This window comes from Sphaeramia orbicularis, chromosome 7, assembly GCF_902148855.1.
Source record: "Sphaeramia orbicularis chromosome 7, fSphaOr1.1, whole genome shotgun sequence".
Lineage (NCBI taxonomy): Eukaryota > Metazoa > Chordata > Actinopteri > Kurtiformes > Apogonidae > Sphaeramia > Sphaeramia orbicularis.
Window position 1 is genome coordinate 3,705,073 of NC_043963.1, and position 72,089 is coordinate 3,777,161.

The 72,089-nt window shown below is 39.3% G+C and overlaps 2 protein-coding genes across 3 annotated transcripts; one reads left to right on the forward strand and one right to left on the reverse strand.

Annotated features, from left to right (window-relative positions):
- Positions 1-12,313: 12,313 nt before the first annotated feature.
- LOC115422519 (hyaluronidase-2) lies at positions 12,314-39,307 on the forward strand. Its single transcript, XM_030138877.1, has 8 exons — positions 12,314-12,533; positions 26,714-27,355; positions 30,785-31,033; positions 33,235-33,381; positions 34,783-34,869; positions 36,765-36,950; positions 38,442-38,777; positions 38,814-39,307. Exons 2-8 carry the CDS (start codon positions 26,759-26,761, stop codon positions 38,883-38,885), a joined length of 1,674 nt encoding a protein of 557 aa, XP_029994737.1. The 5' UTR covers positions 12,314-12,533; positions 26,714-26,758; the 3' UTR covers positions 38,886-39,307.
- A 4,893-nt stretch (positions 39,308-44,200) lies between these two features.
- Positions 44,201-53,465, reverse strand: borcs6 (BLOC-1 related complex subunit 6). 2 transcript variants are annotated; one of them, XM_030138892.1, is made up of 7 exons: positions 53,409-53,465; positions 51,393-51,892; positions 50,918-51,104; positions 50,648-50,830; positions 46,790-46,953; positions 46,608-46,691; positions 44,201-45,744 (listed from the first exon to the last, which is right to left on the reverse strand). In XM_030138892.1, exons 2-7 carry the CDS (start codon positions 51,879-51,881, stop codon positions 45,619-45,621), a joined length of 1,233 nt encoding a protein of 410 aa, XP_029994752.1. In that variant the 5' UTR covers positions 51,882-51,892; positions 53,409-53,465; the 3' UTR covers positions 44,201-45,618. The 2 variants fall into 2 exon arrangements, with proteins under 2 accessions (XP_029994752.1, XP_029994751.1); XM_030138891.1 differs by having other exon boundaries at positions 51,378-51,892.
- Positions 53,466-72,089: the final 18,624 nt, after the last annotated feature.

Genomic DNA, 72,089 nt, shown 5'->3' on the forward strand with positions numbered 1-72,089 from the left:
GTGGATAAACTTGGACTTTTCACATATGATCACTGTAGTTTTTAGCCACTTGGGGGAAACGCAAACAAGATAAGAACACAATAGTATGTCAGACGATACATGTTTTAATCCTCTTAACCCTGTAACGCCAAACGTATCATATGTGATTCATGAGTTTGAAGCCCTCTACATGATCAGTGTGATATTTTTTGTCTTGAAAATCCTGATGTATACAATTAGATACATGCAATACACAGATAATCCACCAGGGGGAGGAGTTCATTCACCAGAGGCCTTTCCAGTGACACTACAAGACTGACATTAACCTCCTGAGACCCAGAAAAGTACCAGTTTTGGCTTTTTTTTTTTTTAACTAAATAATTGCCTTTATTGGAAACAACATGATACATCAGTTCATTCTGATGCATTGTTAAAAATGTTATGGAATGTCCTTTGCAGTGAACAGTGTTTTGTTGTTTTTTGTTTTTTTTTTTCAATAAAGCTGTGAAACTCTTGTCTCCTACAGGGACAAGAATGCATTGCTGGGTTTCAGGAGGTTAATGAGGAAGGAGGAGGAACTTTGACAATTTAGAAAAAGAATCAATTTGTTAGACATGTTTGTGTTATATTATGTTTTTGTTTGTTCAAAAATAATAATATTTGAGCATTGAGACCTGATGGATCAAATATGATACAAAATGGAAACTCATACATGGAAATTGATATTTGAAAAAAAAAAAAAAAAAGTTTAGGTTGTTCAGAAGGACCAATAAAGGCTCCAGTTTCAAAGAACTGGAATTTTCTCTCAGTGATTTAAATGGTTCAGGCTTTACAGGGTTAAATGAGTATAAATATCCTTTCCTTTGCTCAGTTTTAGTCTCCACCAGCCCTTCAACTGGGAACAGACTCAACTGTGGACAAATGTGACCAAAACCTGCAATATTTAGGTACTTGAGAACAACATAAACAAGACGAGAACACAGTGACATGTTAGATGGTGAACTTTTTACCTCTGCTGAACAGTAAATATATTATTTATATGTTTCTGGTATTTGATAAAGAAATCTGCTGAAATATTCTGAGCTCAGTTTTGGTCTCCACCAGCTCTCCTCTTGTGGATTTAAACATCAGATTCATAATGTGTAGCAGCTGAACCCTGTGATGTGAAAAACCAGTTTCATAGAGTCAGAACAGACAGAAAAAGGACCATGTGGATGAGGATGCAGGTGTTTGATGACATGTTGTTGTTGCAGTGCAGATGACACCCCCCCCACACACACACAGACTAAATGTGTAGAATGTAAAGGCTTGTTCTGGACTGTGAGGTGTCGGGGCTTTTCATGGGGGTGAAGAGGTGACGATGAAAACTGTGGTGAATCTGTTGATCCAAGTGTGAAACCCATAAAGAGAACAGAGAACAGAAAAGAGCTGCAGTTGTGCTTTTATGTGGTATTTATCAGAAAACACTGTCCTCCTTCATTTCAGCAGATTCCCTCTTAAACAGAACAAACATCTGGATATAAAACCTGTTGCTGTTTGTCGTCTTGTAATTCTTTTATTATCTCCATTTCTGCCGCTCTGAGATAACAAACACACAAAATGTAATTTCCAGCTCCCCTCCTTCTTTCCCCTCCTGTTTTTTTTTTTCTTTTTTTTTATATGTCAGCTCTAAACTGTGCGGCGTTTGTCCTCGCTGAACTCGATGCTATCTATTGTGTGTAAAAAAAGACCGGTGAGCTTCACATTCCGACTGGATACTGTCACAGTCCGACGCACAATGGAGCTGCTTTCACTCTGCAAATCTTTAGTTCAGAGCCGCAGCGTCAGCCAAACTGGAATAGTGCTGAGAGGCAGAGTGTGTCTGTGGAGGGGCCGTTCTGTGGCCATCAGAGGGCGCTCTGGTGCAATAAGAACAGGATAATTTCAGTTCAAGGGTCTGTCTTAGAACCACCGTCACTTTCACCACTAGACAAACCTATTATTGTACTGCAGAGCATTTAGTTACCGATTACTGAATCTGAATATTTAACAAGTAACTATCAATACGACTGCTGCAAAAATAAATAAATAATAATGATTTTAAAAATTATATATATATAATCTGAATATCTTATTGATCCTAGGGGACATTATTATGTTACAATTGCCCTGTGCAAGTATAATAAAAAAAAAATAGCTGGACAGTATGCATGTATGTATGTATGTATGTATGTATTTATTTATCTATTTATTACGGCTGTTAACTCCATGAACCCACCTACAGTACAATGACTGTGAACGTCTCCTCCAACACATTTGGGTCAGTTTGTCCCAGTAGAGTTAGTGTTAACACACATCAGCAGATGGTCAGCTGATCCGGCAGTGACAGGCAGCAGAACCAACCCATAAAGATGGAAGAGCAGAACCAGCACGTTGGCCCTCTGGACGGAAACATGAGGAGGAAAAAACCAAGACGGAACAGCTGGGGACAGTTGAAACGGTTGAAACTGTTGAAGGTGTTTAATAAACACGTTAAGTCTCTTCTTTCTTGAGTCTGTTTGTTGTGCTGTCAAACGATTAAAATTTTTAATCAGATTAATCATGATGATGGATTAATCCATGTTAATGCGTTAATTTTGACAGCCCTTTACACACACACACACACACACACACACACACACACACACACACACAGCTGGTGTTAAACCCTTTTCTTCCCTCTTTCTGTTACTTTCTCAGTTTAATTTCTCACCTTGGATCATTGTATTGTCAGAACTGTTAACCAGAGCAAACCATGCATTAATTATATACAGAACCGAAAACATGCAAATACAAAAAAAACTACAAAAATAATTGGTAGGTACTGATATAGGTACTGATAGTTTGTAAATGTAAATATTTTCATAATTTAATGATATTTTTTATTGCACTAAAAGACAAACATTTGTAGTTGTCATTATCTATAGGTTGTTATTCTATTATGTTACTGGTTCTGACCCACTGGAGATCACACTGGTCTGAATGTGGAACCTGAACTGCATCAGTTCATCAGCAGACTAATGAAAACCAGTCCACGTGTCTGCAGCTCCTGTCCTCGTACACATGTGACCGTTCACTGATAAGAACCCCAGCGTCTGCGTCTTCTACTGGACACACATGCTCCTCTTCACCTTCGTAACAGTTCGTGGACAGTACATGCAGTTTTCAGACTCTCCCGCTGACATGTGAAGATATGGAGTCCAACCTGTGAAAGGAAGCCTGTCGGACCAATTAAAGCCTCCCTGTATGGGACTATTAGAGCAGAAGTGGTTTTCCGCTGCGCTCGGCCGTCATTCACTGGGTTTCACGTTCATTTGGAGCCTCATCCTCACCTGCCTCTGAGCCGCTCTTATCTCCACCCGTCTCCTTATCGGTCTCCTGCCTCCTTATCAGCTCCCAGCGTGTCCTGTTTCTATCTGAACAGGCTTTTCAGATCACCATCATCATCCTCATTGCGGTCGGTTTCCAAGGTAACGTGGTGTCACAGTGAAGTGGATGACCGGGGGGTATTGGATAGGTGTAATCTGCCTGGTGTGGGTGTGCAGTGGTTTATGGGTGTTTAACCTGAAGGTGTTGGTGCTGACCTTTATATAATCCGAGTTCTCCACATGCTCCATCTGGTCCACCTTCCATAGAGGTGAAGACCTCGTCACGCCAACGCCACCGACACCACATCATGTACGAACACAAAACCATCACCGGCGGTGGCTCAGGTCCAACTAAACCGGAAGGCGGGGTCTGACTTCATCTGGTTTTCTGGTCATTTAGAGGTTTTTGTAACTGTTTGTTTCTCTGAAACTGGGTTTATTTTAGTTTCTGACACTTTTCCATCTGTTTAGACCCAATAATCAAAGGTAAATGTAGACAGATTTACCCCAGGATGGACCTAATGATGACCTCAGAGAAATGCACAAAAATTATCCTCTTGCTCTGATCCATCCCATAATTAATGAATTTATTATCAACTATTGGGTCCAAAAATAGGACCCAAATATGGACATTAAATCTCCCTAGGTGTCAGTGCATTAGATGTGTAAACATGTGTGTAAATGCTCTTCTATAGACTCTAAATACAGACACTGTGTTCAGTGTGTGCATCCTAGTGGTTTTTCTAATCCACACATGTGGGTTTGGCATCAATCTCAGTCTCATTCCAGGTTTGGTGTGGAACCCATTGTGTCCACTAGTGTTACATGCGAAACCTGAACATTTAGACACTAACAAATCGCAAATGATTTTACAACGGCAGTCATTTTTGTCAAACATTCTGCCTTGAATATTTACTTCAATTCCCAAAATGCATCTGTGAGAGAATAAAAAGATATTTTGAAAAATTTTGTGTCCTTTTTACCGTGTTACATGTGGATTTTTGTATTAAATAAAATGTAAAATAATATAAAAATGTGTTTTATCTGAAAAATAGTTTCTCTTTTATCTCAGTAAGTATTTCTTTTTAAAACAGACCCACAGTTCTTCCAAACCTGCTTCAGAACATTCGTCTACATCTGGTTTGAGTGTTTAGCCCCTCTGTCCTGTTTTTAGGACCAGTTTCACAGAAGAACCCAAATGGAAGTTGGAGTCCTGGTTGGTGGCTCTGAGTCCACTGGTCTACAAGGAAAACACTTCCAGAATAAAAGGAGTTAAACTTTACCAAATCTGAGTCACTAATACAGAAAAATTCAGTCCGAAGCGCTGGTTGGTTATAGTTTCACAGATACAGTCTTGGGCTAAAATGTGAAATTCTGAGAATTAACCAGAGAATGGGTTTAATTTAAAAGGAACATTAGTGTCAGAGCTACAGATCTACCTCAAAACACTCACTTTACAGCAGGAGGGTCCAACTCATTTTAGTTCTGGTTCCACATTAAGCTAAATCTGATCTGCAGTGGGCTGGACCAGTCAAATAATAACAGAATAATATAGAAATAATGTCAACTCCAAACTTTCCTCTATGTTTTAGAGTGAAAAAAGGACAATTATGCGATGAAAATGTTTATATCTTGGCAACCAGTAAGAAATCTGTTAAGAGGAAATGGTTAAAAGTAGAACCGCCCACCACTGATGAATGGATTGGAATTGTCTGTGAGATTTATGTTATGGAGAAGATATCCTTAACCCTCAGAGTTAAAAAAGAAAAACTTTATAAGATCTGGTCCAAATGGACTGAGTATGTAAACCCAATCAGATCTGATTTCATTTGATTGTACTTGTGCTTTGTGTGAACCGATCCGTTTTTTTTTTGTTTTTTTTTTTGTGAGGTTGTGATTGTTTGACGTGGTGCGCTCCCCTGTTCTGTTTTGTTGTGTTATTGTTTTAACTGAAATTAAAAATGGTCCGTAAAAGGAAATTCTAGAAGGGCAATATGGATATAATCATTGAAACTTTCTATATTCATCCTTTTTTATTTTCTTGAATGATTAAGGCTGGAATTAATGTATGTGAAGGACAGTTACCTTTCTAACAAAAAGATAATGTCAAAAAAGAACATGTTTACAACTACTGACTATCCTTTAAAACAATATGAATAACATGAACAAACTGAAATTTCTTAAGAAAACTAAATGCAATTATAACAATATTCTGCTTCAGTTTATCATTTACATATGTTCATTATAATGTACAGATCACAGCGGATCTACAAATACACAAAACATTTAATAACAGGCAGAATATTGGTACAATTACACTTCAGACATTTCAAAATGTTCATATTTGTTCATATTTGTTCAGGTTATTCACATTTTTGTGAAATGATAGTTTGTTTCAGTGTAAATACAGTAAAATTACATGAAAATGTTTACATTTACAAAGAGAAAAAACTGGAGTTGTAAGTATTTCTAGGTTATTATGACAGTATTTTACCGATCCGACCCACTTTAGATTAAACTGGTCAGTATGTGGAACCTGAACTAAAATGACTGATATATTCAGCCTAATTTTGACATTTCACAAATTCATCCCATGGACCAGACTGGACCAGACTGGACCCTCTGGAGGGCCGGATTTGGTCCCCGGGCCACATGTTTGACACCTCTGATTTACAGGTTCTATCTAGTGGAAGTTTTTTTTTTTTTTAGTTTATTTTGAATATGCAACAAGACAAAGTAATCTTACTTAGTCCTTAGAAATAAAGCAAGTAGTAAGAAGCCATGGGAAAAAAAATAAAATAACATTATTCTATATTATATTATATAGTGAAGTGTCTTTGAGTGTCCAAAAAAGTACTGTATAAGAATGATGTATTATTACTATTATTATTATTATTATTATTATTATTATTATTATACATGACTTCATTTGCACATTCAAAAAGGAGTGTCAGGAAGTAGAACTTATTTAATCCCACCCCTTCTCCACACAACAGCCTATCCTTTCTTAACATTTAATAATCCTTAACATTTATAAATCCATTGTATAAATGTCCATAAACCAACATCTCTGTGGAATAACACCATCACATATATTGAAAACATGAACTAAACCAGCACTTTGATAATTTATGTATTTTCTGATTCATTTTAATAAAGTATGTCAGATTTAACACATTTCAAGTCTGAAGCACATATTTATTATATGACCTGAACACAAACCAACAGCGGAGGTCGGAGGCGCTTTTTCTTCTCGTGATACTAGAAGTGAAACCGAGTCACATGTCTGAGGAACAAGTCAGTAAGTCTCAAGTCTCAACCTTTAAGTCTCAGACCGATGATCTAAGGAGACAATCCAGGTAGCTGAGTGGAGTTTCAGCTAAAAAGTCCAGTCGAACCTCTGATCATCTGTCTGACATGGAAAAGAAAAGAAAAGAAAAGAAAAGAAAAAGAGCCACCAGTGACACAACGGTAAGAACAGATCTACTGTTCTCCAGCAGGAACAGAAAACTCCTGTTAGTTCAGCTTCTACATTCACACCAGTATGAGCTCCAGTGGGTCAGACCAGGAAAAGAACAGCATAAAAAAAACAAGAAATAATGAATACTGTAATAATCTGTCTTTGTTTCAGTGCAATAAAAAATGTAACTTATAAGAATATTTACATTTACAAACTATTCAAACAAAAAAACATGTGAATAACCACAAAAAACTGAAATTTGTTTAGAAAAATAAGTGGAATTTCAACAATATTATGCCTCTACTTTTCATTTCTGCATGTGTATTACAGATCAGATCTACGAAGACATAAAACATTTACAAACAGGCAGAATATTGGTAAAATTACACTGAATTTTCTTTCAACATTTCAGGTTGTTACTATTTGTTCAGATTATTGACGTTTTATTGTTAAAGGATAGTTTATATAGTTTACAGTTTTTTGCACAAAAACAAAGAGAACATTTTGGAGTTGTCATTATTTATAGGCATCATGTCATTTTTTTTCACATTAAACTAAGAAGAACATTTGGGGTCATTATTATTAGGCAAGAAGTATTGTTTTTGGTTTTGGTTTGTTTGTTTGTTCAGTTGAATTACTGAGGAATAATAATCCAATCAAGTAAGTGTCAAGTCCTAAAAACTGTGACTTAAGAATCTGCTTAGAACTGACACATCTAAAATATCAGATATATTAGACAGATTTTATTATTTGTATTTAGATATATATATATATATATATATATATATATATATATATATGTATGTATGTATGTATGTATGTATATATATATAGTGATGTTCCATCAGTGTTCTGTTTAATAATGTGACTGTGTTTGCTGTTCCTCTAGTTACATGTGTTGTCCTTTACTTCTGTTCTGCTTTTGTCTCTACCATTGTTGGTCTGTGCTGTTCTTTACCATTTGTGGTATTGTACTTTTATTCTTACCATTGTTGGTATGTAATTATTATAATGTAAGTTAACGGTTAACTGTTACCTGTGGAATGTACTTTGTTTCACACACATTTTGGTTCTATAATGTAAATACTGTTGAATGAGTTTATTCTAATTCGGTATAGGCTTATTTTGTTCATTGTTCTGGTTTGAAGTCTAAGAACAGGAGTGAGTATTTTAAATGTTATTATGTTAAGTTATTCTGATGATGAGAATGGGGGTGGGATTAAATAAGTTTTTCTTCTCCCCACTCCTTTTCGAGTGTAAATGAATGTATTTGGAATTTTTGAATTTGCATTTATTCTGTAAATGCTCAAAATAAACAAACAAATCCCATCTTGCCCTCGCTGTAAAGGCCAACCAGCTGATTATTTACACATGTTCTGGTCTTGTCCTAAACTCAGTACTTTTTGGGCCAACAGTTTTGGTGCTTATTCAACAATGTTTAAAGAAACATGTTGCCTAATCCCATGACTGCTTTATTCAGACTCAGACCTGAAACCTGCCCTCTTCAGGCTAAAGCTGCTGTGATCATTGCTTTTTTCCTCCTTAATTGCCAGACGTCTCATTCTCCTCTCCTGGAAGAAACAAGCCCCTCCAAACTTTACCAGATGGATTAGAGACACCATGCACTTCCTTAAACTTGAGAAAATTAGATATACTCTTAAAGGTTCCTTGCAAAAACTTAGAAAGACCTGGACTCTCTTCTTAGAATATTATGAGTTTACAAGAACCACTGAATAAGGATGAGTAACTGAATGGCGAGGCACCCCCCCCCCCCCACACCCTTTTTTTTTTCTTTTCTTTTTGTTTTGTTTAATTTTGAAACTTTTATGTCTTCCTTTTTTTTCTTTCCTTTCTTATTATGGGTGCCTTTCTATTTTCTTATCTGTGATTATTATGTCATATTTTGGGCACCTCTTTTGTAATCCTTTCATAATTATGAGAATTAAGTCCTCCTTGTAGATTCGAACTCGGTAGTACTAGTGGGATAATTGGGAGGGTATGACGGGGTGGTGGGGTGGGTCGGTAGGAAAAGGGCACATTCTCCTTATAGTTGTCCTCATTTAAATAATGTATGTATCCTATTTTTACAGAAACATTGTTTGTTACTGTATGTGTTCATTGAAAACTTTGATAAAAACTGTTAAACAAAAAAAAATAAACAAATAAATGAAATATATGATATATTGTGACATCTACTGTATAAGTGTTCGATGCAGATGCAGGAGCTGTGACAGAATTCACAAATGGATTCATGGTTTTACAACAGGATGATCACATATTCACAGTAGGTCCATGAAAACCTTCTGGACTTATTTTATTTTTACAGCAAAGGTTGAATTATAGTCTGATATATCTGACAGAAAAAGTCATTTTTCCTTCCGTTTTCTCTGTTTTGATATAATAACCTTTGAATTTACTCTGAGCTTTGATGAACATCGACATGATCAGTGAATTAAATATAAGAACATACATAAAAAATACAGAACGCAGAGGAAAATATAATGAATGGTGATTGATCACTAAGGGAAGATTCAATGTAGATAAAAGTTAATTTGGAAGTTGCCACAAACACAGTTACCTCTGCCAAGTGAAACAGTGGAGGAAATGTTTTCATCAGGGTTTGTCTGTCTGTTTGGTTATCTGTTAGCAAGATAACTCCAAAAGTTACGGACGGATTTGGATGAAATTTTAAGGAAACGTTGATTCTGGCACAAGGAACAAATGATTAAATTTTGGTGGTAATGGGGGGGGGGGGGGGGGGGGGGGGGGGGGCTGATCTGTCTTGGCGGAGGTCTGCGCTCTCCAAGTGCTATTTTAGTTCTAAACATATTCATGCTGCATCCATTAACACAGGGCTGTCAAACTCATGTTAGTTCAGGGGCCACATAAAGCCCAATATGACCTGGAGGGGGCCGGATCATTAAAATAATAACATAATAACATAAATAACATCAATTCCAAAATTTGTATGTCTAATTTCTATGTTTTAGAGTGAAAAAAGTAAGATTATATTATTAAAATTTTTACATCTACAAACTATCCTTTAAAAAAAGGTGGAAAAACATGAACAAACCATGACTAAAATGAAATTTATTAAGAAAAAAAGTGTAATTTTAACAATTTATGCCATTATTTGGCCCCAGCTTCTCATTTTTACATGTTCATTACAACATACAGATCACAGTGGATCTACAAATACACAAAACATTTAATAACAGACAGAATATTGGCACAGTTACTCTTAAATCTCTTAAGACATTTCAGGTTGTTCATATTTGTTCAGGTTTTTCACATTTTTTGTAAAAAGCTAGTCTGTAAATGTTAACATTTTTGTGTAATTTTACTTTTTTTACACTAAAAGAAAGAGAAAAATATGTGGTTTTTGTTATTTATAGTTTATTATGATAGCATTTTACTGGTCTGACCCACTTTAGATGGAATTGAACTAAATTTATTTTCACATCCTTGATTGTTAATATATTCAGTGTAATTTTTTTATTTTGACACCCCTGCATTAACACTTATATAGTCTTATTAACCCATAATTATGTTAAAATACCTCTTATAATAGTGACAATAGTAATATTAGTCATAACAATATGTAAGTAATAAGTAATATAAGTAATAATAATAATAATAATAATGAAACTAAATTAACAACATCAAACAAACATTGCACAACTTCCCCTGATGCTTAATGCTTTTATATTTTTTGGTAAAAAAAAAAAAAAAAAAAGAACAAAGTAACGCTTCCAATATTTAAATTCTGAACCTAATGAAGTGCAGACATTAAAGGTGAAGGTGACCTCAGCTGTTTACAACACTGATGCGAATATTATGAGAATAATGGTTCATCAGCTGCTTCAAAACAGAAACAATATGTTGTACAGCTACGAGGAGAAGTGAGAATGTAAAGAACAGATGAGAAGAAGGAAAACAGGGATGGAAGTGATGGGAAAAAGAGGAGACACAGGTGTGAGTCTGAGAGTCTGATTAGCTTTTGTGTTCAGCGACAGCTTTAATGACCAAACTGACAGAGAACGGACGAAGGAAAGATGAAATGTGAAAGGAACAGATGAAAAAAGAGGAAAACAGTGAGGGAGAAGATGATGTGGTGATGAAGGTCCAGATGTTCGGACTGGACTAAAAAACACACAAACACTGTGGAAAAAAACAAACTAAACATATTTATTTATCTACATTTAACAATATTTATTCTATTTGACTAGTACATATTGTACAAAGTGCTTTATGTGTGTACGAATGTGTGTGTGTGTGTGTGTGTGTATACACACATAGCAAGTTGATAAAACCCATATCTTTGCAGATATTAGTCATTTTGAATACAGTAGCCTTACAATCATGTTACTATGGCCATGATGGTTGACAGGAAGCTCAGTACCACGCTGCATGATGGGAAATGAAGTTAAAAACAGGACCAATGCATTTACTAACTTCAGTCCCTAGATATCGATATTAATGTATGAACTGTCGTTTACATTTGAAAGAATGATTTACTAAACAATTTTAATGTCCGTACTTATAAAACACAGACTCACATCTTTTGCCACAGTCAGCTCTGCCCAGAATCAGAACGAGCACATCTAGAACCTGTGGTTCCCCACAGGTCAACGCAACGTCGTTTTATAATAAATGGTATAAATCAGGTTCATTAGGAAGTTTCCATAAAAACCAGTGTCGTTCTTTAAGGGTCGATGATGGGATTTGTTTGATGTTTATTCCCAAAGCTGTGAAAAAACTCTGATCCAGGTGACGAAGGTCCGAATTAAAGAACCAAGAGTCAAGTGGAGAAAAGAGATTATGGAAAGATGGATTTAGGAGTGAGGAGGAAGAAGAGGAGGAAGAGGAGGAAGAAGAAGAGGAGGAGGAGGAGGGAGAGAAAGAGGAAGAAGATGAGGAGGAGGAAGATGAGGAGGGGGAGGAAGAAGAAGAAGGAGGAAGAAGAAGAGGAGGAAGAGGAGGAGGGAGAGGAAGAGGAAGAAGAGGAGGAAGAAGAAGAGGAGGAGGGGGCAGAGGAAAAGGAAGAAGAGGGGGAAGAGGAAGAGGAGGAGGAGGAGGAGGGAGAGGAAGAGGAAGAGGAGGAGGGAGAGGAAAAGGAAGAAGAGGGGGAGGAAGAGGAGGAGGAGGAGGGAGAGTATGAGGAAGAGGAGGAGGAGGAAGAGGAGGAGCAGGAGGAGGGAGAGGAAAAGGAAGAACAGGGGGAGGAGGGAGAGAAGGAGGAAGAAGAGGAGGAGTAGCAGCAGGAGGACAGGTGTGCTGGTGTGTGGTCTGGTGTTTGTTTAGCGTTGGCGGCGTTGGCGTTGGTGTTAGAGCAGAGGATTATGGGATTACAGCGGCTGTTGGTCATGTGAGGTGCGGTGGTGGATCCTGACCCTTCTTACCTCTGGGCTGTAGGAGGCTTAGCCTGGCTGTGAAGACCAGGTCACATGTTCAAACCCCGCCCCCGCCCCTCGGCCCCGCCCCCCCTGCCGGCCCACGCACTCCAAGCACCTCCATCCTGTTGACACCGTTTCACCGCTTCCCTTCGGTTCAACTCCCTGTCGTCTGTTTCTCGAGGCGCTCATGCTCTCATTAAACCAAACCGCCTGGGGATTTTTCCAACGTGGACGAGTAGAAGACAACGCAGACGACGGAGGACGGACGGCAACGGGACGCGATGTTCGGGTTCAGGACGGTGTCCGGCCTCGGTGAGTGTCAGGACTCAACATGGCGGCGGATTGAGCTGAACAGGAGCTGATGAGGAGAGTAATTAGACCCAGGTTCATTAGAGGTGGAATCCAGTTTGAATCTGTTCAGGACCATCTGATCCAAACGGACTCCAACAGGACCTGGTTTCACTTCTGCATCAAACAGGTTCCATTCAAACTGAAACACATTCAACTACTGTTAGGATGAACGCTCCCACAGTCACTTCTCACCTTTAATCATCATCATCTGCTGACGTTTGTATTTTTCAGGTGTTTTCCTGTTTTTCATTCACTGATCATGTAGATGTTCATCATTATCTGAGGGTTTTTCACTCATTAGTTGGATAGATCTGGTTCTGGTTCTGGTTCAGATCGGTTCTGTTTGACGAATCAACAGCAGGATGGAAATAAAATAAAGACTCCTGTTTAAGGAAATTAAACCATTACAGACACATTCAAACTGGAACTAAATCAAATAAAATAAAATGGACTGAGTTTTTAAACAAAATAAAAACATTTTATATGGAAATAATTTCATTAATGATACAAATGTATTGAATATATTTATTTTACAGTCAGTATGTTGAGCTGCCTTTACTGGTAGGAGCAGAAATACTACAACTAGTACTTCTACTACTACTTGTTCTACTATTACAACAGCCACTTTACTTGTTTTAAAACCACTATTACTACAACTACTCCTACTACTTGCTGATCTTTTACAACTGCTACTACTTCTACTAATACTTGTTCTTCTACTACTACCACTACTACTTCTTTTAAAACTACTAGTGCCACATTTTCTTCTTTTAATACTTCTACTACTTTTACTACTACTTCTACAACTACTACTATTTCTTCTTCTTCTACTACTACTACTACCCAACATAACTTTATTTATAAAGCACTTTAAAAACATCAGTCGGCCAAAGTGCTGCACACAGACATAAAAACAAATAAAATAATTAATAAAACCAATAAAAGTTATTATACATTAAAACAATATAAGCTAACCTCTCAAACTGAGTTAAAACCCAAAGAGGAAAAAAATAGAACCAAGGCTCCTATAGTCCAACGGCATATTTAAAGACATTCATTTGACCTTTCAAGGTCACTCAAGGTCAAAGGTCATGGCACCAAATGAAAGCCCATATGTGACTTCCTATCTATTACCAATAGTAAATATATCAATATGTTCAAGTGTTTTCAAGTTATTACACTTTGAAATGTGTCCCATTATAAACCAATGGGGATTTTAAAATGTGCAAAAAATCATAAAAAAGTCCCAAAGAACTTCTGCTATGAATTTGAATTGATTCTGGCTGACGGTTTTGGAGAAGACGTTTCTTGAAAAATTGTTTACAGACGAATGACAACTGGTACCAATAGTCCATCGGACCGTCAGGCCGTGCGATTTAAAGTATGTTTTAAGAGGGGATTTAAAAACTCAACTTGATGTGCAAAGGTAGTTTGAGTTGTGATGAAAGTATGAAATAAAATCTGAAAATGATGCAGACAGAATTTATCTGTGTCCAACTGTCAGCTGAAAAAGGCTGGACTGGTTTAATGTGCTTTAATCCAGTTTAGGGTCAGTGTCCAGCCGTCCACCCTGGTTTGTTTCTGTATGTGTCAAATACTGATGCAGAGGACCAGATCAACATAGACTTTGGAGGCACCACCAGGTCCAAACCACATGACCTGGACCGTTTTATCATTCAGGTCTAAGACATTTAGTGGCGTCCATGCCTTCATGTCTGCAGTCCACTGTTTAACTGGGTACACATTTTCCTGTTTCAGTGGAACATACATTCAGCTATCATCAGCATAACGGTGGAATGGAATCTCATGTTAATGGAGAATGGGCTTTATGCACCCCCCCCCACTACTTCCTGAACTTAAGGCAACTCCTTTATTTCCTGTTTTTCGTTACTGGACACACTGATTAATCCCAGTGGGTCTGCTGTTTCTTGTTGGGACTACTGTGGTCAGACCCCCCCGCCCGATCACCACCAAAATTTAATCATTTGTTCCTTGTGCCAATATCAACATTTCCTGAAATTTTCATCCAAATCCGTCCATAACTTTTTGAGTTATCTTGCACACAAACAGACACACAGACAAACAGACACACAGACAAACAGACACACACACAGACAGACAGACAAACAGACACACAGACAGACAGACAGACAGACAGACACACAGACAGACAGACAGACAGACACACAGACAGACAGACAGACACACAGACAGACAGACAAACAGACACACAGACAGACAGACACACAGACAGACAGACAAACAGACACACAGACAGACAGACAGACAGACAGACAAACAGACACACAGACACACAGACAGACACACAGACAGACAGACACACAGACAGACAGACAGACAGACAAACAGACACACAGACAGACACACAGACACACAGACAGACAGACAAACAGACACACAGACAGACAGACAGACACACAGACAGACACACAGACAGACAGACAGACACACAGACAGACACACAGACAGACAGACACACAGACACACAGACAGACACACAGACAAACAGACAGACAGACAGACAGACACACAGACAGACAGACAAACAGACACACAGACAGACAGACAGACAGACAGACACACAGACAGACAGACAGACAGACACACAGACAGACAGACAAACAGACACACAGACAGACAGACACACAGACAGACAGACAAACAGACACACAGACAGACAGACAGACAGACAGACAGACAAACAGACACACAGACACACAGACAGACAGACACACAGACAGACAGACACACAGACAGACAGACAGACAGACAGACACACAGACAGACAGACACACAGACAGACAGACAGACAGACAGACACACAGACACACAGACAGACACACAGACAGACACACAGACACACAGACAGACAGACAAACAGACACACAGACAGACAGACAAACAGACACACAGACAGACACACAGACAGACAGACAAACAGACACACAGACAGACACACAGACAGACACACAGACAGACAGACAGACAGACACACAGACACACAGACAGACACACAGACAGACACACAGACAGACACACAGACACACAGACAGACAGACAGACAGACAGACACACAGACAGACAGACACACAGACAGACAGACAGACAGACAGACACACAGACACACAGACAGACACACAGACAGACAGACAGACAGACACACAGACAGACACACAGACAGACACACAGACAGACAGACAGACAGACACACAGACAGACACACAGACAGACAGACACACAGACAGACACACAGACAGACAGACAGACAGACACACAGACAGACACACAGACACACAGACACACAGACAGACACACAGACAGACAGACAGACAGACACACAGACAGACACACAGACACACAGACAGACACACAGACAGACAGACACACAGACAGACAGACAGACACACAGACAGACAGACAGACAGACAAACCAACGTCAGCAAAAACAGAACCTCCTGGGCGGAGGTAACAACACAAGTCCATCTGCAGTGCATTAGTTCAGTGGATTTCAACGTGGGGGCCACCAGGGGGCACTAGAGGGTATTTCAGAAAACTGGAGGAAAAATGAGGGGGAAAAAAAAGCAAAACTACATAAAAAAATGTATGCTAATTATCAAGAATCATTAAGAATATACAATGTGGAAACATGTTAGTTCATAATATTTTCATGCTAAACAAATGTAATAATTATTACATGGTGAATAAAAGTAAGACAACACATTCTAAAAGTCAATGTTTCTTGACATATTTTGTAGAACTGTTAATGGGTTTGCAAAGAGGGGCCCCGGCCAGAAGCTAATGCCATTTGGGGGGGGCATTTGGGAACCCCTGCATAAGTTAACATTAATTCAGGGAGTTAACCCTTTAAACCCTGAGCCTTAAATGGTCTTTCTGGACTTTTTTTCTTATTTTAACAATAAAAATGCCCGAAAATGCTCCGTTTGCCTATTTTTCCAGAGCAGGTTTTTTTTTTCTGACCTTTCAAAATCTAGCAGTCATTTAAAATGTACTGCATGTTATAATTCTGCTAAAACAGCTTCTTCTCCATCTTCTACAACAGGTGTGAGTGAAGTTACCATAATGACCCAATAAAGCCTATAAAGTACAACATCTCAGGTAGGGATGGGAGTCGAGAACCGGATCCCAGTAGCTTGATTCCTTGGAATTGTTTGCCTGCTTAACGATTCTGCTTATCGATTTCGCCTTCATTGCTCATGCACGATGACGTCACACGTACGCTGCATTGTTTTGGTCAGAACGTAGCCAACATGGTGTTGAGACAGAAACAGTCTAAAAAGATGACACCAGGTCCAAACAGACCACACCAGGTCCAAACAGACCACACCAGGTCCAAACAGACCACAGCAGGTCCAAACAGACCACAGCAGGTCCAAACAGACCACACCAGGTCCAAACAGACCACAGCAGGTCCAAACAGACCACACCAGGTCCAAACAGACCACAGCAGGTCCAAACAGACCACAGCAGGTCCAAACAGACCACACCAGGTCTAAACAGACCACAGCAGGTCCAAACAGACCACAGTAGGTCCAAACAGACCACACCAGGTCCAAACAGACCACACCAGGTCCAAACAGACCACAGCAGGTCCAAACAGACCACACCAGGTCCAAACAGACCACAGTAGGTCCAAACAGACCACACCAGGTCCAAACAGACCACACCAGGTCCAAACAGACCACAGCAGGTCCAAACAGACCACACCAGGTCTAAACAGACCACAGCAGGTCCAAACAGACCACAGTAGGTCCAAACAGACCACACCAGGTCCAAACAGACCACACCAGGTCCAAACAGACCACAGCAGGTCCAAACAGACCACACCAGGTCCAAACAGACCACAGTAGGTCCAAACAGACCACACCAGGTCCAAACAGACCACACCAGGTCCAAACAGACCACAGCAGGTCCAAACAGACCACACCAGGTCCAAACAGACCACACCAGGTCCACTGGAACACTGTCAAAGCTTCCATTTCTTCAAAAGAGTGGAATCCCTGCAGTACACCCAAACATTTGTCCACAGCATGTGATTCATTTACAGGAATGTCACGTATTTGATTCACTACTTCGCGGTGCTTGTGAATCTAGCGGCAGAGTGAACACCAGGCTGTCATCTGGGCCCAGCTCTGGTTCCGGTGTGGGTAACAAACGTTGTACCCCCTCAAATACAAGTTCCCAAAGGCAGGGGAAAGGAAATGAGGTGCACAACAACAGTAGAGCAGGGCAGAGTCGAACCGGTTCCACGTAGTGGAAATGCAGCAATTGAGGAAGTAGTAAAGCATCTTTAGTTTCACAGTTTCACTTTCACTGTACACGCCCCCCCCCAAACTGGGCCCGTCATCATCTGTTATTATTATTTGCACATACTGTATATGTTATATTTTCTGTGTAGAGATGGAAATATAAAAGACGGTTAATGCAAACACACCCGTTTGTACTCACCCAATGAGAATCGATAAGAGAATCGATAAGGAATCGGATTGATAAGCAAAATCGATTATGGAATTGGAATTGTTAAATTCTTATCAATTGCCATCCCTAATCTCAGGTTTCAGAAACTGTTGGAATTTTCCCAATAACACGAACAGTGGCAGAGTTCATCCATCCAAACTGCACATGCACAGGGCGAGTCAGCGATGACACATCAGGTTTTAAAGAGTTAACCTTTTTGAGATTCAATGCTTTCAGGATTTGATTTGATTCGATTACGGAACCTCCACCGATGACCATGCGACCTACGTGACCGCTGGATCTGAGGCTTTAGCCGGAGGTCGGGCACAGAATAGCTCTGCCCACACTGGTCCCCTATTCCTGTTAATCTGTGGGGGGGTGGGCTCAGGGTCATCCTCCTCAGACGGTCAGTAAACACAGACCGGAGGCTTAGTCTGCGATTATCCAGACAGCACCTTGACCATTCATCACGGCCTGGACGGCTGCAGCGTGGACGGGGATTACAGCAGGATTACACATATCAGATTAAATTTTAACACTCACTCAGGCTGTAGACGAGTAGCATACGTGTTCCCACCAAACGCCGTCACGATGAGGCAGGAACTCCGAATTACAGCCGGTATTATTTTATATAGTTGTGTATTTTAAAGCAACGCTATGGAGTTTTTCTGTCTTCAAACTCTATTTTCCAGGTCATTTTGGTTTTACAACAATTCATAACAGGTTCAATTCCACTTTGGTCATGGCTGCAGAGTGTCTGTATCAAGGTTATCATTGACATCAGCTAACAAAATGACGATAACTAGAATTGAAAAAAATATTTTCGTTAACTGAAATAAATAAAAACTATAATTAAAAGAAAAAAACGATAACTAACTGAAACTGAATCGTGTGCTTACAAAACTAACTAAAATGTATAAAAATTATGGCTAAAATTCCCTTTGTTTTTGTTTTCATCTTTGTCAATGTCGGATTGATATGAAATCGATTTATTTTGCTCGAGCAATTTTAGCTAGCGGCACCATACGGCACTTCACAGTCCGTCAGTTTTTCACATTTCCAGTTGTCTTCTGGTCCCCACTCTACCTGGAAACATGGAGACAAAAGTTGGGAGAAAGCAGCAGAGTCCTGTCTGGGATTTATTTGAATACGACGACAGAGAAGAAGAGAAAAGAGACGACTAAACTAAAACTAAAACTAAGCATTTAAAAAAACAAAAACTGATAAAAACTAGCAAACCTGCTCTAAAAATGAATTAAAATGAACTGAATTAGAGAGAAAAAGTCAAAACTAAATAAAACTAAACTATAATCAGTGGTGGAGAATCCCAGCTCCATAAAGTAAAAGTCCTGCCATGTATTTGTTCCAACCATTCACTGAACCAGCCCATTTTGATGGGCACAACTCCTCATCCAGGTAGAATGGATAATTAATGGAATCACCTGTGTTAAGTCAACAGGTAGAACCAATACATGGCAGGACTTTTACTCTATGGAGCTGGGATTCTCCACCACTGACTATAATGGAAAACCCAAAACTATCATAACCGTGGTCTGTATCACCTGCACTGACACTATTGCCGCATTTCCACTACATGGAACTGGCTCGGCCCAGCTCGGCTCGACTCTGGTACCAGGTCTGAATCCTGGAGACCGTTTCCATTCCAGGATACTACCGACTTTACAGTACCTGGTTGTCCTAGTGATGCAGCACGTTACTTCCATGTCGTCTGCTCAGAGTCGCTGATAAACTTGCTCGTTGCGTGTTGTCTCGTCAAACTCATGCTAAATTTTTACGTCGGCCACCAAAGACTGAATCTCCTGACTGAATGGTGTAGTTTTACAGGCTGTCATCATGTGGATGAACCTACTGCTATATTTACTGTCAACTTCCACGTCTGTTTTTGGTAAAAGGGCGGGTCACAGAGACAACTCTGACCAATCAGTGGTCTGCAGTGTTTACACGTCACCTTTTAGTATCTGGTCCCCAGTCCTGGAACCTCGGCAGAGGTGATACCAAAAAACTAGTACCGGGTACCAGGTTCCAGGTCCTTTTTCGTAATGGAAACTCAAAAAGGCCGAGTCGAGTCGAGCCGGTACCACGTAGTGGAAATGTGGCATATGACACTTCTGGTTTGGGTTTGGAACCCCGACACAAACAGAACCACAAAACTGGACTGGTTTATGGCATACATCACATCCCCCTCCACCTTCAGAAGACGAGGCAGGTCAATGAAGTTAGGAGCGAAGGAACGCTACAGATACTGGAACAGTCCTGACTGAAGCAGCAAGAAAAGCACAGAGGGTCAGGGTGTTGTCCACAGAGACCAAGAACAGAAAGACTGAGAGGGACCAAATAAGAGGAGGGACTAGGGGGAATACTGGACCAGCTTTCACTGGGAGAGGAGGAGGGATGCCCCGCCCATGGACACCTGGACCTGGTACTGGTGGACCAGGAAGGAGACCTGGACCTGGTGCTGGTGGACCAGGAAGGAGACCTGGACCTGGTGCTGGTGGACCAGGAAGGAGACCTGGACCTGGTACTGGTGGACTAAGAGGGGTAAAGCTGACTGTTTCAGGCTAATGTAAACTGAATTTACAATATTACAAATCGATCTTTGATTTTTTCGGATTACAATATGAAGATGATGAATATGGGGCGCCGCTAGCAACTGTGGGCCCTTCATAAAACTCAGCATCTTGTGGATCTGTGTGCACATGGAGTAGGGGCAGCAGTTATATCAGTTATATACATGGGGGTGTGGTCCATAACTAACGTGCTTTCAACGTCCGGCTTCTGTTCCTCTGTTCTACAGGGGATCTTACACAAAACTTTCACACCTTCTAACCTGTATCCACTGGACCCCTCTCCACTGCTCTATGGGCCCCCCCACAAATGCTGGGCCCCATGAATTTGTCACGTTTACCCCCCTCCCCTTTACGGCGCCCCAGATGATGACTATGCAAACAGCGTGGTATTACAGTAAAACTATGTTCCCACTGTGAGTAATCGGTTCTAGGCTGTTCTATAGATCTGTTCATTTGTCGTTTTTTCTGTTTCTGATATATATATTTTTTAAATAAAACAATAATGTTTGGATAAATGCTGTAAGTCTACTTTACCTGAACACATGGTTGAACACATTAATTGTCTTGCCTCAGGAAGTTTGCCGTTAACAATGGTTTGTCAACAAATGCGCCAGTATTACTGAGATACAGAGTTACAGTAGTTGTTACAGACAATACCGTTTCTTGACTTTAGGACACATAAAGCACATAAATTAAGCACATGAATTTGTATTAATTTCTGCAATTTCACTTAAAATCTGTGACACATTTGATGGAAACCTGTTGACTGTCACTGATTTGATAAATATATAATAACATTAATGTTTTTTGGTCCAGTTAGTTTCCTTTAGACACATTTTTATTTCTAATACGTGTTTATTTAATGACCCTGTCTTATTTTATTGAGTGTGTTTTGGAAACTGATTGTGGATAAAATCATCATTGAAATCCCTCAAACATCCTAAAATAGAAATGTATTAGATCCAATGATATTTATCCCATAATATAAATCTATATTCTGACATTAGTCATTACTGTTTTGTATCCCAGACCCCGTTAGAAAAGAAACACCTGGATTCAACGTGTCCACATACTTTTGTCCATATAGTTCATGTATAAACTGTTTAAAATTGGTGCAGTTACTGAGTGAAAACCCATCGGTATTAAACGTTTAATAATGTGGAAAAGTGCTGCAGATGTTCCTGTATTTGTGTGTTATCTCCTGACACTATTTGTCTCCATTTGTGGTACATTTCATTTTTTAATGGCCTTATTAGAGTGTGTGCAGCAGAAGAGATATCACTGCTAACAAGCCAATGTCGAACATTTTTCACCTAAATGTGACAAGTTCTGTGTGAAGAAGAAGAAGTTAGAAAACATTATTGCACAGTTACTTTAAAGTCTCTTCTGTAAAAGCAGAACAAATCCACAAAACAGATCGAAGGATAGTTAACGATGACGGAAACCGATGTAAAAATGTCATTTTACCAAAACATTTACTGTTGGTTGGAAAATGTACTGAAGTTTAGGCCTTTTTCTAGTAATAAACCAAAATAGAGCACATTATAGAAAAGACCGGCTGCATAAACACATAGAAATGACAACTTAACATGTCTTATACAGTAGGTTTTACCCACGGGAAGAAAAATGCAAGATCATTTTACAGAGAAATGTCCAAACCATGTGTTGTCAGTCAGAGTAAATCCAATATATTACATCAGTTAATCCATGTTTTCTGTGTTTTGTTAAAATTCACTCAGAGAAAAGAACAGAAAACAAAAGCTGTGAAAGAAATGAGGGGATATTTCTGGAAACAGAAAATAAACAGTGGATGTAACTGTGTTTTTCTTCACAGATCTTCAGTAAAATATGTAAAATTATGTTAAAGTCTATTTTTTTGGGTCACTATTTCACCAGTGACATGACGACCATATTTATAATATATTTTACAATATTTATGTACATTTATTAATGTAGTTTTTAATTTATGTGACAGTTCAGTTGTATTATTGTTGTTTATTTACTTACTAACTCATATACAGACTATTTCCTTCTATTTAATCTAATTAGTCACTCATATTTTCAGACTGGATGGATTATCTAACTCCTCTGAATCCAAGAGTTCATTTGTTCAGAACAGTTTCTTCTGATTGAGTTTTATTTAAGTGTATGGAAGCAAAAGGGCAAAACATTTTTTTTGTTTTTCTGTTTTTTGTTTTTTTACATCTGTTTTCAGTCCAACATAACAGTTGTGTAACTGACACACACTGATGTAGAAACTTGTCAGAAAAATTGCTGTTTTACAATGAAAGGATTTACTAATCTGAATAAAAACAAACTGAATGTAGGCACAGTCAGAGATTGTGCATAATCTGCGCAGCGCTGCAGTAATGTCCACATTTTTTTCATATCATTTGTTCTTAGCTTTTTTAATATTTATTTTGTATTTTATCAACTTGAGCCATAAACAAAAAATATCTAATACTCAATAACTGCCATATTTTAACCCTTTAAATGCCATGTTTGTAATGGAAACAAAACATATTTTTTGATGCAAAAACTACCAAAAAAAAAAGTTCCAATATCCTACATGAAAATTGGATTAGTTATGTTTTTTTTTTTTTTCATCCTGTCATATGTCAATGATTAACACCAACAATAGTTAATATACATTTATTATTTTTGGTTCTAGGTCAAATGTTAAATGTGTCAGTGTGTATTTTGTACTCACTTGGTAGAAGGGTGTTCGTGTAGGAATTTAAAACTGTTTATAATGTGCTGATTTCAGTGGATGGATCAGAATTGGGACTTTTGAATTCTGACCTAAACCAAAATCATGAAAAATAACATGACCTTTTTTATGTAAAGTGTGCATAATATGCTCACCTGGTTAACTCTGGGATCATGACTGTAATTGAACAGGTTTAGTGACGTCAGCGTTTCATGTTCTGTCATTTTTGAGGCTGTTTTCACTCCAACTCATCACATTCTACTTGGTCATAAACCCTCCAGCTTTTAGAACATAAAGGGCAAAGTGTGCATAAGATGGAATTTAACACTGTTCATTTATTATGGGATGATTTTAGTAGATAGGTCAGAATTTTATTTATTAATTGAATTATTTTTATTTTAATTCTGACCTAAAAATAATATGACTGTTTATAATACTGAAGTACAAAGTGTGCATAATATGGAATTTAACACTGTTTACTATGGGATCATTTTAGTGGATGGGTCAGAATTTTTAAAAAATCCTGCAAAAATTGAATTCTGACCTAAAACAAATTGTGGAAAATAATATGACTGTTTATAATACTGAAGTACAAAGTGTGCATAATATGGAATTTAACACTGTTTATTATGGGATCATTTTAGTGGATGGGTCAGAATTTTAAAAAATCCTGCAAAAATTGAATTCTGACCTAAAACAAATTGTGGAAAATAATATGACTGTTTATAATACTGAAGTACAAGGTGTGCATAATATGCTCACCCAGATACTGGAGTGTTAAAAGAGCTGTTTCATGAAAAGACTGTGATCCAGGACATGACAAACCAGTCAAACCAAAACTGGAAGAACAAACTAAAACAGTCGGTTTGTCAGTGATGAGGTGAACGCCAGGCTGCAGATGTTTTTATCCTGTTTACTCCTATGAAACGTCCTCAGATTTTTGAAAACTCCTCCGTCACCTACACCGTTCTTTGACTGTTTTCTGATTTCCAAAGTGACAGAACAAACACATCCGACTCCAGTTGAACTCCTCTTCAAAGTCCTTCCTCGTCTGTCGGTGTTAAATCAATGATGCATTCACCTGCACAGTGTTTTAACGCATCAAAATAACGTCTGTTTGATGAATATTTTAAAAGGTCATTGTGTGTTTTTGCACACAAAAAAAAAAAAAAACAGGAAACAGTTTAAAACTCACAAACAGAAACATTTAACACAGTTTCAGAATGTACCAACAATGCATGTCTAAATGTCTCAGCTGCCGTTTAACATTTATGCTAATTTCCCGTGTTTTCAATACATTTACTGTGTTACTGTCCAAAGTTTAACTCCATCCAAGAAAAACAGTTCCAGTGTCCCTGTACGTCAGCGTCTGTTCTATGTAAATCAATCCCAGTTGAATGTGTGAGGTTGTCAGGTTCTGCTCAGTCGTGGAAAAAATTATTAGACCACTACTTGTTTTCTTCAATTTCTTGTTCATTTTAATGTCTGGTCCAAATAAAGGTCCATTTGTTTGGACAAATATAATGAGAACAACAAAAATAGCTCATAGTAGTTTAATTTCAGAGCTGATATCTATCCATTTCACGTTTTCTTGATAAAAACCAAAATCACTTCAGTTCTTCCATCAGTATCTGTGTCATTGTACTGACAAAAACAGTGTTTTTAGACATTCCATGTTTTCTTTTCTGTCTGTTTTAGTCACATGACACACACAGGAGTTAGGACTGGATTGCATAACCATTGTTTTTGGTGACTTTTGATGGTCTGATAATATTTAAGAGTTCTGTGGTCTTAATCCAGGAGATCAATCTCCCAACAGAAGTGGGCGGTACTTTCACTGGAGGAGAACACAATCCAGTTAAAGTCCATATATGACTTCTATCAGTGATCAGCAGGAACTAGACTGATATCTGGAACCATTTACATGTTATAAACCATCAAAATATGGACCATTAGTAGGAAAGGAATATTTTTAATATTTAAAAAATTCATCAAAAATGTAAAAATCATTCTACACAGGATGTATTCAACTCTCAGGAAATGACACGCTATGAAAATGACTCCATCTCCACAGTGTGACTTCTGTACACTAAATACTGTCGGATCATTTATACACATGTACTGGGAGTGCCCTGGTGTGTATGCTTTCTGGAGGCAAATCTCTGTCACTATGAGTAATATACTGGAGATTAATACCCCCTTATCACCATCTTTACTTCTGCTTAATGATGACTCTATCTTAGAACTTTCTCTTCAGCAGAGGTGGATATTATGGGCTGCCCTCACTGCAGCCATGAAAATTGCTGGCATTGAGATGGCGGCCGCTTCATACTTTATCACGGCAACAATGGATCAGTTATTTTCTAGAAATAGTTCTGATGCAGAGGTCAGTGGGCCGGATGCATGCAGCCAGTCCAAAACCCCTCAGTCTGTGGGATGGTGATCACATCAGGGTTAAAGAAAGAGTGCAACAGAACTGTCTATGACTGTCCTGATCACCTATGGGTTTATATCTGTAAATTATATTAATTTTCATCTATATACGTGTAATTGTTTTTATTAGTGGTTTTCCTATTTTGAGATCCAGGTTGGGTTAGTATGGGGGTCACTATTGGTTCTTTGGGGAGGGGGATTATACTTTGTGTGTCACCAAATCTTGTATCTTAAAATGTGAATTTCTTTCTTTTTTTTGTACTGTACTTTTGGAGATGCACAATGAAAATAAATTAAAACTAGAAAAGCACTCGGAGATCGCAGACCTCCGCCAAGGCAGATCAGTGCCGCCGCCCCTGCCCGATCACCACCAAACTTTAATCATTTGTTCCTTGTGCCAGTATCAACATTTCCTGAAATTTTCATCCAAATCCATCCATAATTTTTTGAGTTATCTTGCACACGGACAGACAGACAAACCAACATCCGCAAAAACATAACCTCCTTGGTGGAGGTGAAAATGGATCCAAAAAAAAAAGAAGTAAAAATCTAAATTTCTCAAAACTGTGAACTGATTTTGTATACATTGTCTCGAGGAAGATACATAGCAAATGTGAAACCAATTCATCCAGTAGTTCCATCAGAGAAGATGTTTGAAGAAAATGCTAATGCAGGTGGTTGGTGATGTAAAAATGGACAAAACTTCACCAACTTTGCCTTGTTTTGCTTCTAAGCACAACTGTGTCTCAAAAACTCATGAAGACATAAGGCTGAACTTTTGGACAGTGTCTCTGTGGACTAATACCATTATTTTCTAAAAATATGAAGCACCTGAGGTTCACTGAAGCCTGGTGACCTGAGGTGGATTTGACCTCTGACCTTATGCTCACAGCTGCTGTCACTGTGTTTTCCAGGAACATGATCGGCGTTGAAGTCCTGAAGGGCTGACCGCTGCTCCGATGGCGTGGGCCAACTCCTGGTCCCGTCCAGACCCGAAGCCAGGACCAAAACCAGCACCACTTCACGGCCTCCGGACCCAAACCCCCTCCCCATCTGTCCCTCAGGTCCAGACTCCACTCCTCCTGCCTCTAATACTCCTTCTTACCGCCTTCGTGGACTTTAGCAGGGCAGGTCCACCGAGACTGGCCCGGCCCCCCCTCCTGTCCGGACAGCCCTTCATCATCTTCTGGGGCATCCGGGATTCGTCCTGCTCGGGTCGACCGGATCCCAGATCGTTCGGGATGGAACAGGAAGGTCGGGTGGCGGTGTTTTACGAGGACACTCTGGGGAAATACCCATATTTTATAGACAGAGACACTGCGGTCAACGGAGGACTCCCACAGCACACCAGACTGGACGACCACATCCAGAAGACGCAGCAGGACCTGGACGCAGCCTTACCCGCCTCTCGGTACCTGGGGCTGGCGGTGCTCAGGTGGGCCGAGTGGGTTCCTCAGTGGTCCAGGAACCGAGAGATGTATCTGGAGGCCTCGAGGAAACTGCTCAGTTCATTCTTTCCTGATTGGAGTCCGGAGGAGGTGGAGCGGTGGTCTCAGGTAAGGGGGTAAGACTAGAAGGACTGGAGTAGGGGTTGGAAACTAGACCCTTAAACTCAGACGGTCCCCTATCCCTGTACCGTCATATGTACAAGCCATTATCTGAATTTTTAGGAGTTATTACCCAAAAATCTTCAGAGGTCACAACACCCTTGACCTTTGGCCGCAAAGATTCACCCCTTCATCCTTGGATCCAAGTGAATATTTTCACCAAATCTGACAGAGCTCCTTCAATATATAGGAACAGACACATCTAATGGGTCTAAATCATTCAAAATGTTTTCGGGTCATCGTTGTAGTTTCCCAGATTTTACATCATTCTGTCAAACTCTTCCTGAGATAATGGCTGATGCTGAACCATGAACCCCGTTTCCACCTGATTCCCAGGAACTATTATTACCAGGAACTTATTTGCCGTGGCTTAGGAGGTAGAGCGGGTTGTCCAACAACTGAATGGTTGGTGGTTTGAATCCCTCTCTGTCCCAGTCATGTGCCGTTGTGTCCTTGGACACTTCACCGTCCTTGCCTCCAGTGTCACTCACACTGGTGTATGAATGCATATGAATATTTGGTGGTGGTCGGAGGGGCCGTTTGGCACGAACTGGCAGCCATGTTTTCGTCAGTCTGCCCCAGGGCAGCTGTGGCTACAGATGTAGTTTACCACCACCAGAGGGGGAATGTGAGAGTGGATGAATAATGGGTCAATAATGTAAAGCACTTTGGGTGCCTTGTGAGGCCCTAGAGCAGGAGTGTCAAACTCATTTGAGTTCAGGGGCCTCACACAGACAAATATGTTATAAAGTGGGCCAGAGCAGTAAAATAATACCAATAATAGGATAAGAACTTGTGAATAATGTCAGCTCCAAAGTTTTCTCATGTTTTTGAGTGAAAAAAGTCAAATTCCATAATGAAAATGTTTACATCTACAAACTGTACTTGAACATAACATGAACAAATATGAACAACCCGAAAATTCTCAAGAAAAATAAGTCCAATTTTAACAATATTACACCTTAGTTTATCATTTATACAAGTAGATCACAGCTTACAGATCACAGTGGATCTACAAATACACAAAACATTTGGTAACAGGCAGAATATAGGTACAATTTTACATACTTCTCTTAAGACATTTCAGGTTACTGACATTTTTTGTAAAAGGCTAGTCTGTAAATGTAAACATTTTTGTGTAATTTTACCTTTTTTACACTAAAACAAACAGAGAAATTTGTGGCTTTCCTTATTTATAGATTATTATGATAGTGTTTTACTGGTCTGACCCACTTGAGATTGAATTGACCTAAAATGATTTTAACACCATTGATCATTAATATCTTCAGTGTAATTTTTGCATTTCACAAATTCATCCCAGGGGCCGGATTGGACCCTTTAACGGTTTTGGCCCATGGGCTGCATGTTTGACACCTGCGTTCTAGAGTAATCTAATCCATTATTATTATTATTATTTACCTGGTAAAAATTCCTGGTAATTCTGTGTGTTTTGCGTTTCCACCTCAAAGTTCCTGAAAATCTCTCCAAATAAGGCTCAGTCATTTTGAGTCGCCAACTTGGAGTCCAGCTGAATTTTGAATGTATGCAGCAAAAATGGGTTTGATGAGGTTCAGGCTGTTTTGAGCATTTTTGCAAGAACTTTAAACTCAATTAAACGGTCCATTATCAGTCACATTCAGGAGAAGCACATTTGGTCAGTTCTCACTCTCTGTTAAAGCAACACAAAACTGGAATTCACTTCCCACCCACATTACAGACACACATGCATACTGCACTTTACAGCCTAATTAAAACCATGGTTTGCAGACAACTACACCTGTACACTCTAACATATGTCTGTGGGTTATCTGTGTCATGATCATGGACGCTGTCTGTCCATAAGTCCATAACTCTCTCTTTCTAATGAATGTGCTGTAATATTTGTTTTTTTAGGGTGCCTATTGTCATCAGGCTGGGGACTACAGCAGGATACTAGACATGTTGGCTAAAGCCGCCCCTTTTACTGTTATTGATACAGTTAATTAACTGGGATTGTCCACGATATAATAAACTAATAAACTGAACTAATTATTCTTGTAACTTCATTGAAGATTTTTTGCCAATAACTCCTATAAATTCAGATGATTCCATGAACATTTACTATATTATCAAACATGTAATTATCTGAATTTTTAGGAGTTATTGCCCAAAACTCTTCAATAAGGTCACAACACTCTTGACCTTTGGCCGCAAAAATTAACCACATTATCTTTGGTCCAAGTGAATATTTTCACCAAATATGGAAGAATTATTGTAAGAATGTTGGAACAGGACTTTTCTGTTTGTTGTGTCGATGACATAAAACCAGCAGAAGTCCTTCATATGTTCCCATTTCTAAATGACAGCGTTAAATGTAAAAACACAGACACAGAAAGAAGATAAATGAAGAGTTAAAGGGAACGGTGAATGGAGACTAAAGGAGCCGAGATAATCCTCTAAATGTGCTCATACTCATAACACACTCATGGCGTCATTAGCTTTCGTTCATTAAACAAAAGCAGCTCCATAATAAAGACGATGATATTTCACAGCTTTAGAGAAAGAAACGATGACCACGTCGACTCCACAGCAGAAGAGTTTTACAGAATGATTATATACGGCGACGATTCAGCAGGATCCGAAAAAACAGACACAAGCTGAAGATTCCAACTATTATCTGTACGATCCACTGTTTAGTTCAAAACCTGACACATTTATTTAGGTTTTCTTCCTGAGAATGAAAAGACAAGTGGAAAAAGACATGATGATTTGTCTAAGAATCATCCCAAACCCAATTTTATGATTTTAATTACACTGAAAATACATATTTTATATTAATCTAACTATGTTTTAAGCTCAGCCATAGGATTTTATGCCATATTTTGGGGATTTTTTAAATATTTCGATCATTTTTGTTGAATTTGTTGATTATTTTGTTCAATTTGTTGATTATTTTGGTCATTTTTGTTGATTTTTTTGGTTCTATTTATTATTTTGTTCAATTTGTTGATTATTTTGGTCATTTTTGTTGATTTTTTTGGTTCTATTTATTATTTTGTTCGCTTTGTTGATTATTTTGGTCATTGGTCATTCGTTCTTTTTTTCAACTTGATTATTTTGTTCTTTTTGTTGATTATTTTGGTAATTTTTAATCAATTTTGTTGATTATTTTGTTCATTTTGATGATTAAAATAAAAAGGGTAATGTTTGAGACTCAACGTGTGTTAATATCAAAGCCTAAAACTCAGCCCAAAACCCATAAATCCACATCTGAAGCATCTATAGTGACATCATTTCTGTTAGAATCACCTTTTCTATAATAATTCACGTTTGTTCATGGTATTAAGTTCATATAAAACAACCATGTGACTAAACTTCTACGTGCTGATCTCACTGCAGGTCGACTTCGAAGCCTCCGCCCAGTCCGTGATGACGGAGACGCTGCGAGAGGTCAAAAGGTTACGGCCCAAAGCATTATGGGGCGTCTCTCCGTACCCCGCCTGCTACAACGGTAGCCCCGCCCAAACGTCCTTATCCAACTACACCGGCCGCTGCCCCGCCGCCGACATGGCGCTCAACGACGAGCTGGTGTGGCTATGGAAACGAAGCTCCGCCCTCTACCCCCTGCTCACGCTGGAGAAGCTGCAGGTGAGGAACGACGCAATGCATCATGGGTGTTTTGTATTCTGTCCACGCTAATACAGATCCTTTCATCCCACATGAAGTTTTAACTTAAATAAACTCCATATTTAAGTTTTTCAACAAAACCTTTTCCTTCAAACATTTTAAAGGGTTGTTTAGTGAGTTTGAGTTCTATTAGACTGAGGTCAAACGGGACAAAAATATTTCATAAGGTAGAAAAAGAACATGCCATATGGTCAGTGTACCTGTTGGTAATCGGATTTTCTTCCAATAAAAACTAGTGGTTAATGATGGTTGTTTTAAAATAGACAAATTAAATTTAAAATCTAAGGCGTTTTCTGTTGTTCATTTGAATTAATTTACTAAACATATTGGTCTAATTACTGCTGTTACACTGAGGTCACTGTTTCATTATATTTCTAGATTAAATGAAATGTGTATTGAATATGAACATGTCGACGTCTTCAGAAATGTTCTGTTTGGTTTTCTGTGCCAGTAAAATGACAGGAAATGGTCAAAACTGGGAAAAATGTCATATTCGAGGGTTTTTCCTCAGGTTTGTTGGGTGTTTCATTGATGTGATTGCTCTATTTGGTTGGGGGTTTTTTTTTTGACTAAAAATGATGCAATAATATGATTTTAGACAGTATTATTAGATTATTCTGCTCACTGATGAAGTCAATACACTAAACCAATTGTGCAAAATATGGATAGAATAAAATAATAAGTCTGTCCTGAATGATACTGTACCTTTTTATTATACAGTGGAAGCTTCGATGCTAAAATGTCTTAAAATGTCTTATGAAAACTGTGTTGAATTCCTCTTCAGTTTATGGTAAAGATTCAAGTGGGTTTTTTGTGCATCTTGACCTGATCCATGACCCGTGAGATCTGGTGCATCAACATTAAAAACTCATGGGGCAGAATTTTGGCAGTGAAATTCACCTCGTTTCTATGGCAACAACCACCAGATGGAAAAACTTTTATTTTGTACTTTGTAAAATTCTATATTCTGTGATTTTATTCTGAATTTGTTCTGTTTCCTAAGCAGCCTCGTCCAGAACCAAGACCCTGAAAAGATGAAATATTTGAACATGTTTGATGTTTTTGCCAGTTTTGTGCATTTTTTAGTGTGTTTAGCCTCTAAAAATGAGTTTATTTTGGTAGAAAAAGACAAAACAGAAGAATCATTAAACATATAAAAGTCCTTGTACCGTTTAATTCTCAGACTCTAGTCCAGGGGTGTCCAACATGCGGCCCATGGGCCAAAACCGGCCCGCCAAAGAGTTCAATATGGTCCATGGGATGAATTTGTGAAATGAAAAAATTACACTGAATATATTAATGATCAATGGTGTTAAAATCAATGTAGTTCAGGTTCCACATGATGATGAAGTGGATCAGACCAGGAAAATACTCAATTACTAGTAAAATGTTTTCATTTTCGAACTGTCCTTTTACAAAAAAATTTAATAATCTGAACAAATAGGAACAACCTGAAATGTTCGAAGAGAAATGTAAATTTAACATCATTTTGTTGAGGTTTCTCAGGTTTTGTTCATTTTTGTGCATATTTTGTTCTCGTTATTACGTAATTTATAATATAATCAATAATAATCATACTTATTAGCTTTTTTTGGTGTATTTCTCTGAATTTTGTTCATGTTTCTCAGGTTGCTGCTAATATTGTACAAGTTTACCACTTGTTATTCTTTATTTTGTTCACAATTGTTAAGTTTTTTTTGTCTTTTTTGCTAATTGTGTTCATTTTTCTAAAATTTTTCAAAAATAATGAATGTTTTGTGTATTTGTGGATCCACTGTGATCAGTGGGTTTGATTTACATATGATAAATGATAAACTGAGATGTGAAAATTGCACTTATTTTTCTTATGAAATGTCAGGTTGTTCATGTTATTCCCATTTTTAAAGGATAGTTTGTAAATGTAAAGATTTTCATAACGTAATTTTTCTTTTTTCATTGTAAAGCATAGAGACAGGTTTGTAGTTGTCATTCTTTATAGGTTCTTCTGTTCTTATTTTGCTGGTTCTGATCCACTTTAGATCATATTGGTGTGAATGTGGAACCTGAACTAAAGTGAGTCTGACACCTCCGGTCTTTAACACTAAATGAATGATGATGATGTTAATGATGATGAAGAGTGTTTTCTACCAGTTAAATCCTATAACGCGTCCTCCTGTCTTTAGGGCGGGACACCTGGAGCTGGTCTGTATCTGTCCAATCTGATCAAAGAGTCTCTGCGAGTGTCGTCGCTGGGGGGGACGTCCGACGACCTCCCTGTGTTCCCATTGGTCAAGAGTTTCTACGCCTCCACCAACAGCTTCCTGTCACAGGTGGGACGTGGCTTCATCTGGTTTTCAGCGTATGCGGGTCTACTGGATACTGAAGCATTAACCCTTTCATGCGTTAATTATTACAACCTTAGTCCACGTTTTTTTCCTGAGTGTTTTTTTTTCTTCTTTAGACTTAAAATTTCTTGAATGAATCTATTTTTTTCAGAGTTCCATAAATGTCCACTCAACTGGACACCATGAGGTTTTTGGTTTTGTTTTTTTATTATTAATCATTTTTACTTTTACTTTCAAAATCACAATAACAACAAGAAACTACAAGGTACCAGAAATTAAAAAAAAAAAAAAAAAAAAAAAAAAAAAGCAAAAACCAAAACAAACAAAAAAAGACAACAGACATGAGGGAAAAACAAACAAAAAAAAGTGATAGGTGACAACAGACAAGAACCAAGACAATACACAAAAAAACCAACAAAAGACACCGTGAATTTAACTTCAGAAGCAAAGAAATATGGATTTAACTCTTAGATGAACACATGTCTGGACCTTAAACTCTTCCATAAATGGGTCAAAATGACCCATGAAATAAAAACATTTTAATGCTGTAAATCTGATATTTTCTCACATTTTTACATATTCTAGTTGTTGCTCACTTTATGGAGATAATGTGCAAAACATAATAACATTAATGTGTTACTGTCTAAACACACGACAGATATATTCATTATTATTATATATTACCCCTCTATCTTGTACTAAATTACAAAATGATTCAGTTTCCTGCTGTGTCCACACATACTGCACCATCTTTGTTTTAAAACTCTTCTTTGTTGTGGAAAAAGCTCTTTCCATTGCAGTTCTGCATGATATACCATTTGCGTTACGCCCAAAACACCACCTCTTGCCAGTGCAAAAACTTGCACTCAAAAAACTGGAGTTTTGACAAAATGGTCGTTTTTCCATTAGGCAAATTTTTATGCACAAGTTATATTCATGTAATTTGAGGGTCAAAGGAAAAGTGACTACTGATGCATGGAGTCACATTTAGTCGACATGGGATTCATTGTAAATTTCCTCCAATATTAAATAAATCTGTGTAATTTTTTCCAATGATATTAATCCTTACATGTTACTTGATGTTTCCATATTTGTTCTACCTTCAGGGGTGTTTCCTGATATAGTAGGATTTACTACATATTCCTGGGATGTTCAGCATTTCTGACTTCCTGTCGGCCATCTTGGTTATGAGTATGAATAACACACTTCCCAGTCTGTCCAGTAGGTGTCAGTGTATGTGATGACCCACTGTGTTGGCTGATATGAACTAAACCAACCAAACCCATGAATGTACAAGAGAACAGCTGGAGAACAGAGGAACACTGGACTGAAAGGGTTAAATATGGTGGGCTGGATGATTGACAGGTGTGTGCTGTCATTTTTCAGAGCGACCTGGTCAGTACGATCGGAGAGAGCGCCGCTTTGGGGACGGCCGGCGTCGTCGTCTGGGAGAGAAGCGACACCAAGACCGAGGTACGACTGGACGATCGGCGCAAAAAGCCTCGACATTTACGGCTTCAGTGGTTTTCACTGAACAACTGTGAGCGTCTGACAAGTTTCACAGAGTTTTACTGGAGAATAAATCACATTTATGCAAAGAGTGGGTTTGTGTCACTGCCACAAACCTTTGGCCACAGCTGTAAATCTGCACCAGACAGTTTAATTTCAGAAAAACCGACATTGTAGGATTTTATACACATCACTTCACTGCTGTTCTGGGTTTTATGTGCACTCTTCTGTTTTTAACTATTTTCATTTTTGATCATTCTATTTAAATTCTATATTTTACTGTTTTTAACCTTTATTTATTTATATACAGTATATATTTATAACTTGTCTTTGGTTTTGTGAACCACTTGGACTTACTGACTGTCCTGGTTGGAAATGACAGATACAATGGATTCAGCCTTTAGACCAGGAGTGTCAAACATAAGGCCCGTGGGCCAAAAACTGGTCCTCCAGATGGTCCAATGGTCCTATGGGATGAATTTACAACGTGTAAAAATTACACTGAACATATGAAAATGATCTCATGAAATCGTGTTGTATGTCGCACCACTTCTTATGGTATTTGGTGTGTCATACGTAGGCATGGTCGACTTTTCACATGTTGTTCAACAGCATTTGATCGTGCATCAATTTATGCCAAGATCTCCGGTTCACATAACCCTAACCCTAACCCCAGGGTGTGATTTGTTGGGGGGGGTCAACCTCCCCCTCTGGTTTTTACATCTACTTTTGCTGAATGAATTTCATCCTGGGGAGGACAACCCGGTCAATGATTCAAAACCAGTTGAAATACCAGGCATGCTGGGACAGTTTTCTTACACCTATAGCCTACATTACTGACACTAAGGCCCTGCAGGGTCGGGCGTACTCGACTGCACAGATGTCCACACGTACTCAAGGCGGACCAAAGCAGACGTCCACTGGACACGTCTGTATGAATGTGTGGACTCCGTGTACGTGTACTCAGTGTCACACACTGTAGGATGACGTAAATGTAGGAAGTAATCACAAGGAATATAGAAAACTGGTACGCTGGACTATGGAACCTCAAACCTCCACAGACTGCATGAGGAGTCCACACCGCTCACAGTAGCTGACACACACAGTCCACCTGACTGTGTGAGCCTGAACTTCCACCTGAACTGAACTGTCACAGTGTCGGAATTCGTGAACGTCCTCATGCACATAAATCCACTCTGTACCTTACCTGTCTCTCTCTCTGTTTAAATCAGTCTCTCTCTCTCTTTCTGTGTCTGAAAGTGACTTTTTTTTATCCGACCCTGTTAACCCGCTGATCCGCTCATCACTAGTAGCCTACAGATGTACGTCTGCAGGCGCTAATGTACATGTTCAACTGCATCTTAATCATTTAGGTTTTATGTTCAGTTGATTATGTTCCACTGGTTCAGCTGCCCGCTGCATAACATATAATATTGGACCCATCGACTTACTGTTTTCACTAGTCTGTTCATTGACCAAAAATACAGAAGTCTGACAAACTGTAGCAGTCAGCTGTGTACGGAGTTAGTGGGATGCCTGAGACACATACATACACACACACACACACACACACACACACACACACACACACACAGAGTCCACTTCCCTTTTATGATATCAGATAATCCTACTATAATGGATGTTCTGTGTCTGACACGTGTCCGATGCATGTTCGATGCGTGTCCGGATGTTTGTCCCGATGCTGCAGCACCGGAGGGTGTACGGGTGCAATGCCACTGTTGCACCACGGGAGTGCGCTATCGTACAATGGCACCACGGGTACAGTGCCGCTAGTACATAATAATAAACCCCTTGTATGTTCCAGTGTTTCTCAGTGTTTGTGTTTTTTTCCGTTTCAGAGGGAATGTCAGGACCTGGCAGACTTCGTCCGTAAAGTCCTGGGACCGTACTCCATCAACGTAACCACGGCAACCCGGCTGTGCTCCGCCTCCCTGTGCCAGGGGAAGGGACGATGTGTCCGTCAAAACCCAGAAAGCTCCGCCTACCTGCACCTCCCACCTCCACCTGAGGCAGTGACAGAAAAGGTACGATATGACGCTGAAACGCAGGCGTCTGATTGGACAGATGTGTATTCACCTCAGATGATTTTTTTTTTTTTTTTTTTTTTTTAACTTTTATTGAAGAAAACAAAATAAAAGAAAAAAAACAATGTACAGAGTAACAGCGTTTGTCCTGAGATTGGGCCCAAGGTTACAATATAAAGTATTTGGTTACAATGAAGAAAAGGAGAGAAAGAAAAGTTAAAAAAAAGAAAAAAAGAAAAAAAAAAAAACAGGCTTAAATATCCATTCCAATAAGACTGAATACTGGTCTCCATCTTCTTTCAAAGGTCGGAGTCTTCAGCTGTAGCTGTGCTGTTAACTGTTCCATTACCTCAGATGGATTTAAACCAGACTAAATCGTCTCTATCTGAACCACTTTAACTACATCAGTAGGACTCAAATATGTGGCCCGTGGGCCAAAACCGGCCCGCTAAAGGGTCCAAACCGGCCCTCGGGATGAATTTGTGGAATGCAGACATTAAACTGAAGGTATTAAAGAACAGTCAAGGATGTTAAAGTCAGTTTAGTTCAGGCTGTACATACAGACTAATATGAGCTAAAGTCAAATAATAACAAATAATTAGACATGCGCACATTTCCTGAAGGAAATATAATCTGTGTTTGCCTCTTTCTGGATTTGTGGACTTGTTTCAAAGTGCGATAAAAAAGCAAGAAATAGAACCAAAGAAGAACTGTTTATACATAAAGTTAAGCAACAAAACAAACTGCACAAAAACCACAAAAAGGCCTCCAGTGTGTGAGGCAGTGAGCCGTACCTGTGATCTGTACGGGGAATTTATGAAAAGCACGACCAAGAAAACAGTGCAGGTCTTCACCAAGGCTCCTGTTCATTATCAGTAAACTGTTCTCTCACTTTGTCACAGACTAAGTTAAGCTGAATCCATCTGTTTTCCACAAAAATGAAGTGAATCATTAACTACTTTTCTACCGTTCTGACGTTCTACTGATCTGATGTTCTACTCGTCTACTGTTCTAACATTCTACTGTTCTAGAATTCTAACGCTCTACTGTTCTAACATTCTACTGTTCTAGTATTCTTATGTTCTACTGTTCTGATGTTCTACTCTCCTAACATTCTACTGTTCTGACGTGCTACTGTTTTAATGTTTTAGTGTTCTAGTATTCTACTGTTCTGATGTCCTACTGTTCTGACATTGTACTGTTCTGATGTTCTACTGTTCTACTAGTATTCTAATGTTCTACTCTTCTAATGTTCTAGTGTTCTATTGTTCTGATGTTCTACTGATTTGACATTCCACTGTTCTGGCATTCTACTGTTCTACTGTTCTAGTATTCTAATGTTCTACTGTTCTAGTATTCTAATGTTCTACTGTTCTGATGTTCCAGTGTTCTATTGTTCTGACATTTTACTGTTCTGACATTCTGATGTTCTACTGTTCTGACGTTCTACTGATCTAGTATTCTACTGTTCTACTGTTCTAATCACCTCAGGCAGACGTAGCTAAAGCCACAGATCCTCCGGACTCGGACTCGGATTCGGACTCTAAACTCATGGAACCGGACCCGGCTGAGCTGTGGAAGAAGGACTTCCAGTGCCAGTGGTTCAGTTCGTCCAACGGGGACGCGTCGGACCAACAGTCGCCCAAAGACGGAGCGTCTGTCGGGGAAACCGGCACCGACGCCATAGCCACGCCCACAGCCACACCCACCGCGTCGACTTCCACTGCAGCTCCAAACACTAAAGGTGCCTCAGTGACCTGGTTCAGCACAGACGGTTCACCTCTGACCCCTGGACCCACGCTGTCACTGGACGGACCCACAGACGGAGCCACAGACGGAGCCACAGACGGAGCCACAGACGGGGGGGCCGGCCCACCCAGAGGCCCGGGTCTGGGGGTTCTGATGGTTCTGGTGGCTGCCAGTCTGTGCCTTTGACCCAAACTGGGCTGAAACTGGAAACACGAGCCCACACTAAAGTGGCCTTCAATAAAACACACACGGACAACGGGACACACCTGACCTTTGACCTCCACAACAAGAGAATATCACAGAAAACCACAGAAGAAGAGTGGGTGGAGCCTAAATATGACCATCTCTGATCTGACTTTAAGACACGTGGACGCTCTGACTTTTGGATTAGAAACAAAACCCAGTGAAGTTCTGGGGTTTTTGCACATTTTGTTCTTTTATGCACCTCTTATGTTTTATTATTTCCTCATTTCAAAACTTATTTCCTGTTACAGTGAATGTGTGACGTACAACATATGGACAAAAGTATGTGGACACGTTGAATTCAGGTGTTTCTTTTCTAACAGGGGTCTGGGATACAAAACTATCTTCTATCACTCTACAACACAGACAAACATTTGGAGTTGACATCATTTATAGGTTATTATTCTGTTATTTTATTGGCCCATTTGACATCATATTGGTCTGAATGTTGAGCCTGAACTAAAATTAATTTGACTCGCTGGTATTAAATAATGTAAAACCTATAAATGTACATGTTTTAATTACAAAAAGGTAAAATATATTATGGGGAACTTCTATTTTCTTCCTTTTGGCAAAAAATGACTGATATTGAATAAATATACAATATAAGAATAAATAATTCTTAATTTTTGGTTCCACACCTTAAATATTCATCATTTTACTGTGATTGAATAAGTAACACAGTTTTATCCTCTGTCCTCTGGCTCCCCCTGGAGGCATCTTCATGGAACTGCAGTAAAGGTTCATTGATGTGCCAATAAATACTAAATAATTAAAGTACTTTCTGATGAATTACAGATTAATAAGTAAGATTTTGCAAGAAAAAAGGGCCACAGAAAAAAAAATACACTTGTCACTACGAGAATAAAGTTGTAAAATACAGATAAAACCCCTAATTTTATGAGAATAAAGTTGCAGTTTAAAAAAACCCCTCATAATTTAACAAAAATAATGTACTTTTGTGAGATTAAAGTCGTAATATTATGAAAATAATATAAATAATAAAGTTGAAGTTTAAAGAAAAAACTCTTAAACTAATGAAAATAATGTCGTACATTTATGAGATTAAAGTCATAATATTTTGAAAATGAATTCATAATAGTGCAATAAAAGTCATAATTTATTAACTGTAAACCTTAATTCTTATTGATGACAGAGTTTCCGATTACACCGAAATCAACAAGTGAAGCAGTAACTTTCACTTCTGTCGGATCAGACGACTAATGCTAATGTGTTGATGGTGGGCGGGGTTAATAGGCTCAGTATTTGGCCTTTGTGCGTAAACCCCAAATGAAAGTAGAACCTCAGAAAATGTTCCAGTTCTCCATTATGCAATGAGTGGGTACGACTTCATTCTGGTAAATCAGGATATTTTTCACACTTGCTCTTAAATTACGATGTTATTACCTCCGCCAAGGAGGTTATGTTTTTGCCAGGGTTTGTTTGTTTGTCTGTCTGTTTGTTTGTCTGTCCGTTAGTGTGCAACATAACTCAAAAAGTTATGGACAGATTTGGATGAAATTTTCAGGGTTTGTTGGAAATGGGATAAGGAAGAAATGATTAAATTTTGGTGGTGATCGGGGGGGCCCACGGGGGGGGGCACTGATCAGCCTTGGCGGAGGTCTGCGCTCTCCGAGTGCTTCTAGTTCTTGTAATATTACGGCTTTATTCTTGAAATATGATGACTTTTATCTCATAAAAGTACACCATTTTCGTTAAATTAGGAGTTGTTCTTTTAACTACAACTTTATTCTCATAATATAATAGTATGCCTTTATTCTCATAATACTACAACTACTAGATATTTTACTTTTTTATTCTCATACTGACAGTGTTTTTATTTTCTTCTGTGGCTCTAATACGCTGTCGAACCATCATCCCCTTAATACAGAGAAACAGTCTTGAATGTTTGATTTGTGCGGCTCTTGTAAATTTATTTGTTATTTTTCATTAAAATCTACACTGGAGACAAAGGGTATGTAAATCATTTTGAGTTACAGAAAGAGCTCATATGTACACATGTGCATCTGATTGTACAACAGGAAGTTAATCATACATCTGTATTTATATTATTCACAAGGACATGACGTGTCCTCAGTCGTCCCAAAAGACGTGGTGGTCCAACTTCTGCTCATGCTGAGCTATAATTAAAATAAAAACTAAACAGATCTGCTGTGGACACATATGAGAACAAACTGAATCTGGTTCCAGATAGTTGGAAAAACATCCTATGGTTCTTAAAATCAGAATGAATCTTTATTTTCTCGACTGCGTTTACATTCATACTAATAACCCACTGTTGTGAACGGAGTGTTTCCTGACTGACATGTGGAATACAGAGACATTATTACAGTGTTTTAGGATGATGTTCTGCAGAACGTGTGTGACAGTAAAGACAAAGATCCTCTCTGGTACAGACGGATGACTCCAGAGAAAAAACAGAAGCAGAAACACATCTACTGATAAACGTCACCACAGAGGAAACCAGCGAATATGGAAAAGTCACTTCTAGTCCAGAAGCTGAAAAAGAAGCTCAATATCATCAGGGTTTTAAAGAGAATTCTAGTTTCATTCAACATGTAAACGGTACATTATGAGGATTTTGTACGACAGTGTTTAGGGCCACATAAGAAAATAAAAACACTGTTACTATGAGAATGAAGTCGTAAAATACCAAGATAAAACCCGTAATTTTAGGAGAATAAAGTCGAATACAAAAAGAGTCATAAAATTACAAGAATAATGTCGTAATTTAAAAACGGGCGGAAAAAATATACTTTACAAGAGTGAGGTCATTACCAGTCGTCGCATATTGTAGAACTTGGAACATTCTGTGAGGTTCTACTTTCATTTGGGGTTTATGCACAAAGGCCAAATACTGAGCCTATTAGCCCCGCCCACCATCAACATATTAGCATTACTCGTCCGATCCGACAGACGTGAAAGTTGCTGCTTTGCTTGTTGTGTTCGCTGAAACGGGAAACTCTGTCATCAACACAACTTAAGACTTACAATTTATAAATTATGACTTTTAATGGCACTATTGCGTATTTATTTTCAAAATATTGCAACTTTAATCTCATAAAAATACGACATTATTTTCGTTAAATTGAGTTTTTTTTTTTTTTTTTTAAATTACAACATTATGGCTTTATTCTCGAAATATTATGACTTTAATCTCATAAAAGTACAACATTATTTTTGTTAACTTTTGAGTTTTTTAAAACAACGACTTTATTCTCCAAATAGTACGACTTTATTCTCATAAAATTATGGGTTTTATCTTGATATTTTATGACTTTACTCTCGTAGTGACCAGTGTTTTTATTTCTTATGTGGTCCTTTCTTATGATGCTGTCGTAATTTTGAGCATGTAAACATCTATTCATCATCTTCTGAGTGAATCCATGAGTTTTTCAGTCCAAGTCAAAGTAAAAATGTCAGAAAACAGTCGATCAATGTTTCCCCCAAAAGCTTAAAATGACAAGTTCATAACCCAGAGACAGAAAATATTCACATTTAACACCAGACTAGAATCAACTTAAACCAACTCAACAAACCAAACAGTTTCAGATCATTATTTTAATCATTCAGTTGGAAAATGAGAACTGTGAGTGTTTTAGGTCAAGGTAAGAGTTCATGTGTCCGACTGATGATGATGATGGTGAAATAATATGGTGCAGCTCTGCGATGAAGAAAAAGGTCCTCCACCATCTGAACTCTGGAGCCAGACTACACCGTCAGTAAATGGAACATGTAGAAGTAATAGTACTGTCATCTAGTACAAGTACAACAGTCTTTAAATAAAGGGTATCGATTCATCAGAACCAGTGGCTTCAGCGACGGCGCCGGAAAACGTCCGCTGAGAAATTTAGTCGATAATCCTAGAAGTACTGTCCAGGTGTGTGTGGTTTCCAGGTTTGTCCAGCGACGGTCGTCCACATTAAACCTCTGACAGTCGGATATTTTCCAGATTCGTGTCATTATTCTGATCATGTTTAAATGTTGGGTTCAGCCTCCATCGGTCAGAATTTACAGCCAAAAAAACCCAACATGTTTTACACATGAACGACGATTCAGCTACAAACAAAACAGGATCCATTCATGCATCTTGTTGTGCACAAATCAAACACACCCATGAACCCTCCGGTGTCCGCCCATAGAGGCACTAACACTAAACACCTGAAGCGTATAATCTGCACAGCGTCATACTAATGTCAGAATGGGTTTAACTGTATTACATTTTTTTGTATTTCACTTAAGCCATGAACAAAAACACCAAATACTCAATAACGGTCAGATTTTAACCCTTTAAATGCCATGTTTTTAATGGAAACAAACCATATTTTTAGAAGCAAAAAACAATTTTTTTTCCCCAATAAACTACATCAAATTTGGGTTACTTTTTTTTTCATTTTTTCATCCTGTCATATGTCAATGATGAATGCCAACACTGGTTAATATACATTATTATTTTTGGTTCTAGGTCAAATGTTATCTGTATTTTGCACTCACTTGGTAGAAGGGTGTTATTGTAGGAATTTAACACTGTTTATTATGGGATGATTTTAGTGAATGGATCAGAATGTTGACTTTTGAATTCTGACCTTAAACAAATTGTGAAAAATAATATGACCCTTTATGTAAAGTGTGCATAATATGCTCACCCGGTTAACTCTAGGATCCTGGCTGTAATTAAACAGGTTTAGTGACACCAGCGTTTCACCTTCAGTTATTTTCGAAGCTGGTTTCATTTAACTCGTCACATTCTACTTGGTCATAAACCCTCAAGCTTTTAAAACATAAAGGGTTAAGTGTGCATAATATGCTCACCTGGATAACGGAGTTTTAAACAAACAAAACACTGTTTGCGCTCATGGTTAAATGTTTTGCCTTCTTCCTGAGTTGTTTACTGGGAGTAACAGATCATAGAGTGTTATTTAGCTGAGCTGGTTTTTGCTGCTAGCGCCTCCTGCTGCCGTGGAGGTGAAACACTCAGGACATTTATAAGAAAACCATGAGCACAAACACAGAACGACTGCACTTTAAGTTATTCGTTTTCATCTCAGAATATATTTTTGGTCCTTTAAAGACCTGGTCTGGTTGTTTCTGATGCGTCACATATTAGATATTTGTTGTGTATTTGTTTGTTGACTGATAGGTATGTCGTGTATTTGTTGAATCATCAGACAATGGAAAATATTTGTTGGTTGATTGTTTGTTTTGCAGGAAATTATCTCCACTCTACCCTATTTGACACAGTTTTTCTACCAAGACCTTAAATAATTAATGCCGTCAACATATTTCTGCAGAATATTCAGTACTGATACACAAATCCACACAGCGCTAATACTCCAGATGTCCACATCAGGAAAAACGCTAAGTTTTCCTCATTTTGTTGAGAAACTTTCTGAAATTATAAGCCTGAAAATGAATGTGGAATTTTTTTGGCATGCACTAATGTACCTGCTTTTAACCCTTAGGTCCTCCTCTGGCATTCTGGTGGATTTTTTTTTCATTAGCTGATCATTCAGTCTAATCACCACCAATGTCCCATCCCCCAACTATTTACCTTATGGAAAATATTAAATTTTTTATGTTTTTATTGTAACAGAAGTCAAATAATTAAACAGGCATTTAAAGAGTTAAAATCCTGAAAATTTTCAAATGTTTGGAACTTTTCAGCAGGGCTGAAGGTGTTTAACAGATTCATGAAAAAAAAAAGCAAAATAAATAAATAAATAAATATTGACGTATGATGATTTTATAGGAGTTTTTAATGCAGGTATATTTTGCCACAAAGGTAACCATCGGGTGGTAAATTTGAGGAGGACCTAAGGGTTAATGACACTTGTAGATTTTAGCAAAAATAAATACCTGACGCTTTTCCAAAACCTACACCCACACACTGAGAACAGCTGTTTTCAACTTTGAGAACTCTATCTGCAGTAAAAAGTTCATTAGCCAGCAAAGACAACTGCTTGGATCGGTGTTGTTGTAAAGGTGTGCATGCTGACAAATAAATTAACATAAAAAAGACAGACAGACAGACAGACAGACAGACAGACAGACGTGACTCCACTCGTTTCGTCTGCAGTGAAAGAATCTGACGTTCGTTGCATAAGATTAAAAAATAGACGTTCTGTTTCTGTGCAAAAGTCTTCAGAGAAGTTCATACACGAAGAGAAAGTCAGAGCGAAACGTTGCCCCCTGTGGGAAGCAGAGGGTAGTGCAATCTGAGCCGAGTGGGCGGACGGAAAACCACAACGTTCCTCCTCAGTCTGGATCTGAATCCAACTGTGTGTGTGTTTTCAGGGCACTCCAAGTGTCTCCACAAACCGGTTTTGATTATATGACGTCATTAAAGGAAGTGAGAAAAAAAAAAAAAACACCGAAGAAGAAAAACTCAGCTCCGATAGTGAATCAAGCGCGAGTAAGTAGACATGTGACGACACAGACATGTTCATCCTGGAACGTGGAAGAAGCGGAGGGACTATGATCATCCAAATCATGCCTAGTTGCCATGGTTTCCACCAATCCGGCGCTGCGGTGTGTGTGTGCTACCTGCAGAGGGGGCGGGGTTACTTGCTTACACTGACAGCCTCGTTTCGGGATGCGCTCCGAGGTGCCGGGTCTCTGCAGCCGGGGGCGTGTTCTCGTGGTGGATGGGCGGGGCTTACTTGCAGATGGCTTCCAGGGCGTCCAGGGTGCGTTTGATGTCGCGGATCTGAGCAGCGAGCGTGTGGATGGGCTGCATGGAGCGGTCCAGCTCCTCACAGCGAGCCATCAGTGTGTACATGCCCTGCAGACGCACAAACGACACAACGAACACGAGTCAGATGCACAATGGATGCCAAATGGACAATAGCAGAAGGACATGTTAAGATACACAAAGACAAAACAAAAGAAAGTTTCAGTTCAGTAGAAAAACTTTCCGACAGTTTTAAGTCTGAGGAATGACAGTGTCTTTTAACTCCTTATTGCCCAAAGTTATTTACAATAACAGGAGGAAAAAAATGTATTTGCTGTGATGCAGATGTTAAATTAAGTGGAGATCTATATCACATAAAATAACTATGATGTAAATTAGTGACATTAGGGATAATTATCATAACAGTAATTAAACCAATAGTCCCAGGTATGTAGATTATTTTATTGATCCTGCTATTGATGAGTTATTCCAGTAAAAAAACAAAGCAAAATAAAAATGATTCCAAACTCAGTATAATGGGGCAGGGCTTTGAAACTAATCCACGAATGTCAGGGGTCAAAGGTCACCAGGTCACACATGTACATTTACAAACAGTGTTCAAGTGCACCTCATTACAAGAATGGAATATGGAGAATAGTCTACAACGGGTTAATGAAGATAAATAAAAACTACATTTAATCTAAGGTCAGAAACTAGCTAACATTAGCTAGCTTAGCACACTACTGTTAGCAAACTACAAAAAAATATGCTGTGTTTCCTTTACGTAATCACAGTATTTATTGAGTCTTGAATCATTCACAATAATATAACTACGAGGAAACATGAATAAGTTAAGTCCTGACCCTAAAAACATCCTGAACTGTGTTTGTTTGCCAACATCTGTGTGCTAAAAGAGTTCTTGGACCGGGACTTTTACACACGACTGTATTTAATACTCATACATGATGCATCACCTTTATACTCATGTCCACCGACTCCCCCAGACTGTCCACGGAGTCTCTGTAGGTCTGGATGTAGCCCACGCTCAGAGCCGTCATCTGGATCGACCAGTGAATGCAGAGAAGCAGACGGTAAAGACGGTAAACAGGTTGGACACAGAAAACCATTAACATCACCATCACCATCTTCCTCTTACATTCTGGATGGTTCCGTTGAGGCTCCTCATCATCATCTCCACACTGTGGGCCACGTCCTGGGTGTGCCTCTGCAGATCCACCAGGACCGTGGGGTCGATGGGGGGGATGTCGGCCGGTCTCCGAGTCAGACCCCGGCTCCGGTAGATCGGACCTGAACAGTCAGCTGAGGAAGAGGAGGATGGATTCAGAACGAAGGCAGGACGTGGTTTAATGGTTCATTTAACATCGATTCTATCAAATCTAATACAGGGTTTTACAACAGCATGTTCTTCTGACTAATGTCTTTACAGTTTGTCTTTAATTGAGCATCTTTTTGCTCAAGATACAGATCCATCAGATTCATGATTTTTCTCCTGTACTAAAACAAAATAAATGTAAATAAAATCAGGTAATAGTGGATTTTTATGTTTGTTAGTATCTGCTGTTTTGACCCAGTGAAGCATCTACTAAGAATTTTCTTCTTATATGAATGAAAATAACCTTAAAAAGAGACAAAGCAGAATCAATCTACATCCAAACCAACGTAAAGTGAATCCGAGGTTCACGTGTTTGTGATCAGATGCTCCTCTAATGCAGCCGCTATAAATATAAATCAGCCCATAAACAAACAGCTATTCATTTGCTAAAGATAGCTCATGGATTCTCCGTTACATCTTATGGTTTGAACAGAGTCATGCATAAATGATGAGGAGACGATGACTGAGTCTTTAAGTCTGTGCAGAGAAAACGGCATCGGACTCTGCACTTGGAGTTTTATTGTCCTGATTTAGGACAAGAAACAGTCAGAATGTGATTATCAAAGGTAATACTAGGATTTCAGTTCCAATTTACTGTGGTTTCAAGAGAAAAGCATGGATTACTCATTATGAAATGTGTATTTTTTTTTTATTTTGTGCTTTACATGATGCCTTTCTCTGTTCAGTGTCCCAAAATCCAAATCTTCACCTCGCTGCAAAGGTTGTGTTTATTTTTCTTCTGTTTTCTGCATTAAATGTTATTAACCTAATCTAATCTAATCATCATTTAAACACCAGTATCAATAATAATAAGCAAAAAACTGGGGAGGTTCTGATCTAATCTACAGATCGGTATTGGCTGCCAACCTGGCATTTTTCAGAAGATTGGATCAGATTTAGTCAGATCAGTCAATGTGGGGGAACAAGTCGGGTTGTTTTCAACCCGCTGTGCTTGTGTGGAATTATTATCCTGACCCAACCTGTCCCACAAAAAAAGTTGACATTCTTTTGACCCGCCCCAACGCAACCCACTAGTAACCTACTTCACATCACTAACGCACAGCATTGAACGCACCCCCATATAATACCTGGACGGACCTGCCCACAGACACACTACAGCAGTGGAAAATATAAGGTTCTAATTTGTCCCACAGTCTGAATTTAAAAAGTGCAAAAATGATCCTAAAGTTATTAATAGTCAAAGGTGTCATAGTTGTTTTAGTTCAGGTTCCACATTCAGACCAACTGTGATCTACAGTAAAATAATAGTATATTAACTTATAAATAAGTTAATATACTATTAAATATTTAAATATATTATTTAAATAATTAAATATATAAATCCAACCTCTTACAGTCTGTAGCCCCTACTATCACAGCACCAATCACACATGTGATTAATGCTTCACTGACTTCAGGAACATTTCCTACAGTATTTAAACAAGCGCAGGTAACACCACTACTCAAAAAACCTTCCCTCACCCCCACTCAAGTGGAGAATTATCGACCAGTCTCACTCCTCCCATACCTTTCTAAGATCATCGAAAGGGCTGTTTTCAAACAGGTCACAGAATTCCTCTCCCAAAATAACCTCCTAGACATCAACCAATCTGGCTTCAAAATCGGCCACTCCACTGAAACGGCTCTGTTGTCTGTGACAGAAGCCTTGAAAGAGGCTAGAGCAGCAGCCAAGTCTTCAGTACTCATTCTACTGGACTTATCAGCAGCATTTGACACTGTCAATCATGATATCCTGTTATCCATACTCTTGAACATGGGCATCACAGGCCACGCACACTCCTGGTTTCAATCTTACCTTACTGGTCGGTCCTTCAGTGTGTCCTGGCTAGGGCACACATCAGCAGTTCACCGCCTCACCACGGGGGTCCCCCAAGGCTCTGTGTTGGGCCCCCTCCTTTTTGCCATATACACCACCTCACTCGGTCAGATCATCCACTCACACGGCTTCTCATATCATTGCTATGCTGATGATACCCAGCTCTATCTGTCATTCCCACCTGATGACTCCACAGTCTCAGTGCGGATCTCAGATTGTCTCTCTGACATATCTGCATGGATGAAAGCCCATCACCTTCAGCTGAACCTGTCCAAAACTGAACTGCTGGTCTTCCCAGCTAAGCCAACCATACAGCAGGACATCTCCATCACTATTGACTCCATACCTCTGGCTCCTACCAGTGTAGTACGTAACTTGGGAGTCATGATTGATAATCAGTTGACCTTCACGGATCACGTTGCCTCTGTCACCCGATCATGCCGTTTCACTCTGTTCAACCTAAGAAAGATCAGGCCATACCTAACCGAACAGGCCACCCAGCTCCTGGTGCAGACTATGGTTATCTCCCGTCTTGACTACTGCAATGCTCTTCTAACGGGCCTCCCAGCTTGTGTTGTCAAACCACTACAGATGGTCCAGAATGCAGCAGCGCGTCTGGTCTTCAATCAGCCTAAAAGGGCACATGTCACCCCCTTACTCATTGAGTTACACTGGCTACCCATAGCTGCCCGCATCAAATTCAAATCTTTAATCCTAGCCTACAAAATTCTCCGTGGGTCTGCTCCTGTCTACTTAGGTGCACTAATAAAAGCTTATGTCGCCCCACGACCACTCCGCTCGTCTGGGGAACGTAGTGTGGTGGTCCCCAGACCTTGTACAAGACAATCCAGGCTCTTTTCATGGGTCGTTCCACGTTGGTGGAACGCTCTACCAAGTGCTACAAGAACAGAGTCATCCCTGCCTATCTTCAAGAAGCTCCTGAAGACCCAGCTCTTCCGAGAGCACCTCCTGTCCTAGCACTTTCAAACATTCCATTTTAAATATTCTAATAAGGTTTTTCCCAGGATAACCACAGATTCTTTCACGATTATCTCTGGACCTGCTGCGGTGGTCCGGCCTCTTCCCTGCCCTCATCATCACCACTCACTTATTCTCAACCGCCTCCATGTGTCTCCCCCTACTCCCCCCTTCTCCCCCTCTCCCCCAGTCTCTATCTCTATCGCTCTCTCTTTTTCCCCTTCTCTACTCTCTCTCTTTAACCCCAACTGGTCAAGGCAGACGGCCATCCTCCAGGAGTCTGGGTCTGCTCGAGGTTTCTGCTGTTAAAGGGAAGTTTTTCCTTCCACTGTCACCATCACAAGTGTTTGCTCCAGGAGGATTCTGTTGGGTTTCTGTAGAATTGACTTAGAGTCTGGTTTTGACCAACTCTATATATAAAATGTCAAGAGATAACTTTTTTGTGATCTGGCGCTATATAAATAAAATTTGATTGATTGAGTGATTTAATTGGTTTTCCCCTGTAAGTCGCTTTGGAAAAAAGCGTCTGCCAAATGCGTAAACATAAACATAAACATAAATAATGACTCCAAATTTAAATCAAAATTTCATTGTAAAAACTGTATCGGCAAAACTAATCCCAAAAAAAATCTGATCGAAAGCAAAAAAATCTCGATTGGGACATCACTATTAAAAACCACAATAAACTTTAGCGTCATTTCATTGAGCATCAACCAAACTGGATCCTGGACACTGGAACCGGTCCAGGATCTCATACTGGGTTCATCCCTACCATCAGAACCATCAGACCCGGGCCCGTTACTCACAGTCGCTGCAGTCCAGACTGGGTTTGGAGCTCATCTTGATCTTCTGCTCCAGGTTCTTGGTGATGAAGTTGGTCAGGTCTCCTTCGTGGCTGACCGTCCCCTCCAGCTCCAGAGCGGAGGAGATGGTGGCCCGCCGGCCCTCCGACTGGCCGCCTCTGCCCCCTCCCCGGGCCCCCGAACCACCTGTTGGAAACACACCCACATGAGCTGAGTGAGGTTTGGTTCATCTGCGGAGGGTGGACGTGGACCTGCTGAACCTCCTGAACCCACCTCCACATGCCTGGCTGATCTCATCCAGGCTTTTACTGTCCTGCATCCCACGGACGTTACGCACCCACACCTGGGCCATGACGTGGGGGGGGCAGGGGGTGTCGTCTGAAGGGAGGAGAGGAGGAGGAGGGGAGGAAGAGGAGGAGGTGCTGGGACCGGGAGCTGATGAAGAGTAGTGTCGAGATAACTGGAAAACAGGAACAGATTCACATCGTTACCATAGTACATCTGCTGCAGAAGTGTGTGTGAATGTGAACACTGACACATTTTAGCATTGAACCTTTTATTTAACCTGAAACCTATTTATTTGAGCTGCTTGTATTTGTATTTTTATTGTAGGTTTTATATATGATGCACAGATTAGATGGCACTTTTATTTTCGTTCTACTTGTTACAATGACAATAAAGATATTCTATTCTATTCTATTCCATTCCATTCCATCAGATGATTGTCATGTACCTGCCCGTGACTGACCTCCTCCTCTCGTCTTCCTGCTGTGTTCTGTTTCCTCCACTTCTTCTCGTCCTCCTCTTCATCCTGTTTCTCCTTCTCTCCGTCCTCCTCCTCTTGTCCGTCTGTCTCTGTCTGTCTCTCCGTCTGTCTCTCTGAGTCTTTGGCCTGTGTGAACAGTGCTGAGTCCCACTGCAGAGCTGCACCAGGAGGCTCCTCGGTAACATGCGTGTCTGAGTCTCCAGTGGTGTATAAAGATAAACTGGACGTTCTGTCATTAATGTCCGCCTCTGCATCCAGACGACCTTTCCCATCATAAACTAAACGGTCCATGTCCATGTGGTTATCGGTTTGTCCTGGCCCGTCCTCTGACTCCTCCCCTGGACAGGGCAGTCTGCTGCCACCACATTTCACGACGATGGGGACATGAGGCCCGTTTTCAGCAGAGACAGAGGTCACGACCCCATTGGCTGTTTCTGGCACATCTGTGCCAATCACAGGGGAGAGACTCATCCCTCCACCTGCTAAAGAATAAATACACAACGTTAGTGGAATCTACAAGGACAACAACTGCATTAAAACATATCATGGACGGTTTCAGTTGGTGTTGGAGGGTTCATTTGGGTTTATTTGGGTTCATTTGGGCTCATGGAGACCTTGAAAAATTTCACAAAAGTAATAAAGTCTAGTTATGTCCTCCAATAACACACTATGGTTGAATTTTTGAATTTCAGAGTATTTCTATGCTCTGAGTGCCTTATTAAGGGTTGACTGTACATTACACTGAAACTTCAAACATTGAATAATTACCTGACAGTCATTAAAATAATCAACTATCCATGATATATAATCCTTTAGTCCAGCTTTTTTTATGTGAATATTGACTGTAAACTTAAAATCTTCGGTGGTCGACCAAATAAGACATTTTAGGAAATTGAAAACTTTTCAGAAACTGACTAACAAACACTATTTTACATTAATGGACAATGCAAATATTCATTAGTCACAGCCGTGCACATTTAAATACTTTTCCGAAACTGCATCATCAGCTGATACAGACAATAGCCTTTTCAGACAACGATTTCATTCACACAACTGTCAAACCTAGAGAATGAACTTTCTCAAAAGAATGTGTGGATTTTCTTCCTCTTAAAACCTGACAAACCAGAAATGCTCTCAGTGCACGTAGGAGCTTGGAGTCTGTTCTAATTCTAATGTATCTTGATTAAACCTGAAACGATCACTTCTCAGACACAGAATGGGCTTTAAATGGAGCCGTTAACATCCATGTCCAACAGTCAAACTATATTTACTCACAGCCTGCAGACTTCTACAAGAGGAGAAGGAGGTGGTTGAATTCTGACAGTTTTAACTGCATAATACAGACAATCTGCTTCAAAAACAGAACTTCTCAGGGTGAAATCCTTCAGTATGTGTGAACTGGGGTGAGGCTCTGGGTAAAAACTGCAGAACCTGAAGAACAACTTCCTTCTGCAGCTCAAAATGTGTCTTCTCACTGCATTTCGGAGTGAAACTCCTGCTGTGTGAACGCACCACAGTGTAATCCTATAGGTTCAACCTTTAAACGTGTTGTATTTATGTCAGTCCGTTTGTTTTTGTCGTTATTTCTCCATTAGTGCAAAATGACGTAATTGTAGCTTAGCTCGAGCTAAAACATGAAGCTAACTTAGTGTTGACATTCGCTTCTGTTCACAGTGTTTTACATAAACAGCGTCTATAAATGACAAAGTGCAGACTAAAAGTACGTTACATGAAGCAACGAACAGGAAAACAGAACTAAAGCAGAAGTGTTTGGTTGTGAGTTTGGAGGCAGATGAGGAAGTGGATGTTTTGACTGTCATTAGCCGCCTTGCTAACGTTAGCTTCTCGGGCCTTAAATGACAGTTTAAATGCAGCTAGCTTCAGGCTAACACACAGATTAGCATGACATGGATTTTTTAATGGTAATAACTGTATTTGTGTACGAGTCACTCCATGTTTTAGCGACAGTGTAGTTATTTAAACGGAGAAAACACTCACCAGTTCAGTTTCAATCCGTCAAGCAACAACTGAGTCCGTTCTGGAAATATGTCCCCGAAACAAACCCCGGAAGAAGTGTTCCGGCCCATTTATGACCGGAAGAAGACGAAGTGTAAAATATACAATCTAACAATTAAATGAATTTAATAAATAAATAAATAAATAAATAAAACAAAATAAAATAATAAGTAAAAAAAAAAATACTTATGTAAAAAATGAAATAAAATTACTTAAAGACAAAACAATGCAAACAAATAAAAATGTAATTTCATCCCAAAAATACTACATTTCTCATTAAAACAAACCTATGCAACTCAGTTCAACTTCAGTGACATAAACCCAAACATGCAGCCCAAAGGCTTCACATTGCATGATTAAAATATGGAAAAGGTATAAATAAACCACAAAAATATAAAATAAATGCAACTTTGTAAGAATAAAAACCACAATAACAAGACAACATAACACTCAGTACAGATGAATGAAAGTCAGTATAATAAGTTAAATATAAGGAATAAAAATAACATAAAAATGAAATTAGTAATAATCTAAATACTCTTAATTAAAGACCTTTTACAGCATAGAACGTAGGAGGAGAGAGCTTTACGATGTTTCACAGTTTATAGGCGTAAATCAGATGACGGTGTTTTTATAGGAAACATCAGGAACATTTAAACATAAAGTAGAAAATGTTTGTGGAACACGAGATGAAAACCTAAATGTATGACAATAACCAGCTCTAATTTGAAGGTAAAAAGGGATTCACTGTCGTCTGAACAGACTGTGATGAAAACATCATCTGGAATTAAACAGGTCCGACTTTAGCATAAAAATGACTCCTGATGATGATGATGATGGTGATGGTGATGATGATGGTGATGGTGATGATGACTGTATGTTTCTGCTTCGTCCCACAGATGGAGACAAACTCCACAGACAAACTCTGAAATAATGAACTGTGACAGAATCTGATGCATATTTGACAAACCTGTTCGACTGACGCATGGGTTGACTTCATTTTCACGACATTATGATGAAAACCTACATGTGAGTAAAATTAAAACAGCTTCATTTATGCAGCACAAAGGGCTTCACATCTGGACCTTTACATGAAACACATGACAGGAGGTTAGGTTTACTTCCATTTATTGACCTTCCAGAGTTGAGCTCCAGCTTTAACCCAGAAAGACCTAAATGATTTTTTTTCTCTCTTTTTAATCTTTCATAAGTGATTTATCACCATTTATTATAATATTATTCTCTCTATTTTGTATTTTTCACTGTAAATCATTTATTTTCTTTTACTCAATTTGGATTTTTATGAAAACTCAACAAATTCAAAGGTCAACTATCAACAGTTTGTCAAAAATTGAAGAAAAAGTGTCTTTTTCAGTAAAATCTGTCATTAACTGAACATAAACCCAGTGTATCCATCCACTGTCATTGAACTCCATGTTTTGTTTTGTTTTTTAAATATTTTTTTATTCATTTTATTTCTTTTTCACATGTTCATTGACATAAAATAAACAAACAGTACAGCGACGCCAGTTGAGCGACAGTTTTAGTGTTTATTTCTAATGTTTTCATTTTATTATGTTGCTTTTATTTTCTTACGTTTTATTCATTTTGTCACATAAAAAAAACTTGACCTGAAACTTTACGATAAAGTCCAGGAAACAAAGTGTCTGCACATGTTGAACATAAAATAAATGTCAGAACATTTTAAGGTCCAAGTATTTAGAACAAAACCCACGACGCCCCAGAGACAAATGAAAGGAAAAGACATGAATGGGATAATAACCGTAAAATAAACTTTAAAAGACAATAAAATGTAATAATAAAGGATGGAATGAACAGTGGAGCTCAGTCTGAGTTTCTGGATGACATGGAAGTGGTGTCTGTTCTGATCATCTGCTCAGCCGTTCCTTTTGTTGTCTCATAAAGCTTTTATTCACTCATGAGACGCGTCTGAAATTATTTAAACCAAAAGCGAAAAGAGCGAAGGAGGCTTTAAATAATGAGTCGACCCTCGTCTGTGGCTCCTCAAACCTTTACATGTGGTTGGAAACGACAAACACCAGCGCAGAACACGGCAGACGCCCAAAACCACACGTTCCCAACAGTTCTCTAATCTGTTCCGTCGATCCACAACAGAGTCCTTTTCTTTATGAGACGTTCACCTAAAAACACTGAGCCCCTAAAGACCCAAATGTCCACCTTTAACCCTTAAAGACCCAAACGTCCACCTTTAACCCCTAAAGACCCAGACGTCCACCTTTAACCCTTAAAGACCCAGACGTCCACCTTTAACCCTTAAAGACCCAGACGTCCACCTTTAACCCTTAAAGACCCAAACGTCCACCTTTAACCCCTAAAGACCCAGACGTCCACCTTTAACCCTTAAAGACCCAGACGTCCACCTTTAACCCTTAAAGACCCAGACGTCCACCTTTAACCCTTAAAGACCCAGACGTCCACCTTTAACCCTTAAAGACCCAAACGTCCACCTTTAACCCTTAAAGACCCAAACGTCCACCTTTAACCCTTAAAGACCCAGACGTCCACCTTTAACCCTTAAAGACCCAAACGTCCACCTTTAACCCTTAAAGACCCAGACGTCCACCTTTAACCCTTAAAGACCCAGACGTCCACCTTTAACCCTTAAAGACCCAGACGTCCACCTTTAACCCTTAAAGACCCAGACGTCCACCTTTAACCCTTAAAGACCCAGACGTCCACCTTTAACCCTTAAAGACCCAAACGTCCACCTTTAACCCTTAAAGACCCAGACGTCCACCTTTAACCCTTAAAGACCCAGACGTCCACCTTTAACCCTTAAAGACCCAGACGTCCACCTTTAACCCTTAAAGACCCAGACGTCCACCTTTAACCCTTAAAGACACAAACGTCCACCTTTAACCCTTAAAGACCCAGACGTCCACCTTTAACCCTTAAAGACACAAACGTCCACCTTTAACCCTTAAAGACCCAGACGTCCACCTTTAACCCTTAAAGACCCAGACGTCCACCTTTAACCCTTAAAGACCCAAACGTCCACCTTTAACCCTTAAAGACCCAGACGTCCACCTTTAACCCTTAAAGACCCAAACGTCCACCTTTAACCCTTAAAGACCCAAACGTCCACCTTTAACCCTTAAAGACCCAGACGTCCACCTTTAACCCTTAAAGACCCAAACGTCCACCTTTAACCCTTAAAGACCCAAACGTCCACCTTTAACCCTTACAGACCCAAACGTCCACCTTTAACCCTTAAAGACCCAGACGTCCACCTTTAACCCTTAAAGACCCAAACGTCCACCTTTAACCCTTAAAGACCCAAACGTCCTCCTTTAACCCTTAAAGACCCAAACGTCCACCTTTAACCCTTAAAGACCCAAACGTCCACCTTTAACCCTTACAGACCCAAACGTCCACCTTTAACCCTTACAGACCCAAACGTCCACCTTTAACCCTTAAAGACCCAAACGTCCACCTTTAACCCTTAAAGACCCAAACGTCCACCTTTAACCCTTAAAGACCCAGACGTCCACCTTTAACCCTTAAAGACCCAAACGTCCACCTTTAACCCTTAAAGACCCAAACGTCCACCTTTAACCCTTAAAGACCCAAACGTCCACCTTTAACCCTTAAAGACCCAAACGTCCACCTTTAACCCTTAAAGACCCAGACGTCCACCTTTAACCCTTAAAGACCCAAACGTCCACCTTTAACCAGAACCAGTCACTGATGTAAACTGTTTAACATCTGTAGATCCACTAACCCTGTCAATCCATGTCAATAATTGGTGTCAAATACAGTTCTTCATCTTTTCATGGTCATCAGATATGACCATATTTGGACGTTCAGAGGCTCCGTAGTTACCATGGAAACACCATCATCTTCTACCACATTGATTCACCAGTAAAACCCATGGAGGTGGATCAATGACAGGGGTTGAAATGAATAAAAATGAATAAAAAAACACTAAAAAATCATTAAAAATTGGACCAAGGCTCCTGCAGTCCAACGGCATACTTAAAGACATTAACTGACATTCATTTGACCTTTCAAGGTCACTCAAGGTCAAAGGTCATGGCACTAAATCAAAGCCCATATGTACCTTCCTATTATCAATAGTAATTATATCAATATCTTCAACTGTTTTGAAGTTTATAACACTTTAAAATGTGTCCCATTATAAACCAATGGGGATTTTGAAAATGTCAAAAATTCATGGAAAAAAAATTGAAAATCAACATTTCCCAATTCTTTGAACAAACTTGGTAGACCTGACCCTAAAGATGCTCCACAACAAATATCAGTCATTCTGACTGATGGTTTCAGAGAAGAAGAAGAGCCTTGAAAAATTGTTTATGGACGACAGACGAACAGCTGATCCAATCGTCCACCACAGCCTTCAGGCTGTTGGACTAAAAATATAAAAATAAAAAAATAAAATAAAGAAAACATTTACTAAAATATAGTCCAAAAAAATAAAAGAAGCAACAAAATGAACAAATTGTCACTTCTTCTTCAGTTCTCTGTTTATAATAACAACCATCAACTTTAATCTGAGCTTTAATGAACATTTACATGATCAGTGACTTGAATATAAGAAAATACATGATGTTTACTGAAAAAATACTAAATACAGAGGTTCATGTCATAATAAATTGTGATAAATCACTTAAAAAAGGTTAAATATGGAGAAAACATATTTTGGAACTTCCACAAAACTAACAGTGGGTCTTTAAGGGTTAACGTCTGTCATGTTTCCACAGTTTCTCTAATAACCGCTGTGACCTTCACCAGTTTTAATAGTTTTCTGGAATAAAGAGTCTATTTTAACCAGACAACTCAGCGCCACAATAAAAGCTCCGAGGAGGAAAAGGAGGGATTGGACTCAAATCCAACCCTGGTGCGTCCACACTGATGTGGTTTTAGTCCAGAAAACAAAGACTGAACGGTGAACGACAGCGAGGGTCAAGATGTCGATAAGTCACCTGAATTAGACGCATCCAGGGTCAGGATGGGAACAGTCACATGACCCCAGAGTATTTGGGCTGTTTTTAACCCTTTAAGCCCTGAGCCCTGATTTACTTGTATTTATACACGTTTAATGGACTAACAGGTATTAAACTGTTTAGGTCAGCAGATGGTTTTAGTTGTCACTACTTGTTCGGGTCTTTAAGGGTTAACATATGGAGCCCATTTGATGACATGAGAAAAAAAAAAAAAAAAAAAAAAAAAAAAATATATATATATATATATATATATATATATATATATATATATATATACATATGTGTGTGTGTGTGGCCACAATTTAAATAAACGTGTGCACAACATAATAAAATGTGTGCGTGAATTATTAGATCAAGTGCACAAGATAATAAAAACGTGTGCACAAATTATTAAATTTGGTTAAAATGAGTTCTCATTTTCTTTGAGTGCTTGTTTGATTTATTTGCAGATAAATGCTGTTTCTACGGAGTCCGTTTGGTGACATGTGAGATTAAAAATATATATACATGGCCACGATTTAAATAAAAGTGCCACGTGTATCTTTGTTTTTTCTCACGTCACCAAACGAACTCTGTATGAACAGAAGGTGAAACTAGTTTTTAGCAGAAGTGCCCAGAAGTTTAATAACAGTGTCACTTTTTACAGCGGACATGAGTTGTGGTTGTGAAAGTACGTCAGAGTTTCCCACAGATCTGGATCCACTGCACAGACGAGCGTCAGTGTCGGTGGTATTTACAACGACTGTAGATGAAAAGTCAGTTGTCCCGCAGACGAGTGTGCAGACGTGCACACGCCTCGAACGTCCAGCGGCGTCAGTGTGAAGCGGACAGAAGGTCTGTGTGAAGCAGTCCGCTGTAAAATTCAACCTGAAGTCTGAGCAGACGGATTCATGCAGCAGTGAAAGGCCCAGAGTGGAACAGAGCAGGACGCCTCATTCCACCCAAAAGGCACTTTGATGAGCAGAGTGGAGAAAAGAAGAGTCTGGTGGAATGAGCCGTGGGAAAAAAAAAGAAGAAAAAAAAAACTGTGTTGGGTGAATGAGTCATTTTGTGCAGCGGACGCCAAAGGTGTGTGGTCGTCTGTGCTGAAGTGAAGCCCATGTGGGTTTAGAAGGTTCCAGAGGGAGAAGAACGAGCAGAGCAGTAATTCAATACAGACAAATGGAACAGTTCTGCTCTGAGGCAGGGATTCAAACCTACGACCCAGGGCCTAAACCGGCCCCCATAGGGTCTGATCCGGTCCATGGGATGGATTTATGAAAACTAAGAACCACACTGAAGATGAAGTTAACCCTTAAAGACCCAGTGCTACTTCTGGGGCAGTTCCCAAAGGAATTTTTCTGTATTTATACCTTTCTACCAACTTTTAAAATAATATTCTCTTCTGTATTTTGCTTTTTTTTTAATGTAAATCATGGATTTTCCTATATTTAATTCACAGATCATGTAGATGTTCATGTAAACTCATACCATATCCTCACATCCAGGCTTCTACTTGGTTTATTTCATCTTTAACCCTTTGAACATCAGACACTCACACTCATACGCCTCCTTCCAATCACAGCTTCAACACTGGATGAAGGAAAACCAGCCTGGGACCATCAGTGGATCATCCTCACTCTGTTGTTTTGTGTGTTTTTATGATGTTTTGCCTTTTGTCAGTTGTTTCCACCTCAGCAGATCTGTCCCCCCGATCACCACCAAAATGTAATCATTTGTTTCTTGTGCCGGCATCAACATTTCCTGAAAATTTCATCCAAATCCGTCCAAAAAGTTCCCGCAAGTCCATGTGGAGTGTGTGAAAACTGGATGATGTCCTCTGTATGTGTTTGCATTTTCCTCTGTTCTTCACTGCAAAGTTCAAAGACAGCGTTCTGTGGCGGTGCGACTGGAACTTACAGCAGCTCCATGTCCCTAAACATCGATCTGAATTTCATTTGGTGTACTACTGCGCTGTCACATGACAGTGAAGGCCATTCTGGTTCTGATTCCATAACTTTTTGAGTTATCTTGCTTACAGACAAACAAACAAACAAACAGACAAACAAACAAACAAACAAACAGACAAACAAACAACAAACAAACAGACAAACAAACAAACAGAAAAACAAACAAACAAATAGACAGACAAACAAACAGACAAACAAACAAACAAACAAACAGACAGACAAACAGACAAACAAACAAACAAACAAACAGACAGACAAACAAACAAACAGACAAACAAACAAACAAACAAACAGACAAACAAACAAACAGACAAACAGACAGACAAACAAACAGACAAACAGACAGACAAACAAACAAACAAACAGACAAACAAACAAACAAACAAACAGACAAACAAACAAACAGACAAACAGACAGACAAACAGACAAACAGACAGACAAACAAACAAACAAACAGACAAACAAACAAACAAACAGACAAACAAACAAACAGACAAACAAACAAACAAACAAACAGACAAACAGACAAACAAACAAACAAACAAACAGACAGACAAACAACAAACAAACAGACAAACAAACAAACAGAAAAACAAACAAACAAATAGACAGACAAACAAACAGACAAACAAACAAACAAACAAACAGACAGACAAACAGACAAACAAACAAACAAACAAACAAACAGACAGACAAACAAACAAACAGACAAACAAACAAACAAACCCCGATGAAAACATAACCTCCTTGGTGGAGGTAATTATATCAAAACAGAGAAAAAGGAAGAAAAAATGACTTTTTCAGCGAAGACGACGCTAACTGACCATAACCCCAGTGTGTCCATCCACTGGCATTGATCCAACTCCATGGGTTTTACTGGTGAATCAATGCTGTAGAAGATGACGGTGTTGCCACGGTAACTATGGAGCCTCTGAACGTCCAAATATGGTCATATCTGATGACCATGAACAGATGAAGAACTGTATTTGACACCAATTATTGACATGTATTGATAGGATTAGTGGACCAACAGGTATTAAACAGTTTAGATCAGTAGAAGGTTCTGGTTAAAGGAGGACGTTTGGGTCTGAGAGGGTTAACGTCATGTTTGTTCAGGTTCAGACCAACATGATCTAAAGTGGATCAGAACCAGTAAAATACTATCTACTATACTACTATTACTGTAATATTACTGTAATATTATTGTAATATTACAGTACTATTTCCACTGTCATTCCTGTACCTTTTCTGTTCTGGATAAACCTGATCTGGGTTTAGTGGAAATAAATGAACTGGTATTAGAGTGGAATGAACAGGATTTTAAACAGTATTTTTTTGTATTTTATCTCCATAAAGTAACTAGTATTAGAATGTGGTAAATGTGAAAAAAAATCAGATTATCAACTTTAAACATGTTTTTATGTCACAGTTTTCTTTAATTTGTTAAATTCATATTTAAACTCATGGTTTTCATCTGAGTGAACGTTTATGGAACTCAGTGAAAAATAAGTTCATTCAAATAAAACCTCAGTTACATTGTTTGTTTGTTTGTTTGTTTGTTTTCAGGCCTACATGGGAACTCAAACCCTGTAAACTCTGGTTCTCCTTGTTTTAAAGGTTCCTGCTCATAAATGTGGGTCGTTCGAACGTGTTCATGTGCTTTTTCACTTTCCCTAAATAAAAGTGGATAAAATAAAAACTGGCATGAGTTCAGAAAAGCAGCTTCTCGGGGCAGGTTTCTTACCCAGCACTTTGTGCAGGTGAAGAAAACCCGAGGCTGCAGAATTCCAGCCTGTGAACAGAACGTCCTGAACGTCCACGTCCACAGACTGAAGCACAAATAACTCTGTTCAGGGTCAGCTCTGCTGCTGAGTCTGCTCTGGAACCACATCTGATGGTTCTGGTGGGGGGGGTCAGGGGTCTGTGGACCCTGGTCTCTAAGGACCCGGGTCCAGGTCGGATCCTCGTGGTTCAGGGAAATGGAAGCTTTTAGAAAAGACTTCAGAATAAAAGGCTGGTTTCTGAAGAAAAACGAGTAGAAACGCACTAATACTGTAATACTGTTCTCCAGAACCTCCACTGGCTCCCACCCCCCTTCAGAATTAAATATAAGACACCCCCCCCCCCCCCATCACCTTCAAATGCATCCATAGAAACACCCCCCACACCTCCACCCATAGTGTCCCACCCCACAGCACCAACCCCCCCCCCCCCCCCCCCCAAGAACTAAACTTCAGACCATGGCAGACAGGGTCTTCTCCTCTGCCCCCCCCTTCCTGTATCTGGACCTCCCTCCCTGACCACCTCAGACCTCCTCAGTCACTGAACTCCTTCAAAAAGGAGCTAAAAACGTTCCTGTTTAGTCAGACTTTTTATGGACCTCCATGATGCTGTTTTCTTCACTTAAGTCTTTTATTCCTGATACAGGAGTTTATTTTCTATTGGACTGTCTTCTGTCTGTAGCACTTTGACATTCTGCTGAACGAAAAGTGCTTTATAAATGCAAATTATTATTATTATTATTATTATTATTACTAGTGGCATTGTACCCATGGTGCCATTGTACAATAGTATGAGAGGCTAAAATCTCCCAGCATACCTCACAACATTTGAATACAGACATAAAATTGTGCCTAGTAGATAGTCAGGGAATGTTTGTGTTCATTTGGTGAGTTTGGTGGTGACCAGGCCTGTGAAGGCTGAGGAAAACCTGTACAAACGCCCTCCTGTGATCGAACATCCATCACATCGATCGGACACAGAACGTGCATTATAGTAGGATTCTTCTTCTTCTTATTATTATTATTATTATTACAAATACACGGCTGTGGTTTCACATCAGAAACTGAAAACACTGTGGCTGTTTTTTGTATTTTTCCACTTGTTTGCTCCTGGTTGCTGTGATATCAGACTGTTGTTTATTCTGTTCTTTAAATTCACTGCTGTCCTGCTGTCGTTGTTACTGTTCCGTTGTCGCCTGTCGTTTGTTTCCATTTCAGCGTCTGTCTCAGTTTTCACTTTTCCATTGACCTTCAAATCATGTGAATAAAAATGAAAAACCAAAAAAATGTTTCAACAATGAAATCATTCTTTTGTGGACAAACATATAATACAAATGATTATTTTTAATGTGACAGAATGACAAAAGTGTCGTAAAAACACATTCATTTGAAGCTCTTTCTTGTGTCATAATGTGTCGACTCTGGAGGGAGAACAGGTTTTATGGTTGAATATATACAGTATATTTTATTTATATAGGACCTCCTCATTCATCAAATCAAATCAAATTTTATTTATATATCGCCAAATCATAACAAAAGTTATCTCATGACACTCTACACATCAAGTTGGTTGAAACCAGACTCTAAGCCAATTCACAGAAACCAACAGAATCCTCATCTTCAGAGTTCGTGAACCCACCGCCGTCAGCGTCAGCGTGGTGTCGGTTCTTTTTTCAGTGAACGTCAGTGTCTGGATGTTTCCTCTTTTACAGAATAAACCACAGAACAAACGAACCCATTTGGAAGCTTTTACTTTTTACATATTTACAACAAAACAAACAGTCTGTGATTCCATCTGAAATGAAGTCGTCATGGAAACGCATCAGCAGTGAAACGTAAATGAACAGAAACACACGAGGCCGTTTTCACCGACGTCGACCTCCACATCGTGTCCAAACGTTTAACGCGTCTCGTAGGAGTTCGTTTGGATCCGACATTCGCAGTGACCCCGCTCCATAAACGCTCCCTTATTTCAGGTTTTATTTTGGGCTGTTCGAGCAAAACACAGAGAAACAGCTGAAGCTGAAGCCAAATCTGCGAACAGTGTTTGGAATCCAACTGAACCTGGGACGTTCGGTGGTTTCTGCATTCTGGATCAGAACTTGTCTAAATGTTCGCACGTTTTCCGTTTCCTTCATCAGTCGTTTTGGTCTAAAAGCCACTGTTAAAAAGTTCTGTAATTTTTGTCTTTAAATGTATAAAAACAGGACTGTCAAATAGTCACAGTTATACCTTTCAGTGCTTTCACAAACATCTAACAGTGATTATTAATTAGCATTTAACAGCTTTACGTGCTAAGCTAACATGCTAACTGTACCAGCCTGTCAAAGCTGAATCAGTTTCTAATACATCTTTGTTTTATTAAATGGGTCATATCTGATGACCATGAAAAGATGAAGAACTGTATTTGACACCAGTTATTTACATGTACTGACAGGATGAGTGGATCAGCAGGTATTAAACAGTTTAGATCAGTAGATGGTTCTGGTCCGTGGTGGCTGTTTGGGTTTTTAAGGGTTAAATAAAGACATAAATGTGCGTGTACATTTTATTTTTCTTCCTTGTGTTTTTTTTAAATTCATTTTTTTCTTATTTTTCTACCACTGTTCACATTTTCTTCTCACTTTAGAAGAATTTGTTCATGTTTTTGCCACATTTGAAGGTTTTTTTGGTTAATTTTTTTTCCTAATTTTTCAAGTATTTTGCAAATTTTTTTTTTTTCAAATGTTACAACTTTTGTAGATTTTATCCTATGAATAATTGAGATAAAACTGGATTTTACACCAGTTATTTCCATGTATTGACAGGATTAGTGGATCTACAGTTTAGATCAGTAGATGGTTCTGGTCACCAGGTTCTGTTCGGGTCCTTGTGGGTTAAACTGGTCCAGAATGAACCCGTCTGAGTCCACTCCATGTCACTTTCATTCCTCTCTAAACTCATTTCTTTCTATTTCGCTGCTCTGTCATGTGACCAAAGCCTTGTTCATTTTCTCGGAGTTTTGCTTTTCTTCCAGCATCAGAAGCGTTTCCGATCTTTAGCGTCTCGGCCTCTAAACCTTCGTACTAACATAAACACACGTGAACACGGCGTCGTCGCAGCGTGTGTTGGTATTTATTCTAATGCATGATGGGACTGTGGGGCTGAAACTACACACATGAAAACACAAAGGGCTGTTATTGTTGGACTGAACTGTGCATGAACATGAGTTTCCTTATAATAAACCAAACAAAATGATGTTTTAATCCAGTTCATCTGCAGTTTTGAACATGCCACTCATGAATTTCTGTTAAACCGTCTTAGGCTGCGTTCAGACCACAGGCTAACGTGGCTCAGATCAGATGTTTTCAGCCTGTCCATCATCTGGTTTACTCAGTGTTTTCAATACTGAGAACATGTCTGGAATTGGGCCGATCACTGTGAAATACACGACCGGTCCAAAGTCTGGACTCACCTTCTCATTTAAATGACATGAGATGGACCACAGATGGACAACTAGTGCTCAGCTTCACTGGGAACTCCTACAAGACTGTTGGAAAACATGTCAGGTGACTACCTCATGAAGCTCATCCAGAGAATGTCAAGAACGTGCAAAGCACTCAAAACTAGAAAAAACAGATTCATATCCACAAAATAAGGTCATTTCCTTTCTTGAAAATCACTTTTTGCAGTGTAGGGACTCTTTTCAGTGAAAGTTTGGGGTCGGAGGAAAGTTTTTTCCGGGTAAATTCAGTGGAAACGCACTGAGGTTTTTCAGAATTCCAGTTAAAAAATGATAAAAGTTCCTGCAGTGGAAAAGGGGCTCATGTTAACATCTTTTACTGTTCTTTTTTTGGTGTAATTTCTGTTACTAAAAGCTTTCACCCTGCACATGAACTGAGCACTGCTTTATGTTGGATTAAATCTATCATGCCGTGGTCCAGGGGAGGATTTATGGCTGCAAATCTGGTTAAAATTAAACTAAAATGTCTGAAGAGCTGAACCAAACGAAGCAGATGTGAAAGAAAAAACAACAAGGAGGATTTGTTCCACTGTTAAAGGAGCCGTTCTGTTATGTAGGAGAAGAGTTACTGAGTCTAATAAGCAAAAACACTAAAAAGATTTTACCAGAAGAGCTGATGATGAGACTGAACTTCATGGAAATAGATGAATTTTAACCATAAACACTAAGAAAAACAAACACAAACTTCAGAAATGGAATCACTTTGAGTCAGTTTGAGTCTTTTCCCAGTGACGTCCTGATCTGAACTAAGACAAAAATAAAACTAATATAAACAGATGTTTGTTTAGAAACTGACTGAACATTTTATAAGTTTAGTTTCAAACAGTTGAACATCTGCAGTTTAGACACAAATACACATCATGTTAAAGTCAGTATTTAGGTTTTTACCCATAATGCAGCTCATCTGTACAACAGTCCAACTACTGGTCCCATTTACGCCACATTCTGCACTTATTTTTACAGTCCGTCCTTCATTTTGATTATTCGTCCTGCACTTGGGGGCGTGTACTTTTGTATCCAATAAACAGGTAGGGGTGGAGTCAACCAATCAGAGCAAAATCTAAAGTGTCAGATTTTGAGAGTTGGAGTTAAAAGTAAATATAGAGTCATTTCAACTCTTGTTAAAGACAGTAGTCGCTTTTCCATTGGACATCTGCGCAAAACTTCACCGATATTTACAAAATGTCGAAAAAACAGAAGTGCGTAATGTCGGTTTTTCCATTAAATCACAAATGCGATGATTTGTTTATTTATTATCATGAGATGACACGAGAAGTCATTCCATAAACATGTTGAATGTAAATATGGTGTTGATTTACAGATATATTCATTATTCTTCTATATTCCCCCTCTATCTCCGACTAAATTATAAAATGATTCAGTTTCCTCGTGTGTCCACACAGACTGACAAATGTTTGTTTAGAACTCTTCTTCTTCTCTTGTTGTAACGTCCGTCAAAATCCATTTTGTTTTTTATTCACGACTCTAGCTGCGGAAAAAGGTCTTTCCGTTGCAGTTTTGCGTGATAGACCATTTGCGCTGCACCTGAAAAACCATCTCTCGCCAGCGCAAAAACTTTTAATTGAAAAATGAGTTTTGGTGAAATTGGGTAAATTTTATGCAGAAGTTATATTCGCGCAATTTGAGGGTCCATGGAAAAGCGACTACTTATTACTCACACATAATATCTACACTGATCGGACTTTTCTGTACAGGCCGGGCCGGAGTCGACCAATCAGGTGAGTCGGTGTGAAAGCATCCGTAGTTTCCCGATAAGATCTGAACTTGATCCAGACTGATCTCATGAAATCGCGTTGTACATGACGCCAGTTTATTGCATTTGACGTGCTATACGTAGGCATTTTCATCCTTTTGCGTGTTATTTAACGCCATTTGATGGAGTGTCAATGCGTTAGCCGCTAATCACGCTAATCTCTAACCCTAACTGCTAATCGCACTAGCCGCTAATAATGCTAATGGTATGCTATTTTGCATGGCGTAAATATACACGCCAAAAGCTTATAATGCGTACAGATAACACGCCAATTAAAAGTGCCGTGTTATCTGTGCACAATTCATGACATCACGTTGCCTGATCCACGTAAACAGGACGCAGACATTTGTAAAAACACCCTTAAACCTCCGTTTTCTGCGCTAACACGTCCAAACGTCAGCTGTTAAACGTACACACACACAAAGACAACATTTAGACGTCGGGTTCATGGGCCGATGCAGAGCTGCGTGTGTTTCCAAAACTGTTGAACGGCAGCTTCAGTCCAGATTCCACCAATAAATACCAAGAGGACAGTTACACAGAGGGCCAACCAGTTGGGTTGGTTTAACATTTGAACATTAACAACAAATCACAATTTGGCACCGTTCCAGTCCAGGCCAGGCCAGGCCAGTCCAGGCCAGTCCAGTCCAGGCCAGGCCAGGCCAGGCCAGGCCAGTCCAGTCCAGTCCAGTCCAGTCCAGGTCGTCCTCCAGGTCCGACTGAGCAGAATAAAGGCTTCTTTCTGGTGGGCGGAGCCTGCCTGGGCGTTTCCAGTCTGATTCCGAACCTTCCTGCAGCTCCAGGCCCACTCTTTTATTTCTTCGTCCTCTTCTTTTGTCGGACCCGTTCAAAGTCACCGGTGGCCCGTTCGGGTCCTGAGCCACGGTTTGAGAAACATGCATGTTATGTACAGAGTGTTCAGGTTCATAGTCTGTTCTGTTGTGTTTTCCATGTCGTATGAAACACCACAAAGTCTTTTCAGTTCTTCTACATGAGATGATGTCGTAACACTTTTACATCAGGGGTGTCCAACACAAGGCCCGCGGACCAGAACCGGACCGTCAGAGGTTCCGATCCGGCCCGCAGGATGAATGTGTGCAAAAAGAGGACACTGAACATATGAACAATCGAGTGTGTCAAACTCATTTTAGTTCAAACTCCAACAATATTCTGCCTGTTATTAAATGTTTAGTGCGTTTGTAGATCTGATCTGTGACGCACATGTAGAAATGATGAGATGAAACAGAATATTATTAAAACTGCACGTATTTTTCTGAAGAAATGTCAGGTTTTCCTGGTAATTCAGATTTTTATGAAAGGATAGTTTGCAAATGTAAAAACTTTCATAATTTAATTTGCACTTAAACACACATAAAATGTATTTATTTATTGGTTATTACGTTATTATGTACGGTGGCCCTGAAGGGTAAACCACGACAAATCAAAAAGCACACAAGACAAAGAAAATAACACTTACAAGGAAAAAACAAGAAAAAGAAAATCAAGCGAACAAGAAAAAAAAAACAAGAAAAAGAAAATCAAATGAATAAGAATAAAACACAAGAAAATCAAGTGAAAAAAAAAAAAGAAAAAGAAAATCACACAAAGAACAAAAACACAAGAAAAAGGAAATCTTTCTTGTGTTCTTTTTTTATTTTTTACTTGATTTTCATTTACTTGTATTTTTTTCTTGTTTACGTGATTTTCTTTTTTTGTGTTTTTCTTGTTTGTGTGATTTTCTTTTTTTGTGTTGTTTTTTTGTTTGTATGATTTTCTTTTTCCTCGGTTTTTTTTCTTGTGTGCCTTTCTTATTACTGCGTACTTCACCCTTCAGGTCCTCCGTATTTATTAGACTGAATTAGGTCTGAATGTGGAACCTGAACTAAAAGGAGTTTGGCGTTCCTGCTTTATACAGTTCTGTGTTTTATGTCGAATGGATACAAACACTTTCAGGTTTCACTGGATAGAAACGTGACGTTAAATACAAACACTTCAGAAAATCTACGTGTGTGTTTATCCGTTAATTCTCAGTTTGACTCGTTAAAAGCGTCGGGAACACGTTCAGTCATAAGCAACGAGCGGAAAATGAGTTTGGGTCATTTCATACCAGCGTCATGGAATGTGACAATAGTTTCTGAACGCGATAAATAGATTTTCTTCCATAAACGTGAGCTGATTGACTTCAGTTCTGTGAAAGGATGATTTTTATTTGAACCCTCGTCTGGTGTAAAGACTCAGATTTGAACTGAGGCTGCGTCCATCGTGTCTTTTCTGTGATTATTCTGCAGATGCTACGCTAACCACGTGCGCTAACAGCTAATCTTACAAGACAAATGAACGAGGACATCATGGAAAACGTCTCCTGCAGCGTGTGTTCGCCTCAAAGCATTGTGGGAGAGCAGATAGGTGACCTCATCAAAGCCGTGCGGGTGTTTCCCTCAGCCTTTCATGTTCGCGGTCGTGGTCAGTCATGGCTCGGTCAGACTCCGCCCCCATCTGAGGAAACTCAACTACAGACGCAAAACTCTCACTGGAGGCGACTGTGATTCATCGGCACCTTCACACAGTTTAGTCCGACGGACGATTACGAGGTTTAACGACACTGGAGCTCGTTTTCCAAAGCAGAGCAGATACTGGGAGATGATTGGACGACCGGCACCTGGACTCTGAGCCAATAGAAACGACCGCTGAGTCAGAGAAGAACGGTGACGTGAGCGAGAGTATTCTGGAGACGAAGAAAGGGAGGTAAAGGGAAGAAAAGGAGAAGAGAGGAAGGTGAAGATAAAAGAGATGAAGAAAGATGGAGAAGAAAAAGACAGGAGAAGAAGAGAGGAAGATGAAGGAGAAGAAAAAGACAAAGAAGGAGAAGAAGAGGAAGATGAAGAAAAAGGAGATGAAGAAGAAAGATGAAAATGAAGGAGAAGAAAAAGACAAAGAAGGAGAAGAAGAGGAAGATGAGAAAGACAAGCGATGTCATTCTGAAGATTGAGAAAAGTAGGTAAATTGAAGGAAAGAAGGAGAAGAGGAGAGGAAGATGAAGAAAAAGAAAAAGAAGAAAGAAGAAGATGAAGAAAAAGATGAACAAAAAGAAAAAGATGAAGATGAAGGTGAAAAAGAAAGGAGATGGGGCACAAAGAAGAAAAAGATGAAGACAGAGGAGAAGAAGAGGAAGATGAGGAAGAGGAAGAAAAAAACATGAAGAAAAAGATGAAGATGGAGAAAAAGAAAGAAGAAAAAAGGAGATGAGACACACCAAGAACAAAAAGATGGAGGAGAAAAAGGAGAAACAGAAAAAAGATGAAGACCAAGATGAAGATGAAGAAAAAAACCAAGAAGCAGAAGCAGAAGTAGAAGCAGAAGCAGAAGTAGAAGCAGAAGTAGAAGTAGAAGCAGAAGCCTTTGTTTTCCAGTTTTTCCTCATTAACTCAGATGAACTCAAACATTTTCTGGGAAATTATTGGATTTTTCTAATTGTGACGTAAACTTTAACCAGTGAATCTGTGTCAGAAACAGACGCTCATGTTCAGAACGACCTGGTGGAATAAAAACACACGAATAAAAACCTTTAATAATCCGTCATGTGAACGGTTTAAGCCACAGTAGGTCACATGACCAGACAGAAGAGCAGGAGGAGTGAACAGGTTGGTTTTGGAAAAGTCAAAATGAAGAAAAAAACTAAAGAAGGGAATATTTGACCCAGAACATGTTTTTTTTTTTTTTTAAATAAAGAGTTGGAGAACCACTTCCTGTTCTTCTTCTTCTTCTGTTGTATTTCCTGCTGAACTCGCTCATGTGTCTGGGGTTTAGACCTGGTTCAGTGGTGACCCGGGTCAGAGTCTGGTCCTGGATCAGATCTTCTACATGGTCTGATCTGAGTCCACTCTTTGTTCGTGTTTTGAATCCAAACTACGAGCCCGTCCTTCGAACCACGTCTGTGCGTCTCCGCTTTGAATCTAAAAACACAATAAAGGAACGTTTCTGGTGAAGGCTGCTCACGCCACCAGCCGTCCTTCTGCACTTTTGTTTGGGGTTTTTTTCTTTTCCACAGGATGAGTTTCAGATGAGCGTCTGCCTTTAAGGTACGAACCCGATCTCCAAACATCTGCTGTGGCTTTGGACGCTGATTGGGAATGATGTCAACGACTGGATGGAACGGACAGAAACACGCAGACGCCGAGGACACGCTCTGAGGAAGGAACGAGTTCAAAGAGTCTGAATCTGAGCGACTTCCACCGCAGACGCAGTCAACAGTATCCAACTGCACCAGCAGCATCAGACTGAGCTGATTACTGAACCGTAAAGACCCACACATACTGTTCCAACTGCTCCCAAAGGAATGCCTCTCTATATTTAGACCCAATCCCAATTTTACCTTTGGCCCCTCCCTCTTACCTTTGGCCCCTCCCCCTTACCAAGGTTCTAATAGTTTTGGACTTTTCATTATAGTTTAGTTTTATGTAGTTTTGACTTTTTTTTCTTTAATTCAGTTAGTTTTAATTTGTTTTTAGAGCAGGTTTGCTAGTTTTTATCAGTCTTCATTTTTTTCTAAATGCTTAGTTTTTTAGTTTTAGTTTAGTCGTCTCTTTTCTCTTCTTCTCTGTCGTCGTATTCAAATAAATCCCAGAAAAACTCTGCTGTTTTCTCCCAACT

Coding starts and splice junctions, on each gene's coding strand:
- borcs6 (XM_030138891.1), bottom strand. CDS start 51,881: ATGAGTCTCTCCCCTGTGATTGGCACAGATGTGCCAGAAACAGCCAAT. Junction 50,831..50,917: donor GATCAGCCAGGCATGTGGAG/GTGGGTTCAGGA, acceptor TGTTTCCAACAG/GTGGTTCGGGGGCCCGGGGA. Junction 45,745..46,607: donor CGGTGGACATGAGTATAAAG/GTGATGCATCAT, acceptor GTGCGTCTGCAG/GGCATGTACACACTGATGGC.
- LOC115422519 (XM_030138877.1), top strand. CDS start 26,759: ATGGCGTGGGCCAACTCCTGGTCCCGTCCAGACCCGAAGCCAGGACCA. Junction 27,356..30,784: donor AGGTGGAGCGGTGGTCTCAG/GTAAGGGGGTAA, acceptor ATCTCACTGCAG/GTCGACTTCGAAGCCTCCGC. Junction 33,382..34,782: donor CCAACAGCTTCCTGTCACAG/GTGGGACGTGGC, acceptor GTCATTTTTCAG/AGCGACCTGGTCAGTACGAT.